Source organism: Glycine max, chromosome 6, assembly GCF_000004515.6.
Source record: "Glycine max cultivar Williams 82 chromosome 6, Glycine_max_v4.0, whole genome shotgun sequence".
In the NCBI taxonomy this organism is placed as follows: Eukaryota; Viridiplantae; Streptophyta; class Magnoliopsida; order Fabales; family Fabaceae; genus Glycine; species Glycine max.
Window position 1 is genome coordinate 11,534,027 of NC_038242.2, and position 65,829 is coordinate 11,599,855.

Here is a 65,829-nt window from a genome sequence, read left to right on the forward strand (position 1 = left end):
ACGATCGCTATACCTGTGAGAATGGTTTAAGCCTTGTTTGGTAGAAAGTCAGATTTTTTTTTTATCTAATTATCCCTTTTAAGTTTTTTTATCTATCCAACTATTCCTCCCCAAATTATTAACATAGCAATCCCATTACTATTCACTCTATGAATTAGGGCCTCCCAATCCTAAATGCACACCTAGTTATTTTTTTTACTTTTTGCATACCCCCATTTAGAATTTGGGATCCCAAACCCAAATTCTAAATGGTTTTTTTCCGTTTTTTTTTTTTTTTTGCTTTTTGACGACCCCCATTTATTATTCAGTGTGACTTCGACCCTCCCAGTCCCGAATTCACGCCTTTTTTTTTTCTTTTTGTAGATCTCTCTGTTTAGAATTCAGGATCCTCAAATCTGAATTTTAAATGATTTTTTTTGTTTTGATTATTTTTATTTTGTAAATTTTTTAATTAATTATTAATATATTTAATTACTGTATTTTAATAATATAATTTTTAATATATAATGTAACTAATTAACTAATTGTAAGAAGAATTATTGATATTTACTAATATTTAGAAAGATCATGACAAAAAACATCTAAATAATATTATTGAGTAAATATAAATACTGGCAGAATAAATAATTAGCATTTATGATAATCCGTAGACATAAACAAAAACAATATAAGTTATCAAACATTTCAATAACAATTTAATGGGTACCTTATGCTTCCCCCATTATTTAGACATTTACTCTTGGAATGATCAATAGTTTTGCACAATGAAGAAGGTTTTGGTTGTCCCATTTCTCTTTAGTTAGTTAGTTACATTATATATTAAAATTTATATTAATTAATTATATTATTGAAATACAAAAATTAAATATATTACTAATTTAATTTTTAAAAATTACAAAATAAAAGCAATCAAAACAAAAAAAAAATACCATTTAGAATTTGGGTTTGGAGATACCCAATTCTAAATGCAAAAATTAAAAAAAAAAAGTGTGAAATCAAGAAGTCCGGATTCACATTGTGAATAGTAATAAGATAAAATTATGTTAATAATTTAGGAAAAAAATAGTTGGGTAGATAAAAAAATTAAAAGGAATAATTGAATAAAAAATCTAGAAAGTCACCATATTCAAAAGAACATTTATCATGCAACATTGAATGGATGACGCTTTTGAGTTTTGAGTGTTTAGTAGAAATTGGTAGACTATCTAACATTGCAATCAGCTCCAGCTTTTGTAATTGAAATTTTATAAATTGATGCTTACTTTTGTGATTGTTATCAAGCAATCATTAGCTACAGCAGTTTCTTTTAGGCCTCCAATTTTGTTTTGCTAGGCCATTGGAAAGAGGGCCTTTTTTGTTTGTCTTTCTGTGGATGGAGAGTTTACCATATGATCGATGATGACCAAGTTGCAATTTTGTTCTTTTTGCAATATATGAGCTACTTTGACCTACCTTTTACTTGTTTGTCTTTCTATTTCTTTTATCCTTTGTATGCTCATCTAAGTCATCTTGTTTATTTTACTGTTTTTCAAATTAATTTAATTATAACGAAGCAGCAGTTACAATTTCCTCTACTAACTCTAATAATCTGATAAATCATATTAATATCATGGTTAAAAAAAATTCTAATAATTTGGTGTTTCTTATTATTGGATTGACTAACTGTCCATTCCTAGTATAGTAGACATGTTCTCTACCATGTTCTTCTTAACTAGCAGCGTTTTTTTTTTTTTTTTGTCTTACATATATACGAATAAGTGTTGTTATTTTTCTACTGTTTATTGAGAGGGTGCTGCTATTTTTTTTTTAGTTTCTTCTGATTTTTTTTATGATCATATAAATTATCATAAACCATTTTCTTCGAAATAAAAAACCTTGAAATTAGGGTTATTAACTTGAAAAAGAGATTTGATTTCTCAGGTAAAAACAAATAGATTTGATTTCTTAGAATAAGGACTAGGAAGAATTCTATCCTAACCTCTTGCATTCTTGAATTTTACTATTTGGTTTTTACTTTTAATTTGTGTTCTTTTTTTCCCTTTGATTTTAATAACCACTACCATAACTATTCAAAGTTAAATTCAAATAGTAATAATTTTATAATGGTTTAAATACATTTTTTTCTTTGCAATTTTGTTTTTAATTCTTACAAATTATGTTTGTTTTGTGTTTAGTCCTTCAAGTATTTTAGATAACACTTTAAAAAGTAAAAAATGTTATCTAAAATATATAAGGACAAAAAATAAAACTAACATAATTTATAAACACTTAAAAAAAATTATTCTTAATTCTCGATAAAAAAAAACACCTTAGATTAACAAATAATATTGTTATAGTCCTAATAATAACTTGTTTAATTAACTTTCTTGCTAACACACAAACCTAACAAATCAATTGTTTTACTTTGGGGTCGTTTGAAATAAGAGAAATTTTTAATTTCCCAAAAATATGAAGTTGGAAAACTTGCTTTTCATGTTTGTTTTACTTTTTTTAAAATAACATTATCAAGAAATATTGTTATTTAGAAATAGTTTTTTAGCTATGTTTTCCACAAAGTTATTCTCATGAAAAAGTGAATATCTAAACTTTTTAAGTTTAAAAAAGTTTTATTATGATAAAAATATCACATTTAGTATATCATTTAATGTAAGAAATAATTAAAATTTCAACTAAAAATACCATCTTAGTTTTTGATTTTCAAGAAACTTAAACGGATTAATGTGTTTGATAAGTCACAATAGTTTATAAGTTAATTTCACCAAACACATGTAATACATAAATATTTAATGGTCAGTTTAAAAAAATTAGGAGTCATTAAACAATAACTAGATTGGGGGACAGTCATTATCAAACTCCTTAATTTGACAATTGGCATGTCGCAATGCACATGATCACAATGTTATTCCATTTTGGTATCGTTTCTACATTTTTCATAGAAGCACTATTCAATAAACTGAAGCAAGATCACGACCTCTCTACGTCAGTTTTTGCTGTCATTTCCAATTCGTATACGTAAATTCATACCTTGATACCAACGAGTACCAAAACAGGAACTTACCGACAAGGAATAAACTAGCTTTTAAACTAATAAAATTAAAAGATTTTAATACATTAATTTTGTATGAAGAATTAACACGTATAATAATCCCAGATCATATTCTTTCCTTTAATTGTGTAAAATACTTAATTATCGTTTACCATTTTCCCAAATGAATTTGTTAACTAAATGAATTGAATATTTCTCTGTTTTGACATTTGTGGCCACTTTATAGTAGAGTTTGTTAATTTTCGTACAAAGAAGATAAAATTCCAGTTTTCCCACTGTTCTTGTCCATTCTGAAGTTCATTCAACCATTATTTGTTTATAGGACCAAATCATGGCAGCAGCTCCTTATAATTTTTTTCTTCTTCTTCACTGTGAACATACAATAGAGGATGCCAACCTTCTAATTATGATTTATCGCCCATCACGCTGCATTATTTGCCACCCAAACCATCACATACCATGGCCCCTTTCTATATATTCTTACATCACACATGATATTCACTAAGGACCTTTTAGAAGGCTTGGGGATTGGGTAGGGCTTGGAGGTTGGGTTCACAATGGATGGTTTATTTTCTTTTGGTATAGAAACAATGGATCAATTTGACACAAAAGAACAATCAAAATTTGGCATGATTTTGGTTACTTGATGAGTTGTGAAAGTAAATAAAATATTGGAAATAACAGTTAATAATTTTGGTTACAACTAAATTAAATGAATATGACAACTATAGGACTATTGGTACTCCAATATGTCTATACACTATTTATATTCCTCCCTTTTTTATTTTACTTTCCAAACTTACTCTTGTTTAAGTATTTCATCATTCAGATTATTTTTTTTATAATTATAATTTTTTAAAATAAAAAATGTATAATGTATTGATTTATTTATTTTGACATTTTTTAAGTATTTCATAGTAAACTTAAATACTTTTTTTTAAAATTAAATAAGGAAAATTTTAAAAATGAAATGAAAATTAAAGAGTACCAGTAGACATTAGTATTTTTTCCCACTAATAAAAAAAGACATTAGTAATTTTAATTTTATTTAAAGAAAAAATTAAATGCCAATAAAAATGGAAAGTTCTATGAAAATAAGATAGTAAAAAGGAAAGTAAATCCTCTCTCTCGAAAAAAGGAAAGTAAATAAACATATTGAAATGCGAATAGTCACATTCATGATTATAAATAAATGAGTTTGATTGAAACCTGTCAGATAAAAAATGAAATCAATAATTAAAGCTACCATAATGAACAGCCCAAGGAATAAATAGAATAAGAAAATGTGAGAAAAGAAAAGAAGCAAAAGAACAAGGACAGAATTTATATTGGGATGCAAATCAAAAGACGAAAACGCGTAAAAGGCTCTTTCTAGTTCAGATCTCAACTAGGCCACAATTTTCAGTCAGTGGTAGCCTCTCGAAACGAATATTCTTTGCTTAATTTTTCATACTTTTTTTATTTTATAGAATCACCATCTTTTTCTTTCTCCAACAGCCACTGCATCCGATACTGTTTCCCTCATCATCTTGAGAGCAATTTTGCTTGTTCCTGTCTCGAACCTATCACCAAAAGTTTAAGGTAACGAAACATGTTATTTTGTTACATTCATGTTTATCCAAAGTTCTTATCTTTTTTGTTCTAACAGTGATTATACTTTCCGGGATTCTTTTGTTATGATAGAAAATGGATCAACAAGTTGAGAGGCAGAAGCGTGGCAAGGAGATGAAGAGGAAGTGTAGTAAAGTGAACAAGCGCAACAAGTTAATGACATGTTGTCGCTGTCCCTGTCGTGCAGCATCGTGCATGTTCCGAGGTATTGGGAGGTGCATGTTTGTCACATGTTACCCTGTTGTGCAGTGCTTGGGCTTGGATGAACATAGGCATCGCCACCATCATCACCATGGCAAGCACTTTGATTGGTGACACCAACCTAAACGGGATTTAGAAGGATGAATAAATGGTTCTCAGTTTTCACTTTGGTTCTTTTATATTTCCTCTGATGATATAGTAATAATACTAGTAGATAGCTTTACATCATTCTTTACATTATGGATAAAAAACTTGGAATTTTGGAAGAATTGTTCTAAGGTGTTATTGTTCTCCAATTTCCAATTCAGCCATTTCTTTTGGTTATAGAACATTGTAAACAAAGTATTCATGGATATTGGATGTAAACGCAATGATTCTGCATTTTGGCAACGGGAAAAGTCTGTGTTAACCACCATTTTCTGCAGCAAGAGGTATTGGGTGATTATTGGGGGTTTTACAATTTTATCTTATTTTATTTTAAGTTATTGTGACACTAAAACTAACTTCCTCCAACACCAAGTAGATTAAACATTGAAAAAAAAGAACATGAATTATATTCTAGGAAAATAAAATGGAATATGTAGGTCAATACAAGAAAGAGTGAAAGAAAGAAAGTAAAGCATCTTCAAAACAATGAAACGCATTCCTACACCTGAACTAGTACTAAAATTAGAGGGTAAGGCCTATATAATATAGATTTTAGCAATAGACAGCCATGACAAGTGCAGGGTTCTGGAATGCTGCTCACATTACCAGACCACAGATCTCATAGAGTTTGCCTTCTTGCTTAGCTTATACTCTCTTAAAAGTCAAATCTCACTTTCTCAATTCATTAACTGACATGTCAGTTTTTTTACATCAGATTGTTTGAGGGGCTTTAGAATGAACATCTGAGCTCCTTCTTCCAGACACCTGTTTTCGGCAGAACAATTGACAGAGCAGATTTAACATTAGAAATGTGATTAAAAGCTAGTATATAATATAGCACTATATATAGCTAATGTTAGGAATTTTACTTGTTAATTCGTGTTGGTATGTTCTCAGATGACATGATCACTACTGGAACCTCCTTCGTTACCGACGATTCCTGTTTAAAAAAGAATGCAGTTTGTTGTTGCTATTAATATTACATGATTGGATGCATCTAATGAGTAAAAAAGAATAAAAAGCTGAAATACCTTGATTTTCTTAAGTAGCTCGTAGCCTGTCATCCCTGGCATGCAATAGTCTGTGATAACCATATTTACTTTGGATCTCTACAAAGTAGCAAAAAGTCCACAACTAGTTAGCACGTACCAGCTAGGTAAAATGTATAAATGTAGTAGAACAGCAGAACTTTGATTTATCTATATACCCAAAAATAAAAACAACTTCGATTAATCTTTGTTCTTTTTAAATCATTAGAGTTTTTTCCTTGTTAACTTAGGATATCTTGATTAAGAGTCGGAGATTAATACATCGAAATATTGAAATCTATCTAAGGTATTACATGAGATGTTGACACTTTCCTACAAATGTTTGATGATCTCCTATACTCACCACTCTCAAGATTGAACCTCTGATTACATACTTAGGGTCAAGATTATATGTGTTAACAAGGTCACATATGTTGATAAAACTTTGATTAATATGAAAAGAGAAGACTAACACCGTTCATGGTGTTCTGTCCACCACTTGTTAAGCCCAATAATTCCAATGCCCTTGGCCCATTTTCTGCAGTTGTAACTGCAGCAAATAAATAGCATTAGCAACCAAAAGGCCCATTCAAAACTATTTCCCAAACAGAACCACAAAATGAAAGCGTCAAACTCAAAGAGGCATAAGAAAAGGTGTTACTGAACACTTTTTATTCTCTCCGCAAGAGAAACGTGTAACTCTAGCCAGTTTTAAAAAACATAACGGAGAAAAGAAGAGATGGTGATTGCTAGCTAGGTGTACCTTTGCAAGAAGAATTCCTGAGGAGTTTCTCAACGAGTTTGCGATCAATAAGGTTGTCATCAACGGCCAAAACATGAGGAACATCACCACTTTCCATGACCCAATTTGAAGAAGAACCTGCAGCCATGCGAAGCGTTGCTGATAGCTAATAAATAAGCAGAGGAATAAATGGTACTACTGTGTCCTCGTTTACCTCTCTCTCTCTCTCTCTCAGTATGTTTTTTTTTTCCTTTTTCCCCACAACTACACTAGTGATGAGTAAATATGTTGTTACTCAAGAAGGTAAACTAATAAACGCAGTTGCAATTAATAATAGTATTAATTGTAAGAGAAGAAGAGGACGAAAAGAAAAACAAAAACGCATAGGGTGACAAGACGTATGTATATGCATAAATGAAGAGAGAAAAACATAAGTTTAAAGTCACAAGAGTTGTATGAACGTAACGATATCCCTATATATACAGGGAGAGTAAATGGATATGAATTCGAAGGTGGTTGGTGGGCGAGGAATTTTAGAAAAACCAGAGAGAGAAAGAAAGAATCAAACTTTATATCAGAGAGATAAAAATCAAGTCACAGATATAACGTGATCCTTTTCGGGTATCTAGGATTTGATTCAGTCCCCACCTTGCTCGCGTATTCAAAACCAAAGCCTACACTCTCATCTCATCTATCATCAATTCATCTCTCTTTCTCTCTCTCATTTCATTTATAGTTTCTATCTTAAATTTTTGTCTCTCTTGACGAGATTTCAGCATCACTGTCTGCACTCTGATCTCAGCATTCATGCACGTTTGTGAGATGCTCACACACCGCCAGTCTCCTCTCCTAAGATAGTAGTATATGCTTAAACGCAAAAAACTAAATACCCTCATGGCTATATTAATTATCTCCTTTAGGATTTGCTCCTATGTAGAAAAAGAGAACCCAAAAAATGAGCCAAATGAATAATAAGATAGAATACAAAAAATTCATATTTTTACACTTTATTTTAATTTAAATTTTTTATCTCAATTCACTCTCTCTCAGTTTTTTTAATTTTTTATTTCTGGACCTTTTAAGACTCACTTTTTTATCACATTTTTTGCTTTCTATCTTCTTTTGTTTTTTTTTTTATCTATTTTTGGCGCACCCAATCACGGGGTGAGAGGACATTTTTGATTAATTATCTTTTATCCTTTTTCACAATAGTATGTGAATGTCCAATTTTTTTATTTTATATAATTGCTATAATAAAGTTTAAATCTTACATAAGATGAAGGGTTAAATTAAATTCATGCAACTTAAACAAGTATTGCATCATTCAATGACTTGATATACAATATTTCAAAAAAAAAAAACTTAATGTATAAGATGATTTTGTCAAATATTTGTCTAACCCTAGTATTTTACAACAATTAACAATATGATAGATATTTTCATGCAAAACTCTCTAAGGTCAAACTAACAAAAATAAAAATGACTTAAATAGTTCATTGGAAATTATACCTTATTTATACATATTTAGGAATCTAACTCACTTGGATAAATTGGTATAAATCATTTAGTACTTGAGTTTGATTCCTCCATATAAAAAAAAACTTATACCTTTAATATTAAACAAGTTGGTGGATAATTCGAAATATTTGTTCTCATTCTTAGTTAAATTCGTCTAGTGTTAATCGATCATGTTCCTTTCTTTCACTCTGCCATGTAACTTCCAAAAAAATCTCCATAATGGTATAAATGTTAATTGTCACTATACTTGCGTTCAGCGGTATTTTTGGTGTAATTATTGTATATCTCTTATACTTTTTAGATATATTTGTACCTAATTTGGTTAAAGCTTGAATAAATGCTTTTTGTTAGTTAGAAATTTAGATTTTTGTGTTTTTTTTTTTCATTTGATGTCCGCTTGTTTTGTTTTGTTTTGTAGGGACCACTTTGAAGGAAAATTTGGAGAGATTATTTGAAGAGCTTCATTGGAACCTAGGAAATTTGAAGATCTTTGAAATCATGACTTCAACTTAAGGGAGCGAATTTTGGCAGCCTAATCAACTTATCCTAAAGATCAAATTTTTCATTGTTATAGCTTAAGCGGACTTGAGGGAATTTTGACCTTCAACTTAATTGTGCTTAAGTTGACCCCTTAAGTCAACTTATTACGAAGATTAAATTTTCATCTGTCATAGTTTAAGCATACTTGAGGAAATTTTGGCCTTCAAGCACTCACATATCCTCAAGGTCTCGAAGAATCTTTTTTCACTGGTTAAATGATAGAATGTGTGCTAATTTCTTACAACTCTACACATGCTCATACATATAAAAAAAAATACATATGATCACATTATTTTTTAAATTATCATTTCTAAATCATTTATTAAATAATATGAAATATTTAATTTATTTATTTACTTAATTGATTTACATGCTAATATTACCAAACAAAATGTATGTTTTAAATGTTAATTGGGTTTGATTCAACTAATATTTACAACTTTTTTTTCTAAGTTTTTTTTATTTGTGAGAATCAAATCTAAATATAAAAAAATATAACAATTCACAATTCCTCGCACACTATTTAACTAAGTTCGACTCTTTGATTTTTGGCCGGCAACAATTCCACTTTAATCAGAATAAGAAAGTGTTCTCTCTTCTTGTAATTTCATTCATGAAGTTCATTAGTATTTCAGGAAAACAATTCATGGGACACGAAGATTCATCTGAAATCAAAGTTCACTTTTTTTAATGGCCCAAAAGTCAACTAAAAATAATAACCAAAAGAGGCCGAAACAAATCCACAAGTCGGAAAACAAACAAAAGTGGAATCTGGGAGGAAAGTAGCAGCAATTGATTAAGATATCGATATGATTATTATGATTACTATAGGTACGTATAAAATGATAAATATAAAATGGCATGTGATCGCTTTTTTTAGGTAGAAATGACTTGTGCTACTTTGATATGATTGAATTGCACTCTCCGTACCTTAAGTAAATCAAACTGTTTGGGGACATGTGATTTGATGTTTTCATATTGTCTCCTATAGGATTTGTCCAACACAAAAAATCGTATCTCAAGTTGCTTCCACCAACTGGATAGAATCTATGCATATCAAGAGTTTCATTTTCAGACGGAATTTTGATGTGTGTGAACATATAATGGTAATAAAATGTGCATATGATTTTAAAGTGCAATTCAAAGAAGAAGAAAAAATATGAACATGTTTTTTGTGGGTCAGAAATGAAATCTTTAATTTGTTTTTTCTTTCCTATTTTATTTTTTCTGGAATTATGACTCCACTGACTGTTTAACCGTACGAATAACATGATCACATCTTAGGATGCAGAAATGAAATCCAATGTGAGCGGGTGATTGTCATGAAGGTGCTACTAGCTAGTTACAGAATAAGAATAAGAGAGACAAATTCAGTCTATAGAATCTAGTATCAAATCCGTGTCCAAGTGTTCTTCCTGCGTCAACAAGAGCCATTGAAATTTGAACGTGTCAGTGCTATATACTATATAAGAGTAAAAAACAGTATCGAAAACTTGGTTTGACTTGGGGAAATTAAATTGCTTTAGCTCATGGTCCCATCTTATCAGAATCCAGAGAGAGAAGAGTGCAGATACAGAGGATTAAATTTTCTTTTCTTTTTTTTCATCAAGCGTGTAAAACTGAGAGAGTGCATGTCTTAGAATATTTTAGAGAAAATAGAAAAGAAGAAAACAATTAATGTGGGATTTAATTACATAAAGTTATTTTATCTCCTTAATCATTCTTTTATTTTTATAGATAAATATTAATTTTTTTTGTTAATAACAAAAATTAAATTCATAACTTTTTTTCCTTTTATTCTTCTTTTATCATTAAGTTAATCTTATAATTTTAATCCTTTTCATTTTAATATAATTAGGACAAAAAAAGACATTAAATATCTAATTCGTTTTCTTTTTATTTTTGGCGACCTAATTTGTAATTGTGACTCAACGATGGGTATTGATATGGTCAAGAACAAGATCCATCAGTCTGTGGGATAAGTATGCAGGGAGTATTGCTCACGTAAGAGATCTCCTTTCTAGAGATTTGAACATCAAATCCTTTGGGAGCACATGTTGAGGTAAGCTCACATTTGTGCTTACTGGTTGGTAAAATTTGGTGTTGAGAATGATTCTCACTTCAAATTTTTTTTGGGTGGGGGATAGTCTTTTTTGTTGTTGTTGTTGATTATTATGCTGATTTTTTTTATAAGAAAATCTCAATATTTTTGTACTTATTTTATTTTTTTCCTTTCACCAAAACAAAAAAAAACTTTTATAAATATATATTCTTCTTTCCTGTTTTTTTTTTCTGCCCAACTCTTCTCATCACAAAAAAATATAGCCTGTTTGATAAAATTATCAAAGTAATAAAAATGCTTTTTTTATAAGCAAAATTATTTGATTAGAAGCTATCAAATTATTTTTAATTAAATAACTTTTTTCTTGATCTTATTCCCCACTTATTATTTTAAAAAAATACAAAATCAATATTATAAATAATTTCATGCGTTCTTTTTGAAATTCTATTATAAACAAAATGATTTTTTAAAAACAATTCAAATAAAATAAATTATCTTTAAATTACTTTTCACCTAATATATCTAAACACGAAATCTATTTCTATAATTGATTATACTAACAACTGATTGTTGAATAATCTTTGTTTTCACAAATAATTAAGTAGTTAAATCATAAAAAAATCTTAATTTTATAATTCCAAAATTCAATGAAGTTTTTAAAGTAAAATAATATTCCATATCATTACTTAAAATACTCACGGACCAATAAATGACATTGATATGCTCTAATAAGCACTTGTAGTCTGTACACTGGAGTAAATAGTGAACGAAAAGACTATTGGATTTGCTCTTATCTAAAAAAAAAAAAAAATTACATTTGGTTTTATTTTTGTTGGAATCTTGAATGTTGGGTGGTTGAGGTAGACTAGGACTAGCCTCACAATATGGTGGCTTTTATTTCTAAATCTGGAAAGATATGAAGAAAGCACATAACATAACGAAGGGTAAGTGGATGAAGAAATGTGAATATTTGGATTGACATTTTGTGAATATTTGGAGTGACACAGTCATTCAGTCAACCTGTAAAGTATGCTGGCTGACCCTCAAGCTACAGTTTTGACAGAGATTCACCAAACGCGGCAAGATATGTCATTCATTCATATTCACGGTTTTTCTTTTTCCCAAGGTCATGACTAGATTTACATATATACTGCACCCCGAGGCCCTGTCTTCCAGTTCCGGAGATTTACAAAATTAAAAGTGATATTTTTTATTTATTTATGCGTGACAAATCTATAAATTTGGTTTTTCATTTTAAACGTTATGTTATTAAAACATTTAGCTTACATATTTGTTGTTTATATGATTAAAATATCACGGTTATAAAAAAAATGGGGTGAATTACCATTTATCAATAATATTTTTCAACTCTTGTTGACTGGTCAATTATGTTGAAACTTGTAAGTGAGTGAGGACAAATTGAACCGCTTTGCTATTTCTACACACGACCTTTTTTCAACAGGATATGTTGTTCCACCGGCTCCAACATCCTTGTCCTTAGTCCTTACACATTTGCTATAATTTTTGTCGACCTTTATATTTAACCAAATCAAGTTATCAACATACCATATTGACAAAATTACCTCAATCTTGCATCTAATTCTTTTTTTCCCCCTTATTTCGGTAAATTCATCTTGAAATAGTGTTTGACCAAAATGCCTCGAAGTCATCCTCATTCTTGCATTTTTTTTTTTATTTAATCCAAGAGAAATATTCGCAGCCTCAAATCCTGTATAATTATGACGAATTGTACTAATCCCGGACTGCCTAGTTGTATAACTTCAATCTCATGTTCTTTTACCAATGTATATAGTTTGCTGTAGCATTAACTCGACTCAATGGATTCGATATAATAATTGTAGCATTGAAGGCCTGCATAATAACCCTTGGTTGGTAGGTTGTATAATTTTAAAGTCTTTCGTTCTTTTTACAATGTGGAGAAAGTTACTATGGTATTACCTCAAGAATCATTGGATTCAAGATTATATTGGTAGCATTAAAGAGCATGCAAGTGCAAGTGCAGCATAAGCTTGTCAACAAGATAGTAACGTCTCATTAACGTAATCAAAACTTCAAATATTTTGTGGTACCAAAAATCTATGAGTGGCGAAGAACAATGAATGGGCCATATCTCCATTATTTAATAGTTGCTCTGGGAATGGATGATGTGCATGGTCCACCAGACGTCATAAATGGTATTCCCTTGTATGTGGCTACCCCCTTGTCATCAGTGAAAAGATGCTGCATGGAAAAAGTATCATGAGCTTGTGAACATCATCTCTTCTAGTATAAACATTATGAATTTTAAAAATGCAAAGTTAACGAGTGCAAAGAAAATACCGGTGTAATCTTATCCAGCTGTTTCTTTTTTGGGTTTAGTACATCTTCTGGCTTTCCATCAATCCTAAATTAGAACGACAAAGCATAGGCATAATTAATGATCTCAAGTACTGTAAGTTATATCCAAAGCACAATAAGACAAGTGCTACCAACTAAAATTTGAACCACATGCAAGTTTCTAGTCAAGTGCTATACAGTTGGAACGAAAAAGTATTTGCAATTGGCATGATATACCTTAAAATGGGGCCACTATATATCTATGTTTGATACTTCAGTTTGCCAGATGACCGGCTGGCACAGTGATCCTTACATTAAATTCGATCTTATCATTATAATTAAAGTGATGTCTCCAGGCCCAATGAAAGGTATATAGGTGTATATAACAAAGTGATGAGGTATTTGGCAAACTATCATATGAAGAGGATATATCAAAACTAAATGGGTACCCAAACATAATTTGTCTCCGCTTTTCTACTTTGCTAATACTTTGACACAATTCTACGTAGCTTCAGTTAAGGGCAATGAGAAATCCAACGGGAAAATATTGTCATTATTCAGCAAGGGCTGGCTAGTTTAACCTACAACCACCACAGATAGGGACCAGACATCTTTTTTTTTGGGTCATTAAAATTAAAACTGGGCAATTAGCAGGTCTATTTAAACACAACTTTACAAACCGGTTCATTTAACCTGTAGATGAAACAGATTGCAATCCCACTAACCCACCTGCTAACCAACTAAATGTTAAACAAAAAAAAAAGTTTTTTTCTAAAACTAGCCCTCTTACTCAATTATTAAAAAAAAGTCTCAAGCCTGCATGGCTTCATAGCCCAAAAGTCTAAATAGTATCCAAAACTATATACTTTTTTTATTAAAAAAAACCCTAAAAATCCCAAGTAAAAAGGATACTGCCAACTTGTCAACCTAGAGTGGCTAAAGCAAGCCAAACCCACTTTGATCTATTTCATCAAATTTTTTAAGGTAGGACTGATCAGTGCAGGTTAGCCCATTACTAGGGACAAAAATAGGTCAAACCGTTTGTCATGAGCCTATGGCCTAGTCCACAGTGGGCCCAAATCAGGCTAGGCCTATTTGCTAAAAAGGTCAGATCAAGGCTTTTTTAAAAGCTTATTTAGTTAAAAAGGTTAGTCTTCTAGTCATTCAAAAAGTCTTTTTGGCTCAACAGACCAACCTATTTAAATAAATACAAATAATTCCATAATAATAATATTATTGTTGTATTAAATTATTACTATAATACTTTAAAATTATATACTTGTTAGCCTATTTAAAGGATTAAATTCACTAGCTTGCATACAAGTGTAGACTCATTAGCCTATTTAGAAGTATGTAACTTATTCAAATTCAATAGACCTTTACCACGAAGTAGGCATTTAAATAGACTGCCAAGCTAAGCCAAACTTTTAAAAGGTCAAGCCAAGCCTTAAAAAAGCCCATATCAAGTAAACAAGGCAAAGCTCAGACCTTTGATTTGTAAAGTAGGACAGGCTCAAGCCTTAAATCCTAACTTAACTCAATTTGTTTCCACCTTGACCCGATCACTACCCACATCTAACTGAAAGTAGCCTAATTTAGAAAGGGAATAGACCACAGCAAACTATGAACTTCTGAGCTACCAAGACATAGTTGGATGAAATAGAGATATTTACTCTAAATATTTTAGATAGAGGATAAAACAAGTCACTCAACCATGAAATACATTACTGACTGCCTCGTCTAAAAGATTTTTAGCAGCTTACCCAGAAAAAGAAATACGTTCCCCAATCTGTGATCCTTCTGGAGGGAGCAAGGGCTCCACAATGGTTGGACCTTCATCCGAAGCACATAAGACCTGCAAAGGGAGCCAAATGCATATATCCCTTTAAGATTACTTGACCATCAAAAGCTACACACAGCAAAACAATTTAGCAAATGCAACCAGTATGAGCATCAATACCAATCCTTGAGACATCACATCCCGTAGTTTTCCAGGTTTGACATTTGTTATAAGTACAACACGACGATTCTACAAAATGAAATCAAACAGCAGAAACATAAGAGTTAATTACAATGCAAAATGAATACAACCAACCATTGCACGCAGTTAAGAAACTACATCACCGTCAACTCATCAGGATTGCAGTACTTTGCCAAACCACTAACAACCTGCCGCACTTTGTCCTCCCCAACATCTATCTCCTCAACTAGCAAACTGCATAATTTAAGTCCATTGATATTAACATTCACGTCAAACATATCAAAATGCAGAAGCATCAGACTCTATTACTGTCAGTTTAACATTTTCTTTATTTATAAAAGCCTTTTCAGTTAGTTTGTCAAAGGACCTATCTGCAGATGGATGCTTCCATGCTTTGCGAATTAATCCAACTTGAATATTAAGCAAACTGACGCTAACTTCGTTCTCTTTCTCAGCCACTTCTTTGTCAGCAGGTTTTGCCTTGGCTTTGGTGGGTTCTTTGTCTCCAGTTGATTTTCCTCCTGTTGCCTTTCCCTTATTGTCCAAAAATAAATGAAATCAAATGTAAAGCTAGAGTGAAGAAACTGTATTATGATATAACTACAAAAGTACAAGGATTTTGTAATAAAAATAACCATTTATAGCACCCAATCCTCTCAAGTAACATATATGATTGTATTGTTCTATCCAAATAAATATCAACCTTGAGGGAAATTCAAATCATGAGAGAAAAAGTTACCAGTTATCCCCATTCAAACCGTGTACATCAAGAATTGTAAGCCTAAATTAGTATTTAAAATCAATTTAGTATTCTTAGTTTCTGTCATTTTTTTTATGAGGTTATTGTTGTCACTTTTGACTAAGATCTACTTTCAAATTAAAGAAATAGGAAATTGTTATACATTATTACATATGGACCGAGACTGTTGTTTTACCCAACATGTACAATACTGGTTGACATTTACCTCAATATGTACCCAACAAGGATCAAGACTGGTTAACCAACAAATTTCTTTTCTCCGGAAAAGGCTTTTTATCATTATCATAACCTAATCCTGTCATATCTCTTTATCTAGGTTGTCTTCCTATAGAGAAAAATAAAACCAAAAATATATATTGGAACTTTTGTGAAAAAGCAATAGATTAATTTACCTCAGCTTTGTTTTTATCCTTGCTTGAGTCTACTTCGGACTTGTTGACATTCTTTACACTTTGCTCAGTCTTGTTTGATTTTAAATCAGCTTCCACAGCTCCAACAGGTTGTGTTACCTTCAAAAAATATCAGGGGAATGAAAAACTAAGAAGCTATTAGGCATCACAAATCTACATATGCCTGTCTTAGGGTGCATGATTGAACTTCTTAAGGATATTGACAAGCATATACACAATGTTCATTTCAAAGTTCAAACTGCTTTCACAACTCTTTAAGGATACTTGCACTGTCTTAGAAAGAAAAGACCATTAAGTTGAAGTGGACATGCTGGGTTTTTTATTTACACTGCTTCAACTTAGTTAGCCCTTAGCAGTACACAGTCCACAGTAGCGCTGGGTTTTTTATTTACACTGCTCAAGCTTAGTTAGCACTTAGCAGTAGACAGTTCACAGTAGCTTCTGCATGCCAAAATACAAAGGCTATACTTAAGGAACTTAGCACCAGGTCAGATTAAATCAAAATAATACATAAAAATCTAGAACTTGATACAAGCACTCATCGATGTCTGTATTGTAGTCAATCTAACTAGAAGGTTTAATTAGAGTTCCCCAAAAGTATGTGATTTTTCATTTTAGTCCATGAATGAAAAAGATTCAACTGGTTTTTCAAAATGTTTCATTTCAATTGGAATTTGGGACCAAAATCACCCAAAATTGTCTGGATAGATATTGACTGACACATCAGCAAATTTTTGGGCAATGTTGACTGCCATGTCAACACCATTAAAATTCTTTGTGAATTGGACCCAGTTAGTTATAAAAAAATTAAGGAATATTTGTTCAAAACTTAACATATTTTTATTTTGACATTTGATATCTAATTCTTTAATGAATTGATGAAATCTAAAACAAGAAATAAATATACAAATTTAACTTGTTTAAATCTGTTCTTTATTTTCCAAAAATGTTATTAAATAAATGCCTTAAATTACTATAGCTGAATGCTTTGCGCCTTACACTTGTTTAATCTATATGAAGAAAATCAAAAGGCAACAATGGAATGATGTCTCACCGGGGGCTCAAATCCAGGCTTCTGCAACAATATTTTCTCAAATAAACCTACAAATTCTTGCTTGTGCTGGTGAAAGAATAACATACAGTCAGAACAATTAACGAACAATCTTGTTACAAAGTTGAGAGTAAAATTTAAATAAATGCATTTTTTTTGGTAAACTCAACATAGCTAGACAACACACTGCAACAACTCATAGGATATTAAAGCCTAAATAATGATTAAGAAATGGGCTATAAACTTGATGCAAGAATCTCAACCATTTAAAACTGTGGCCTTGAGGTCCTACAAGGCTAATGTCCCATTTGAAACTAAGCTGGAAGAGTAAAAATGCAAATAAAATAAGTCCATTTATAATGCAGAGGAGTGTCACCTCGGTACATAAACAATCAACTCAATTTATGTACTATTTGAAAAGATAATTAACTTTTAATCTTTGCCATTTGTAGTAGAGATGACAAGATAAAAATATTCTTCATCTAAACCAACTACAGTCACAGATTCTCAAGATTCCTAAAATTTACTGTGGAAGTAGCACCGATTAGCAGAAAATATCACGTATGAGTAGCAACGTAGTATAATCTCCTATACATAATACATAAATAGCCATGAACATAAGCACATTTAAGGTGTAACATTACCTGGATGTAATCCATCCATCTCAATACATGTGGCAGTTTTTCCTTGTTTGTATCTGAAAGGTTGATCTGGCAATAAGCAACCAGAGATATCTAATTAAAACCTTAATGGTTAAATTATATCATGATTATCATCAACTCTTTAGTGCAAAAGAAGATTAAGATAACATTAGTCCAACAAAATGGTTAGATATCTTCAACACAAATCAAGAATCTTATACAAATTGATATATGTTAGATGCACAAATCCTAACAAAACAAGAAAGAGCATTAAAGACCAAAAAATCCTGTTTGACCAACTATTTTAGTTCACAACACAAGGGGTAGGGAAGCAGTCCTGTATTCTGAAAGCAAGTATGATGAATGTGAAAATGCATACCAGGGAAGAATGAATCACTGAATACACTATAACATCAGCTTCAGAGGGTTTCAATCCATTGCCCAGAAGCACAGACTTTTCAGACAGTTCATCATTTAATCTATTGAGATTCTCAAAGCATGCATCAAGGGCCACAGGGAAGGCTTCTGCAAATGCTACCCACTTCAACACCTAAATTTGAATAATATACAACTCAGGATAATTAACAGGAAAAGCACAAAACATGCAAGTTCTGGGGAGCATATAAATTTTGTTAAGGAACGGCCAATTATAGCATGTTTGGATTAGATTGCTTTTAAAGACTAGAGGGGCCCGTTTGTCTCAAAATTAGGTAAAATTGATTTTCAGAATTAATTTTGAGCATTGAATTAAATAAGAATCTGTGTTAAAATTAATCTCGGCCACAGATTTTACACCGAAGCATGTCTCACAATGGGAGGAATTGATTGTGGAGGTTTGCCAAATGGACACATAATCTGGTTGATAGAAGAAAAAGAGTGTTGATGTTATTATTCAAATGTGTTTAGCAATTTGAATTACAATTCACAATCAAAGATTATAATCTCTACAAAGGAAATAGCTTTTTGATTATAAACAAATTTTTGGAGCTTTGATGAAAAGCTAACAGTTTATATTTTAGCTAACCTTTATTTTTCAATTTTATCCCCAACAATTAATTAATTTAAATACAAAACCAGCTACTACAAAAAACTTTAAAATAATTTTTTGTAATTTTACTACATAAAAAAGATTCTTCCAAACAATCCAAATGAAACAGGTTACCTTAAAAACATTTTTTGCCTACTATTTCCAAATATTAAACTTATTCCATATAAGCAATTATTGAATTGAAATAATATTTTTTTCACAACTACAGTTAGCATACGATATTATTTCTGATGGATCAAGGGCATAACCACATGCAGTATTCTTATAAATCCAAAGAAAGGAGAAGAAGGGAATAAGCAAGGGAAGCAGAAGCATGTGACACTGATGATGTTAATGGCCTAATCAAATAAAGTTAGAGCCCGGTTACCTCATCAGAGTGATTAACCCCATGTCCTGATACCGCTATGATGTTCAGGTAAAGACTCTTAATATCACTGTCTGAAGTATCGGCTGGAACAACACTCTGCAATCAAAGAAAGGAGCATTAGAATTTGCATCATCATAATTATCAAGCTGAAGTTGAGAACTCATACTAAGGACTCAGCTAATATTTTTACCATCTATCAACTAATCCATAAGCACTTATAGGAGACAAAGATAAGAAGGTAAAATGAATAATTGAACTTCTCTTGTAAGATAAAATCAACTTATGCACTTAACTTTTATAGAAACTCTCTCATCTAACTTCTCCAAAAAAACTCAATTCATTTCACCTTCTTGTTTTCTTTTCTTTTAAGTGTTCATAGAAAAATTCATACAAACAGAATCCAGTCTGGATTTTAGTTGGATATTTGGAAAAGAGAAAAAAACACCGTTTTGGTTTTCTGTGAAATCAAGCCAATTACTCAAACATTATACTAACAGGTAAATGCAATGCAACCCCATGAAACTGTTCTGCATGGGTTTTGAAGTGCTCAATGAAAATGTGAGTGGAAAATTGGAAAAAATAAAAATAAAAATAGCATGCACTTACAGGATCCAATGATAGGTACTTGGAGAGAGCCAATACCACTGATTTGCTTCTACTTTCAACGGTAGCCATCTCTGATGAGTGATGAATGATGCTGTTACTATCTATTATCTTTTCAACTTCGATTTCTCTACTCACTTTACTACTACACTGTAAATTCAACACTTTGCAGGGTAAGGTTTAGGTTTAGGTTTTTGTCCGATTTCTCTGTCTTCCTTGTTGTTCTGGGATTTTGTTCCCTCTGAAAAACGGCGTCGTGTGAACTTCCTCTGGATTTCAACAGTGGGCCTGTTCAGTATGGTCATCACGGCCCATGCTAGGTGCACCAGGCATATTACTTGTGCACCCAGCATTAAAGAGAAAATTTCAAAAATGCCCTTAATTTTGTTTCTACAGATTACGTGATCCGTATAAATTATACGGATCACATAATCCATAAATTTTTTCAAAAATATGTTTCATAAATTAATTTAAAATTAATGGATACGATGTTCTAACCAACTAAGCTAATAGATCAATTATATTATAAAATAAATAATGTTGTTATATATAACACTAAAATTTCTAATGTATATTTAATGTGCATGTAAATTTAAATAACAAATTTTGTGACAATTAATTTTGATATAACTCATATGATTAGCTAATCTATATGAGGCTTACGGATTGGATTCATACGGATCAATTAATCCGTAAGCCTCTTTATCCCTTTTATGGAATGACAAAATGGGAAAATCACGTAATTTCTGGGTGTATCAGCAATTTAGCTGTATGCACGTAGCAATGCCCGGTCATCACTCATCAGGCCCAATGACTAATTGTATGGGCTGAAGGGGAAGGCTCGTCACACATGATAAAAATCAACATTGGACCCTAAGCAAAAACAAATGGCAAATGTTAAATATACCCTACCAAATTTCAGACCCTCTCCCAATCGAAACCATAAGCAAAACACAACACAATACAAATCAAAATAAATTTCAGACTCCCTTTATTCTTCACCTCCAAGGTTGTCCTAGGGCTGCGCGGCAGAGAAAGAGGGTGAGTTGCGGAGGAAGGAAAGGAATTGAAATTGGGAACGAAATTGTAAGGATGTTTAGGGAAAAATAGTGAAAAAAGGAGAAAGGCAGGTATATAAATTAATCTAGTAGGGTATATTTAACCATTTCCAAACAAATAAAATAAATCCTTAAATTTAACATAATTAATTAAGTATCATCAAAAAATAATTTATGTATCAAAAACGTTAATAAATAATTTAATTATTTAAAAATATAAAAAAAATAATGCAAAATTGAGAATTAAATAAAAATTATGGATTTTTTAAAATGTGAAGACTAAAATCACAGCAACAAAAAAAATGGAGAAGCTGAAATCGTATATCAAGAATTAAAGGTAATACAAAAAAAAAACTGAAAAGGCATTATATTTGCGGACAAAATTCAATGTTGATTGTGAGAATTACATGATGGGAGACTAAAAATAAGTCTTTTTTTTAAGTACATGAATTAAATTATATAATATGAAACTAAAGACTAAAAACAATAATTTCATGAAAATATAGGAAACAGAAACATAATATTTTTCCCAAGTTTTAGGTTCAAATTATTTGAGAGTTCAAACGAGTTTATGGTCTTCCATGTTTACTCGTATACGCTTCTTCTGTAAATAATTAAGAAAAATGGAGCTTTAGATGCTTGTGTGTTTAGATGAAACCACACTTAGCATTTCCTTCTGTATCCACAATTTCATTTATTTCTCTATATACATTAAATTAATTCTTTTAGATGCTTGTGTGTTTATCTTTATTTTTTGTTGATTATATTTCATCTAAGAAATAACTTATAATTTACAGCTTTGCTTTACAAGTTTTAGAGAGTAAATTCAAACCTAAGAGTGTCTCCAATGCAATAACTTAATTTGAAATCTTAAACTTTTTTTAATCTATCTTTTATTGCTGCATAAATTTTAAGAATGCTGACTAATTTTCACTTCAATGATAGAAACTCAATTTAAATTCATAACTTATTTTTAGTGGGTCCTATTTTACCTCTTTACTCACTTAGTAATAGTTAAGCAATATTGACGATAATTATTTATATAAGCATTTTTTTATAAGAGCAAAAAATATGTACATGTTTGTGTGGGATTAAAGTTTGTAAAAATAATCTAACTATTACTTCTATAAAATTTAATTCTCAGACCAAAAGCATACTTTTGACAGTAACCAAATATGTCACGAAATTGAATTTGCTCCCCGAAAAATTAGTATCCAAAAATATTATTTGAATAGTGAACCAAACATGTTTAAGAATTTGTTTGCTTCAATGATATTTGTAAGTTTCTTAATTTTAATTAAGAGTCTAGTTAAGCAACTCTATTGAAGATGCTATAAAACAGTATTTAAATTTTAGCTTGAATGCAACTAATCACGAATACTCGATGAAGTAGGGTTTATTGCCTTGTAAACTATAGTATAGTTAAAAAAAATCATAATTATAATCAAAGATTACAAGTCACATGATTTTTAAGATGAATCAAAATAAGTATATTGTGTTTGTTTTTCTTATCTCTTTATCTTTATTTTTATTTTCAGCTGATTGAATAAACAAAAAAAATTAAACTGTGTATTTTATAATTGTTTTGAAAATTTTAAAATAAATCTTTGACAGATAAAAACGCAACATCGTTAGACTTTAATTGAGCTTAGATTATTAAAAAATTTATCCTTTTTTAAAATGTCTGATCATTTATCAGTTAGAGTTTAACTCCCTTTCTCGTATTAATTATTTTTTTGCATCCCTCCTTTTTAGTCACTGCCAAGATAAAAATGTTGATTTTAATATGAACTATTTTTTTAAAAAAAATTATTGGTATTTATATGGATTTTCGTATAGAACAAGAAGCTAACAGTAATACGTACCATAGATAAACACGTGGATCTGTCGCCACCTGAATGGAAGTGAACTACTAGTACACAACTATCGACCTCAATTGTTGATCATCATTCGATACGTACCTCCAATTCCCCTTTGCTTATACTAATATTTCTAACTTTACAATTACGAAATGAAAACAAACGAGAGAAACAAAATAACAAACATAGAAGAAGAAAAAAATAAAAAAAGTTCATATTAGCATTGTTTGGTGGATCATGGTCAATATGTGGGGAACGGAGCTTTACCGTGTGTTGACGATTGGTTATAGTTATACAGTTCTAAATATACGTTCTTAAGCAGTAGAATAACGTGGACGCAACAATTCACAGCACAGCTTCTTGATTGATGCAGAAAAATATGTCCAACACATGTGACCATACAAGCATGCATATAATGGATAATGTGCATACTAGTAGAACTGCTTCGAATCCCTTAATGTCAGTGTTTTCTCCAACATTTTTGGGGTTGGAGTAAAAATTAAAAAATAACCCCTATACAATAAATATATATTTCATAAATAATTCATCCAAAAAATTTTCATAAATTTATAAGTTCAACTATAAAAAAATAACACACTAACCTCTTATATATTAAAAAGTTTATCATAATTATTAATTTAATATTTTTTTTTTCAGATTTTTAAAAAGTTGTGACACTCCTTGGAATAAAGATCCTCTTACGCATGTATATAAGGGACACTGCTTAATATTTTAAGTTGTCAATTCCCAGCAATAATATAATGACAAAATATTTCAACATGCTTCAAAGCAAATATACAAGCTTCTATGCTATTTTTCTTTGTTGCCGTGGTTCTATTCAGCGATGTACTGTTTTATGTCAAAGCAAATGCACAAACAAGTATTTTTAACGCTCAAATCAATAAGCGTTTAGATAAAGAGTAAGAATCAAAATATATACTTCAAAAGATAAAACCAATTATACATAGTCAAAGAAAAAAAAGTTTACAAATTATCAAATTACACCCAGTAAATTTGTCGAAAACATAAATCATAAATCAATGAAATTCTCTCGAGACTTACTTAAGAATGAGAAAAAGGAATGTAATCCATCTAGAATAGAATCTACTCTATTTATTTAATTTTCCACTTTTGCTTGGCTGGCTGAATAAAGAAATGGAACGAGAGGTACGACTGATCGATGAGTCTTTTCTCTCCTTGATTTCTCCAGTTCTATTTTTTTTTTTTTACTAATCCAAATTTGTGGACTGAATGAGTCTAACTAAAATAAAATATTTGAGGATATACTTTTTAAATAAGTATTTTTAAATAATTTAAATAATAATTTATAATTAAATGACAGTATAAAATTTGCATAAATATTAATATATATATATATATATATATATATATATATATATATATATATATATATGATTCTTTTTCTGAATTAGTTGTATAGATTAGATAATGTCTCATTTGGCATAAATGTTATTATAAATGTAGTTGTAATGTTTCAACCATTTGAAGAATAATACTCTTTCTTAAAAAAATAGTAACAGTTAAATCAAAATTTTGTTTACTAAGATAAGTTAAATCGAAACACTTTAATTAGAGTGTAACTTTTCAAGTAATAAGACTAATTATTTTTTATAATTAAGTGTTTTTTTATTTTATTCATCACAAAATGTGTTTATTTTATTTGTTATTCTTAAACTATTTTACATAATACTTTAAATAATAAAAAAATATTGAGTAGTTAAATTTTTTTTACATGTTTTAAAGAAAAAAATAAAACAAACAAATTTTATAAATATTAAAATTATAATGACAAAAATTAAAAAAAAAAACTACAGAAGAGAGAAAAAATATTTAAGACAATAAATAATAATTAATAATATTATGAGTCAAGTATGATATACAAATATAAAGTGTAATTTATCCTCCAAGAGATTTATTAGTGTGTTATTGTCTGTGTTCTCTTAAAGGTAACACAAAAGTAACTCTTCTCCTGTTTTGTAATTTTTGCATGGAAAGTATATTTTTTTTCTTCAACATGATTCTAACGCCATCTCAAACATATTATGTATTGGCAAAGATTTGGACGGTTGACATGGTGAGACCCGACTCATCCTAAGACATTAATCAATCTTGCACTTATAAAAAGCAAAAGCTTCCGAAGAAACATTGAAAAGTAAAACGGTCCTTATTAGTTTTGACTTTTGAGAACGATGGATAGAAAAGCAGCAAAAGCTTGACGAGAAATTGCATTGCTGTAAAGCCTGCAAGCGTAAGGATTGACCAACGCACACAATCGCTAAAGCTGTGAGATTCTCTCTTCCACTTTGATTTTGGAAGTAGCAAATGTTTTTTCATTTTAAAGGGCCCTTAACGCCACCAATCTCTTGTCGTTTACTGCTTGTTTGTTTTATCACCATCTCCTTTCCATTCACATTCTTCCCCATTTTGTCCCCCTCTCACATAAGACATTTGTTACTTTGTTCCTTCAATAGTTATGTGAATCAAACCAAACAAACAAACTCCTATTCATTTCATTCTTAGTTGCCCTAGATTCATTACTTGTCATTCTCAACTAATTTCAAAATGATATGGTCTACACATGCTTTGCAATTGAGCCAGCATCAATTTTTTAGTTATAACTTGTGAGTAAACTGCCTAACATTGCATAATAATAATATATAACATGTTGTGACATGATTGTTTCATAATTTTGTACTTTCGGCATGTAATTATAAATTCAATCATTGATTTATGCGTATGGAAAAAATATTTATCTGATAAAATTAATTTCTTAAATAAATCTCGTCATTTTAAAAATTAGTGATTGGCTTTGGGTCATGAGATACTTCATTAAAAAACAGACTCAATAAGAACATGCATGCCAAATAATTAAAAAAAGAAGTGAAATTAAAAGAGGGAGAGCATTTTGTTAGAACTAACTAAAAATCCACATAATGGGTACCTGCTCCCATGGCAGGAGCAAGACTGAAACAAACTTGATGAAAGTATAGAATTGAATTGGGTGTCGTATTGTGTTGGTTGCAGAATCAGGCACATAGGAGTCAAGTGCAAAATGTATTAGTGGCAGAGTACGAGCATAGTATATGTTATTGATTATGTGGCATGAATGCAAAGAAAGAGATGGTGTTGTTGTTGACTCTGAATGGAACTCACAGTCACGGGCTTCGATCTTCTGATCCTCCATTGTCTCTTCACAGTTCACATCCAAGTAACTAACATTGTTTACACCCTGCCCACTGATTCCATCTTCATCACACTTTTACCTTTTCTTTCCCCGGCTTCACACTACTATCTTAGAGGGTGTTTTTACTATGAGAAAAGTTTTCTCTCTCTCGAAAATCAATGGCTAGAAAATTTTGTTTCTCATGCTTAGTAACAATTTTAAAATAATAACATTCATGTGAAATAAATCAAATAATATTTTTTAGAAATGTTTTTGTAGTCAGTTTCTCACCAGAAAAAATTTCATGAGAGATAAGAATCTTATTTTTTTTATTAAATTTTCTTTTATTGTAATAAAATTATCATGTTATTTCTTATTAAAATATTTAATGTTGTAAAAAATTATATAATTCTTTGATTCTTAAAAAACTTATCTTGAGATTCTAATGATTAATCAAACAAATTTTTTTCCTTTTCAAAAAATCTTTATCTCGTTAAAACTATGGATGCATGTGGTCAAAGACTTTAATTATGTATTTAATAAGTTATTTTAGTAACTTTTTGATAAATTTAAGTTGTTAAAATTTTAAAAGAAATAAGTATGTATTAAAAAAAATCTTAAATAAGCTTTTTATCCCTATAAAACAAACTCTTTTTTTTTATTATTAATCCCTTAAATAAATCTTATTATAGTTATATTTGAAAAGAAATTTCATCTAATCTCTAACTTTTTTTCCTAACTGAACAACTCATTTGTCATTTTTAATAGTTTTTAACATTTTTTTAAACACTACTTGAAATAATATTTTTAAAATATTAGTTTCTAACTTTTTTATATTTTCTTTCTTTTCATCCTTAATATATTTATCAGTTTTTCTACTTATCATTTTTAAATAAATCATAATTTTATTATTATTTAATTATTTCAACAATTAATTTTACTAAACACTTGTAATTTAATAAGTAAATTTTTCAATTTTCAACTAATTTTTAATTTAAAATTAAATTTTTAACTAAAATTATTGAACATAATTTATATTATCAGGCACATCATCATCAAAAAATTTGACATGAAAATAACAAATAGTTTTTTTTTGAAATTTGTATTTTTAAATCCTCTTATCATTTAAATTTAGACAAGGATTTTGATTCGAAGAAACAAATATCAACAAGTGCATTTATATTTAACAAAAAATATAACAAAATTAAATAAATAACTTAAAAAGAGAATTTAAAAAATTTCAATGACCAACCATAATAATTTTTTTAGAGGCTTAAAGCCCATATTTAATCCATTACAATGCCATCAATGAAAAATGTTTGAACTTTTGAAAGGTCAAAATCATATTTAATCCATTACAATATTATAAAAATGAAATATCCACTGTTTTTAACGAATTCTTTCTTTTTAATTACAATTTTTTTTCTATTGCAGTACTCAAATCCTATTATAAGAAATCATAAATAAGATCCCCCATCCTTCTCAGCATTGGTATGGTCAAATTAAACACCACTTTAGCGATGTTAGGGTAACATTTGGAACAACACTCTGATAAATGTGAAAGTGAAACACATTACTATTACTATACTACTGTAGTTGCCGGATGAGAAAGAGCAGGGGACCCTAATGAAATTTAAGAAAGCATGAAAAGTTTTGTCCCCCTTAGATTTCTGCGCACTCTTACTTGCACTGTTCCACACACCATTCATCATCCCCCACCATCTTCTGCACATCTTTCTCCCTTTTCTTTAATTGCACCACCCACCATAGCCACCTACTTGCCTTTATTGCCTTTCTTTTCCTTTCCTACACACGACACTTTCAATCCAACTAACTTTCACTCTAAAGTACACTTATAAATACCCTTCCTCTTTTCCTATATTACTATTATCAATTTCTATCCCCATTCGAAATTAAATTCACATGCCATCCACAAGTACATTACAAGTTTGAATTAGCATTATCATTTGTATATCCTATTTTGTATATTAGCTTAGCTACAATTAGTTAGTTAAAGAGGAGCTTTCTCATGAACTGAAAATCTCGTTTTCCCTTAAGGCATATCTTAAATCAGCGGTGAAGTTCAACGTACTCAACCAAAGGAAATGCCCTAGTCAACCAGTATTGTTGAGCTGGTTCACATTTTCTACTTTGGTTTATGGTAGTCTTTCAATTTTGAAGAAAACTACTACTCCTACATACTTTGTCGTGGTAGTTCAAGACTCTAAGGTTGAATTTTGTCATTTAGCAGGTACCTAGCCACTCTAAAAATTTAGTAATAAGCTATATTAGTACTACTCCACAGGCTTTTACCAAGTCATGTTCATTCCTGTACATGAAATAACCATTTACTGCGGCATTAAATTGTGCGTTTTAATTACTAAAGCTACGTTTCAAAAGGGATTGAAGAGATAAAATTTAAGACTGTCCGCCCAAAAAAAGCAAACAGAATTAAATAGATTAAAGGCAGCATTTATTTTTATGAAGCAAGAAAAATCCAAAATATCTACTGAAGCTTAATGCAAGTAATAGTTAAAGTGAGAAAATCTTGGTAAAAAATCTTTAATTTGGGTTAATATACGATAACAATGTGTTTAAAGGAGAGAAATAAAAAAACCTTTCGAAACTTCGCAAAATCATACACCACAGTCTATATATTAAAAAATTACATATTTGAGACTAGCAAAAGTAATTTTTTTAAAATTACACTAAGTTATTTTTATTTTCCCGACCTTAAAATTTAAGTAATGATTACCCATATCATATATAAAAGAAGTACTCAATTATCGCTGGTTATACATCTTCTAAATGCTTATAAAAAGCACACTTCTATTCGTGCAATCACGTGTAGCGTTTTTCCAGATAACCGATATAAAATATATTGTGGTCAATACAATTAGCAATATTTCTTTCTGCGCAGAAAGGTGTAAAGGAAAAAACAAGCTAATATCTCTGTTTTCCACCAACAATTTCCGAGTCCAATAGGAAATCATAGCCAAGTGACGTCTTATCAATTTTTAATTAAGAAAAATAAATTAAAAGAAAAAGCTGGAATGGAAGGGGTAGTGTTGGAAATTGGAAAGCTAGGTAAGCTTCCATGTCAAAAGCATAACTGAGGATGGTGACATGTCAGACACGTAGGACCGGAACCTCGGCATGGATTCGCCACGTGGCATTGTCCTAATTTATTTTCCTATCTACCAACCGGGACCCCTTTGTGCCGTTAATAAAAACTGAATGTCACTCACACCACACCAGAGACACTACAGAGAGAGAGAGTGAGTGAGAGAGAGAAAGACGTTGCTTTTTAACGCCGGCGAGGAATTTCCGGTCACACTCGCCGGAAAACCCGTTTTCCATTTGCGGTTTAAAACTCTTCCGGCAAACTCCATATACTCCGTTCCTGCATTTCACGGTTTCTGGATCGAGTCTTCTACAATACTCTCGGTGCTGTTCTCTTCATTTTTTCTCCTTTGTTTTACTTTGAAGCTCCCCCAGAAAGAAAAAAGTACCTTACTTGCAAAGTGGGATTTAGGGTTTGGTTTACTCTTTAGTATTTATCTTCTGTGACCATTTCTTATTTTAGTTTACTTTTTTTGGGGGGGTTCTTTGTAACGTTTCCTCGAATTCCCTCACCCGCAAATGCTACTCTCAAGTCGTGTTCAACACCATTCCCTTTTTCTCCCTCACTCTCAAATCTAGCCGTTACCAAAAAACAAACAGCTTTTTTTTTTTTTTTGGTTTTGGCTTGAGCTTAATCTGAAGTTGGATTTCTGGGTTTTGCTTCCCTCGTCTAAATTCGGAGTCTTTGATCTTCGTTACTTGTTTCCCCCAGCTCAATTTCACATGGATGTTTAGTATTCCAAAAAAATGCGAGTGCTATTTTCAAGCATGAGAGTTTTTCTTCTTCTTGTGTGGTTGTTGGAGCTGGTTTGTGTTTCGGTGACCGCCGTGAACCCTTCTCTGAACGACGACGTTTTGGGGCTTATAGTGTTCAAAGCTGACATACGAGATCCGAAGGGGAAGCTCGCTTCTTGGAACGAGGACGATGAGAGCGCGTGTGGTGGTAGTTGGGTTGGGGTGAAGTGCAACCCTAGATCCAATAGAGTGGTGGAGGTTAACCTTGATGGGTTCTCGCTCTCTGGGAGAATAGGTAGAGGGTTGCAAAGGTTGCAGTTTCTAAGAAAGCTTTCACTGGCGAATAATAACCTCACTGGTGGGATAAACCCCAACATTGCTCGGATTGATAACCTTAGGGTCATTGACTTGAGTGGGAATAGTCTCTCAGGGGAGGTTTCTGATGATGTTTTCCGACAATGTGGGTCTCTCAGGACTGTTTCCTTGGCCAGGAACAGGTTTTCTGGGAGCATTCCCTCTACTTTGGGGGCATGTTCTGCTCTTGCTTCTATCGACCTTTCTAATAACCAGTTTTCTGGTTCTGTTCCCTCCGGGGTTTGGTCCTTGAGTGCTCTCAGGTCTCTGGATTTGTCTGATAACTTGTTGGAGGGTGAGATTCCTAAGGGGGTTGAGGCGATGAAGAATTTGAGGAGTGTTAGTATGACGAGGAATCGGTTGACCGGGAATGTTCCTTTTGGGTTTGGGAGTTGTTTGCTATTGAGGTCTATTGATTTAGGGGATAATTCTTTTTCTGGGAGTATTCCTGGTGATCTTAAGGAACTTACATTGTGTGGTTATCTTAGCTTGCGTGGGAATGCTTTCTCGAGGGAGGTTCCTGAGTGGATTGGGGAGATGAGAGGGCTTGAGACGTTGGACCTTTCGAACAATGGGTTTACCGGTCAGGTGCCGAGCTCTATTGGAAATCTTCAGTTGCTGAAGATGTTAAATTTTTCTGGAAATGGTCTCACTGGTAGTCTGCCGGAGTCTATTGTGAATTGCACAAAACTTTCGGTGTTGGATGTCAGCCGGAATTCGATGTCCGGGTGGCTTCCGTTGTGGGTTTTCAAGTCAGATTTGGACAAGGGTTTGATGTCAGAAAATGTACAGAGTGGGAGCAAGAAAAGCCCTTTGTTTGCCTTGGCTGAAGTCGCGTTTCAAAGTCTTCAGGTTTTGGATTTGTCTCACAATGCGTTTTCTGGCGAAATCACATCTGCAGTTGGAGGTTTAAGCAGCTTGCAGGTTTTGAATTTAGCAAACAACTCTCTCGGAGGTCCTATTCCAGCTGCCATTGGTGAATTGAAAACATGTTCAAGTCTTGATTTGAGCTATAATAAGCTGAATGGAAGCATACCTTGGGAAATAGGAAGAGCTGTGTCCTTGAAAGAACTGGTATTGGAAAAGAACTTCCTAAATGGGAAAATTCCATCGTCAATTGAGAACTGCTCTTTGCTAACAACTTTGTAAGTTCCTTTTCCCTGTCCCATCTTTCATTTTGGCGTTTTATACATGTGCTTGTATTTACAGTAGATATATAAATGTTGCTCTCACAATAATTTTAAAGTTTCATCAGACGGATTTGGCTAATCTGCATGCTGTGTATATTTGGTGAAAAGGTGTTTAACTCACTTTAATATACTCTTTGATGCATTTAACAAAAGCCAGCCTGCTTGTTCATTGTTCATATGCCATTGATGGAAACTTTTCTTTGTATTATAATTTATTCCATGTTCTATTGAGATGCGTTGGTTGCTTATCTTAATACATAAACACATAACACATTCAAGACATTTGAAACTCTTGGCTTTGATTTAGTCTAGCATGTAGTTTTGGTATTTTGGCATAAACATGCACAATGCAATACTTATTTATTTAGCAGCAACAACTTGGTTAAGTTCATTTATACTTTTAAGTTCTAAACTTCTATATATCCTACAAAATAGAAAAAGCAAAGAGGTTGAAGAAAAGATGTCAATAATTCATCTTGGGGAATGAATGGTGACAGTGACATGAATTTATTTTTATTATATTTTTTCTTGGTACTTAAATATCTGTTATTATTATGTGGCTTTGATGTTTATGGCATAGCAGTTTCATGCATTGTTTTTTTCAGTAGGAGCTATTATGTAGGTTTTGTAGTCCTGAGGTACATTTTAAAAATTCACACAGTAAGATGGTGAGATCCAACTGCTCCTTTTTTATTATTGCTCTGACTTACCTGGTTTTGCTTTGTTTTCTTTACCCCTTTCTCTTTGGTACATTCTGTAGGATTCTGTCCCAGAACAAGCTGAGTGGTCCAATACCTGCAGCAGTTGCAAAACTTACTAACCTGCGAACTGTGGATGTATCGTTTAACAGTCTCACTGGAAACCTTCCTAAGCAATTGGCCAACCTTGCCAATCTTCTTACCTTCAATTTATCTCACAACAACCTTCAGGGTGAGCTGCCGGCTGGTGGTTTTTTCAACACCATTTCGCCTTCCTCTGTTTCTGGCAATCCATCTCTTTGTGGCGCTGCAGTAAACAAATCATGCCCTGCTGTCCTCCCAAAGCCTATTGTTCTAAATCCCAACACCTCTACTGACACTGGTCCGGGTTCATTGCCTCCAAATTTGGGTCATAAAAGAATCATTCTCAGCATTTCTGCACTCATTGCCATTGGTGCAGCTGCTGTCATTGTAATTGGTGTTATTAGCATCACTGTTCTCAATCTCCGTGTTCGCTCCTCTACACCTCGTGATGCAGCTGCCCTCACATTTTCTGCAGGGGACGAATTCAGCCGTTCCCCGACTACAGATGCTAACTCTGGCAAGCTTGTCATGTTTTCGGGTGAGCCTGATTTCAGTTCTGGTGCGCATGCTTTGCTTAATAAGGATTGTGAGCTTGGGCGTGGAGGATTTGGAGCAGTGTACCAAACTGTTCTTAGAGATGGACATTCAGTTGCTATAAAGAAGCTCACTGTGTCAAGCCTTGTCAAGTCTCAAGAAGATTTTGAAAGAGAAGTGAAGAAATTAGGAAAAATCAGACACCAAAACCTCGTGGAACTCGAGGGTTATTATTGGACTACATCGCTGCAGCTGCTCATATACGAGTATGTCTCCGGTGGTAGTCTGTATAAGCATCTCCATGAAGGATCTGGTGGGAACTTCCTCTCATGGAATGAGAGGTTTAATGTGATTCTCGGAACAGCGAAGGCCTTGGCACACTTGCACCATTCCAACATTATTCACTATAACATTAAGTCAACCAATGTCCTTCTTGATAGTTACGGTGAACCAAAAGTAGGGGACTTTGGCCTAGCAAGACTGTTGCCAATGCTTGATCGATACGTTTTGAGCAGCAAAATTCAGAGCGCACTCGGCTACATGGCGCCAGAGTTTGCCTGCAAGACGGTGAAAATCACCGAGAAATGCGATGTATATGGGTTTGGTGTCTTGGTCTTGGAGATCGTCACAGGGAAGAGGCCAGTCGAATACATGGAGGATGATGTGGTGGTACTATGCGACATGGTGAGAGGGGCTTTGGAAGAAGGCAGGGTGGAGGAGTGCATTGATGAGAGGCTCCAAGGGAAGTTCCCAGCAGAAGAAGCTATTCCTGTCATGAAACTAGGCTTAATATGTACTTCTCAAGTGCCATCTAACAGGCCTGACATGGGAGAGGTAGTTAACATATTGGAGCTGATAAGATGTCCCTCGGAAGGACAAGAAGAATTGGCATGAATTAACTTGCGATTTTCTTAATTAGGAGGATAGACAATGGGATGTCCGGGGAAGAAGAATCCGGCTTTATTTATTAGAAAAGCGAGGAATTATTTTGTTGCAAAATGTTTACTTTTTCATTGTAATTTTCTTCCTTGTTAGTTAGTCTCTAGTTGTTGTTTGTTTTTAAGATTTCTCTTATGTTATGCTACTACACCTAGGATGCCGGATTCCTTTTCACCGGGTTTCGTTTTGGACCCCCCTTGAAAATTGTTGCTCAAATACTGATCTTTCATGTTCTAGTTTGTTTGTTTTGGTGTCGCACTTATTGTTTCGGACTGCTTTTTGCTTTTCTATATGTTTGAGAATGACCATATATTTTTTTGTCCGTACGCCTTTGGTATGAGGCTTATACAAAGAGGAAAGAGCGCAAACTCTAGCACTAGTACGCATATGGTATCATTTTGTGATGCCTTTTTATTCCCCTTGAGGAGGGAAATTTTGGGAAAAGTTAATGGCCTCTAATAATTTTAGTTATGATAGTGTTGTTTAGGTCCATGTTGTGTATGATTGAATTCAAGAGGTCAACTTGCCCAAGAGATCATACGTAATGTTATGGAAGGGAAAATGGAATCAACATTGTATTGTCTCTAGTTTAAAAATTGATCTTGCACTGATTTCGTGCTGGAATGATGTGGTTGTTGGGCTTAAAATGAATTTGACAGATACAACTGACTAGATGTTTCTATTTATAAAAAAAACTATGGAATAAAATAAAGTGCCAATTTAGAAGTCAAAAGTGATTTAAGAGCAGCCTTGGGACTTCCTAGATTCTTAGAACTAATTTTAAAGAAAAAAATATTTATTTAAAATCTAATGAGCAATGCATATAATGGAATGCCAGCATTGCATTTTGCATATAATGGAATGGGAAGAAGAAAAGGTCATAGGGAAAAAAGTGGGTGTATGCAGAGAGCACGCTTAAAGATCACGACGACAATAGTAAATCTCTCTTGTTGGATTAAAGAATATTACCCGATATGATGCTGTCGGAATAGAAGCTCTCTTTTCGGTGTTATATTACTTCCCATGTTCGTTGCTTTTTCTTTTTCTTTTTTGAATTCCTTACTTCCTAGCTCTCGTACTGAGCTTTTCATTTAGTTTTTTTTTATATTATTATTATTATTATTGTGATTTTGAATATATTTGAATGTCCAATTTACTTTATTTACTCACTCAATATTTTATAGTAGATTACATAATTTAGTAGTTGACAAATAATTGTAAACTAAGGTACTATGATGATTGCCTTAAATCACACTCAAAAATAGTACCTTATCAGAATAAAATAATGAAAATAATCTGTAAAAAATAATAATAAGGATGACAGGAGATTTTTAAAACTTACCCCCCTGGATTTTTAGCTTGAAGCTAATACAGTAATATCTCTAGCATATTTGATTTTTAGCTTGAAGCTAATACAGTAATATCTCTAATTCTCTGTTGTTCCTATATTATTTCCCCTATTTCATATTTATTGCCACTGGATTCTTGCCAACGATTTTACCACGATGAATTCAATACCTGATTTGACATGGTTTGTTCTTTTCCTCTATTTAGGCCGACTAGCTAGGCTTGTTCCAAATCAAGTGATTTATTGAAAGAATGAGAAAAAGGTGTCACTGGAATTTTTATTTTTTTTTCAAAGCAATCGTAATTAAGGATTTTTGGTTTTTGCATGGATTTTTTTAAGTATCCTTATAAGTTTTGATTTTTTAAAATTGATTATAAGATTATTTTTCAATTTAGGATTTAATCGTATTATTATCTCTTTTTAAGAATGTATTTTACAAGAATCAAATCAAATTTTTCTCGCAAGCTATACTGTCAACTAAACTATATTAATTTGGATATGATAATATAAGTTTGGGTTAAGTGGTCTATACTCATGTCCTTTACCATATCACAAGGCTATCGACGGTAAAAAAAAAAAAAAAAAAAACACGTATACACACTTCTCTAGGCTTCTGGGGCATATTCTATTGTCCATTCTTCCCCTCAAAACAAGAAAAGGAAAAGGCGAGAGAAAAGAATGAATCGAAGAAGCCTTTACGGGTAGGATAACCATGTGCATATGTAGGAAGCAGTGACTTGTCCCTATTTTACTAATGCAGTATAAATTAACAAAAATGGTGTTGGGCCCAATGGAACCTAGTGCATTGGCTTTCTCACCGTCAGCAATTAAGCACATGATGGACCATTCATTTATTTCACTATTACCACATGGAATATCCCAGGGGATCATGGGAGGGAATTCTATACTTCACATAATTTTATTTTATTTTTGTTTACGTACCTTATATTATCTTTGGTTCTATTTATAAAAAATAAGTTATAATATAAATAAAATTGGATGCAGTATAATGTTTGAGCGCAACAATTTCATTTTACAAAATGCAGAAAACGGTATTTTATGAATCTTTTACTAAAGAGAGAATGAATCTCAAAATAAAAACTGAATTTTTAAACAACACTTTTCATTCTTTATTCACTGTCACTTTATATTTGCACTACACATGACCTTCTTTGTTTTTATTTACAAAGCATTTTTCATAAAAAATAATAATTTCAAGGGATTTTGATTATGCAAATTCTCGTGATCATGCTTCTTTGCCCACAAAATTTACTTGAAAGTTAGGCGGTATAAACAAAACGGCACTAGACAACTTATAGTAGTGGTAAATACTGTACTCCTTTCTTCTATTTTTCTGGGGACAAGGTAATTTAGGCTTTGACTGCAGTTCCCATAACAATGACTCGCGTAGGTTTTTGAAAATGATACAAATATGTGTATATTTTACTACTATCATCCAAGACTTGCAATGCTCGAGCCAGAACAAGCTCCAGCTTATAAAGAACCCACCAAAGTATTGAGATTCCAAAACACATGGACTAGTAAAGTACTACTACCTCAATATGATACATCAGTTGTTTAGTAAAAACCTTATATTGACATCTACATCGTCTGGTTTGGGAGTGACGATTTGGCACTTTAAAGTAAAAATAAATAAAAACCAACATTACAGTATAATAATTTTATTTTAGTGAATATTGATCTATGTTGTTCATTTTCTTGGATGTAAATGCTGCAGCCGAAACTTGCATAAGCCAGAACTGTAGCAAAGTTCTGGACAAAGAGGAAATGTAACTTATGTACTAATAATATATTATTTTCTCATTCCTTTTGTTTTTTCATCTGCTAAACTTTTTTATATTGACTTCATTGAATAACTTGTAGTTATTCTTTATTAACAAACAAAAATAATTTTTATGTATAATAATAATAGAAATATAAAAAGAAGAATGTAAAAAAAAAAAAGATGATACTAATATTCTAAAATATAACATTAATCATTAATGAAGTAGAGAAAGAAGTTGAATGCTAACATTGTTTATGGGTATAACAATTTCTGATAAAAGATATAAGTTTGGTAAGATGATTAATTAAAAAAAGAAGAAAATGAGTAAAAGATTGTGGGTTTGATATTTCTAGTGATAAAAACTAATAATTAATATTTATTAATAAAAAATTAAAAAAAATAATTTCTCATTGTCTTGGGATCTTATGTTAGCGATTAACATAGAACCCAGTAGCAAGATTGTTTGTTTGGGTGTTTTTTTTTTTGCACTTCAAGAATTGTTTCTTCATTTCCATATTACTTCTGAAATGATAATTTCAGAAGCATCATTTGGGAAGCAATCGTCTGTTTGTTTTGTTTATATGTCACTGTCCATGTAGAGTGCCATTCTTTTCTTTTTGGTCCTTGATGCAATATGAAGGGGAAAAAAACCAGGCGTCAATGTTACATTGAACTTCCCCGAAGGTGGATGTCTACACAAAAATGTGGATGCACCAAATGACTAAATAATTGAGAATAGGATGGATACACTACAATTAAAAAAATTAGAATGTGGCTGAATGTTTTATTTTTTTCCCAAATCCAATCCTCAATTCTTGAAACTCTATAAATGTAGGCCCGATCCTGAACGTCATGCAGAGGTACCATGATACTGGATCTACGACTAAAAGACATCTGTTTTTTTTTTTAAAAATAAATTATAGTTTTATAACATTTTTTTATATTATTGTATGTTATTTTTATAAATAAATTGAAGTCATTATTTTATTGTATGTCTTTTTTTATTCAAATTAAAATATAACATGTCAGTAAAAAGTATCACTCTTTTAATTAATTTTTTTAACATGTTAAGTCATAGAATCATATTGATTAAATTTTTAGGTTTATGATATGAGTATTGAAGAAACATAAACAAATAAACAAAGACTACAATAATAAAGGAAATAAAATTAAGATTAGTATAGTAATAAAGAATAATAAAATATATATAAGGTTTAATATGAAATGAGATTTTGTCAATAATAAATGATAATGATACAATTAAAAAATTTTCTTTGAGAGACCAAATATGAAAAATAAATAAATAAAATAAAAAATATAATTAATATTTTCAAAATATATAAATAAATTAAATTTTTAAAATGAGATGAATTTTATGTGAGTTTATTTAAATTTGATAAAATTTTATGAGAGTGTGAATTAATTTCAAAAAATATAATATTTCCTCTTTTAAATTAGATGTTTTCTGTCTTCTTTGGGGACCTGATCGAGAGACTTAAACTCGTCTACCGCTGTGTCTCTTTGTCATGCTTACTTTATAATTTATATATTGATATTTATATTGTGTAATTTTTGTAAAGATGTAAATTAAATATTAGACAATAGTGTGTTTGTAAAAACAAAATATACGATAGCTTAAGAGTAATTTAAATAAAAAAATTATGATATGTCTTTTTTATATTTGTTAAAATCATGATTGTTTAGTGAATTAAAATATATATTAATAAGTTTAAATATTTAAATATAAAAAAATCTTATTTAATATTTCGTCAAGCATCTATAAAATCTCAACAACGACCTGTCAAAGACATAGAAGGATAACATGCTCTAGAGATTCTAGAGCTTCCTTACACATAGGAGGATAGCTTGCTCTAGAATTATCTACCACTAGTTCTCTTTTAAATTCGTTAGCTTATCAAACTTAATCTATAGAGGAATAACTTAATCATATGAATAACTTAATCTATAGAGGAACTTTAGCTTATCAAATTGAAGATATTTGACTACTACTTCTATACATGTTCTTGGCAATATGATCAATTATATTAACAGAATATATACTCGATCTTGTGAGAGGCCAACAGAGCTTATCCTGACCCTGAGACCAACCAATACAAGTTTGAAGAACTTTAGTTTAAAGGGGTGGAGATATCAAATTCCTAACTTGTAATAAATTCCAGCTATGATTATTTAGACACTTCAAAAAAATAAACAAATAGAAGCTATGATTGTTTAGGGCCTTCAATCAAGCAATTCAACTTAACATGTATTTGTGCCTATACCTTGTTTGTGTAGAAACTTATACTTTTTCGTTCTTCATATTTTATATTTTATTGAATGTAATAGCATATATAAAGAAGATTTAAAGACTTGATAATGAAATGAAGCGAGCTAGGAAACTATTTATTAGTGAAACTTATGTAATTTAGTTTGGGAAGTAGGACGAAATTAAATTCAACCAATATTTTTAATGTATTATATTAAAAAAATTTAAAATAACAGTATTATTTAATTTTTACCACTTTAATCTTGTTGAATTATTAAACCTTGAACTAATATGTTTATCAGTCTAATGATCGATTAGATTTTCCAAACACTGTTAAAAAGATGCATTATAACTGTAAAGTTACATGTACTGATTCTGATTTTGTAATTTACAAAATAATTCTTTGTTAAAAAAATGCTACGTTTTAATTCACAGCCAATCAGATTTTGTAAAATTATCTTTGCTCTGACAACCAATCAGATTATGGACCACTTTGTTTAAAGTTTTAAAAACAAATTTTAAAGAAATATTAAAAAATACTTTTTTAAGAAGTAAATATAATTTTTTTATTAAAAATAAGCTTAAACAAATAGATGATATGTACAAGAACAATAACCAGTACTACAATATCTCTTAGGGTTAAATAGAATGAAAAACGGTTAATTTTATATAGTATTTAAATTAAATAAAAAAACTACTTTTGAACAGTTTTATTTTGGCCGATTGCAAAACTAATAATCAATTTCTCTGAATTTTTAGCAATGTATTGTAACGATTGGTATAATTTTTGCAAAAAATCCTACTTTTTTCTTTATTCCTACTTTTTTCATGCAAATCTCACTAAAAAAATTCAAGTAAATCAAATAATAAATTGATATTATTATTAAAATAATTTTTATTGATTATTATTATTAATCAATTAACATATTATAAGGAATAGAAGGAATTTTCAAAATAAACGTGATGAGTTTGAATTTTGATAAGAATGTTTAGCTACAGTAAGAACGATATATCACAATTAAACGTTATTAAACATAATTTATTAAAAGTGAGAACGATATATCACAATTAAAAAATATGAGGCTAAAATCAATTTTTTTATAAAAAAAATAGATGATAAAATATCTTAATTAAAAGATAAAAAGCTTAAAATCGTGAATTTGAAGCATAAAAAAACCAAAATTACATTTTATTCATTTTTTCTATTGGTTAAAATAACTATTGATGAATTGAAAGACCTTTATTTATATGTTTTTGTTAATTTTGATTACTAAAAATTTTCATTAATTATTTTTTTAAGAAAAAAAATGTCCATAATAAATATTGTAGTTATGTAAGTTAAAAGCGATTCGCAAAATGTAATTAAAATAGTCAGAAGAATGGCCCGTACATAGTACCAGTAAGTAACCTGACTAATTACAGACAAATGAAATACTTACTTTTAGAAGAAGAGTTGAGATAATCAAGATAAAAAAAAAAATAGTTGGAGATCATTTAATTCCCCAAAAATATAAAATTTCATCGTGTTTGTATTCAATAAACTCTCCCGTAACTGTAAATAAGTAAATTGTTTATAATAATACTTTTCTTAAAAAGAAAAGATTGATTTTAACCTTAATTATATATACTAGTTATAATTATCTCAATTAATAATTCAAATCAGAATATATATTAATCGTAAATAACTTATGTATTCTTAAAATTTAAAAAATCAGTAGAGTAAATGAATATTATCGCACAATATCTGTGTATGTGACAAAATTGTATAATATTTATATATTTATTTATTGCAACTTAAATAGAAAACTGTAAAAGTATTATCCAACGAATTAAAAATGTATTTTAATTGAATTGTATTTTTCACTGTAATATATAAAAGCTTTATCAAAAAAGATATACAAATTTTATTTTAATGATCTTTACCCATCAGAGTCTTTAATTTAATTATTAATCGGGTAAGAGATTATGATACGCGTAAAAAAGGCCAATTTTATTTGGCTGGATTTTTTTTCTTCAAATCTTTACTTGTAACTTATTTATCAATTAATCACAAATCTGTCACTCAATTTTCAGGTAAAAAATAGTCACAATTACTTTCTATATAATTTTTTAATCTCAAATAAGACAAATAAAAATTCAAGATAGATGAATAATTCCATAAAATGCACCATTTTGAATTCAAATCAAACAATACTGTGCTAAATAAAAGGTTCCACAAGTATGAAAAAAGAAAGAAAGAAAGCCTCTACATTTAAAGCTTAAGTGACAAATCAAGATTGGCAGAAGCAGCTTTGGAGGTTTCTTCTGGCATGGAATGATCATCAATTTTGGTTGCAAGAATTTCTCTGTTTCCAAGTAGGCTTGATGAATTGGTGGCAGCATTTGCAAAAAGAGAAAGTGTTCCATCATTGGCATTACCACCATTGTTTACAAGTTGGCTTGTTGAATTGGCAGCAGCATTTGGAAAAAGAGAAAGTGTTCCATCATTGGCATTACCATTCTCTTGCCTTAAACTTAGAGTTCCATCACTCTTTATAATTGGATAACAACCTTTCACAATTCCAAACCCATCAAAGATTGACGAATTCGGCATGGGCACATGATCTTGTTGTTTCAACCAAGAATGATCATACCTTGGGGTCCAAGGAAGCTTGTGAATCATGGAATCGTTTCGGACCCCAAGTGCCCTATTGAAAGATCCTCCATAAAGAGAATTTGAGTTGTAAAAACTTGGATAAGGGTAGTAAGGAAAGTGTCCAAAACCACCAACATCAAAACCTTGGCGACGTTTAGCAAGAGCACGTTCTTGTTTATGCGCATTTTGGTGTCCCCCCAAAGCTTGCGAGGTAGAAAACTCTCTCTTGCAATAGTTGCATGAGAAAGTCTTTGCTTCTAGCTTTGTATTTTCATCATCTGCACCTTTAGAGTCACAAAGAGGTGAATCAACCACCTTACTTGATGGTTGTTCTTGTTCTTGAGCCTTATTTGAAAGCTCCATGAAATCTATCACTTCCTCCTTGTTTGAATTGGAAGCCTTTTCTTGTTGTTCAGGCTTGAGACCCTTCTTCTTGCTGATTTTCATCACAAAATTGCAATGAGAGAAAAAAATTAAGACAATATGGAACTTTTGAAATTGGGAACTAGAATTATGCAAAGAGAAGGTGTGGACAAGGGTTATTTATTTTGGATCAATTTTATCGTATCTACATCAATAAATAAGAACAGAATCTCGTGTTACCGTTATTGTTTCCAATTAGTGCAGGGTAAAATATTAAAAGATCAACTAAAGATCAAGTAATATTGCCAAGTACTTCAATCACCAAAACTTCCATATTTAAACCAGAGTTGGCACGAGTGATGTTAGTAAATCACAGCTTTTATGTAGTTTGCACACGATATCAAACGCGTTAGAAGGCAAATCGGTATATTTGAAATTTATTGTACTACTAAAAATTAATTGGACGTAATAATATTTCTTCAGTAGAGAAATATCAGTTAGGGGCTAACACTATTGAAAGAAATATATGGAGACTATTTTGTTTAAGTTTATTTTTTAAAACAAGTATTTTTTAAATAAAATAAGTATTTTTATAATTTTCTGATTTGTTTGTCTAAATTATTTTTATTTAAAATAAGTGATTTTCTGTTTTTTTAATAAGCAAATCTTATTTGCTTCTTAAAAAAATACTTATATAAAAAACAATGATTGTGAAGTTGCTTTTTTAAAGTTAAAACAAAATCACCCGTAATCTTGTCTTGATGGTCTTTGTTTTTCATAAGTATCCCTCTTTCAATTTGTTTTCTCTCGTTATAAAACTCACATTGTAGACAACTTGGAATCGTGTATATTATGATTTAATTTTTAAATTAATTTATTTCCATCCCAAGTAATGCATGCAACGATTGATTAAGATGAAAAAGGAATTTATGAAGTGACTTCCACATTTACGTTTACAAATGATTATAGTTGTCTATAATTTATAAAAGAGAAAATTACATGATAATACTATTTTTTTATATTCTTACACTAATGTTTGAAAATATTATATTAATATTCTCTATATAAGAGAGGTTGGTGTAAACATTAAACAATGAGAGATATTACGAGGAATTAGAAAAAATCTCAAAAGGGTTAATGTATTTTTTTAAAGATAAAACCTTATATAATAAAACTGTGATAACATTAATATCCGTGTGTCAACTACATTATACAGCGGAGAGCATTTGTTATCACATATAAGTATATAAAATTGTACATAATTTTTTGGTAAATAATTAAAATTGTATCATATTAATAAAATCAAAATATAAATTCATTGAAGGTTACTCGAAAAGATAAAATAAATACTCATATTTTAATTTTTCTATATACCGTCTACGATAGTAAACTTTAACTCTCCAGTCCTCCCTCCCTCCCTGATGTGAATATTTTAAAATAAGTTTAGAAACATAACAAAACTTAATAGATATATATTATTAGGTTAAATGGTGAATCTTTTTATACTGTAAACTAATAAGAAATTATTGGTATAAAGTTTAAAGTAATTATCACAAATTAATAAACTAATGACTTATTAGTATAATGACTTTTTTTATCAAACATAATCATTTATTATTAGATGAAAAAATTAAAACATTTTTTATATTTTTTTTTCATTGCTAAAAATGTATGAAAATCCAAATTATTTTAGTCAAAAAAAGTAAATGACTCTGGGTTTATTTGATTTGCAAAAAAGTGTAGTATTAGATAGGATAATTTTAGTTATTTCATATTTGATTTGAAAAATATCATTGATTGGACAGGATAACTAAGCAGTAATAATAATAATAATAGAATTATTTTTTCTCATAATTACATGATAATAATTTCTTTAAATATCGTAGCTAACAATATTAGGTGTTCTGATTTTGCAATATTGTAAACTATAAGATCTATAATTGATATGTAAAAGATATGAGATAATATACACCAATTTTTATATTTATTATAATGAATCAAATTATTTTAAAAATAAATGAATAAGTAGATTATTGGGTTTCTTAATTGAATTCTCTTGTATTAATTATTTATGGAAATCGCTAAAAGATTAAGTTTTGTTTATTTTTAAATTTTCAGTAAAATTAATGTTTGTGAATAATAACATTAACTTTGACATATCTCCGCCATAAAAAAATAACTTTGACATATTTTACTATTACCACTCAATGAATATATTATACTGAATCAATCAATTAGGCTATTTGAGATAATCAATAGCTTACTTGATTAAAAAAATTCATTAACGATTTATCAAAATTATTAAGATATTAATTTCATTTTTTCAAAAAACTCAGCAATAGATAATAAATATATACAGCTATATATGCTAACTTCAGCATATTTTATGGTAACTATTCAGTTAGTTTCTTTAATTAAATCATTAATCGATTAAACTTTTTAAGTTAATTGATTACTTGATTGATTAAATAAAATATTTTTTTATGAACCAATTTTTTTTTACATGGGCCATGTCACACATGGAAATACCAAAATTAATATTACTTGTTAAAATTATATATATATATATATATATATATATATATATATATATATATAATATAATATAATGAAGGATACTTTTTTTTATTATTATAATGAGGGGAACATGATATCAAGGCATGATATTCTTCCGACCTCAAATTCACAGTCGGTGAGTTGAATGTGAGACTTTTGATTACCGGAAGGTCCGGAACAGTTATATTTACTATTACCTCCAATTATATTTATATAAATACATTTTTTAATTAGTTCGGACTCTTTTTTATGATATCAATTAAAAGGAGATTTTTTTTTATCAAACTAAGCAAACTCGTCAAATATAGTAAATATCACGTGTGCATGTAATTAATCAAATGCAATAATTATTTAAAATGTTTTTATTTAAATATATAAATTATATATACATGTATATAAATCCATTCACGTACATTTTGTTCATTCGTATTCGGTCTTTTTTTTTGGAGGATCGGTCATTTGGTTTGTAGTTTCTCTATTTCATTTTGGAATTCATTCCTCTGACCCCTTTTTTTTTTTGGGTATCTCTCTTTCATGGTTATTTAATTTATTGGTTGGTCATAAATATTTTCACATAAGTACTTAGTTCAGTCGATAACACATAGGAGCTGAGAAAATTTTTTAAGCATTAATAAGTCTGAGATAAAAAATTAATCTCTTAATCGATTAAAGCACCGATGTTTATGGGAGTATTTTGAGGTCCACCGAAAAAAAGTCAAATACCATAACAATAGTTAAAAAAAATCCACGTATTTATGAACCAAAAGTTTCCAAGGTTGGGCCACCGTTTCCTATCACCTAAATTTAGGCCCAGTAGAGGTATCGGGTCGAATTGAAGAAATCTCCTTGGGACTTGTTATTTCCAAACCTATTTTTGTTAACACCTTAAAATTTTTCCTTTTTCATTTTATAAAAAATACCTTTAAAAAAAACCTCTCCATTGTGTATTGTGATGTCACACTCCTTCACAACATAATAAATTTTTTTTTTCTATATTTCTGTTGTATAACATGATAAAATTTTGTCAAAATACATGACAAAAACATATTTTCATCAAAATAAATTTTGAAAAGAAGAATTGGGATGTGAACTTAACAAAACCAAGTCTGGTAATAACAAAGCCCATTCTCTTACCAAATCATGATGAGAATTTAGTGGTACAATTAATCAAAGTAAAAATCCATCAAGATCCGGCGAGCAAGCGAAAAATCGCAAAATCATGAACGAATAATTAGGGATGTGTAAATAGACTCAGGTTCATGGTCCGACCCACGGTTTGTGTGGGCCATGGACCAATTTTTTTAAAAAATTCATGATTATACAAGATTTTATGTCTGTCCTGCATGATCCGTGGGTTGTGCGGGTTTAGACCGCGGGTTGATCTGCAAACCCGCAACCATTTGCTAAGCCTAATCCAAAATTTCTTTGCATTTATGTTGAGAATTTATTTGATTCTGTTAGAACTTTTGTAATTGATTATTTGTTAGAGATTTATTAAGACTTTTTAATATATATATATATATATATATATATATATATATAAATTAAGTGTAATTATATTTTTTAAGATAAAAATATATATTTACTTTAAAATTAGTTTTTTTTATAAAAAAAAACTAAATCCATGGATTTGTCCCTTTGACCCGCACAATCCGTGGGATGGGAGCAAACTAATATATTATGTTTGTGTAAGAATACATGATAGGTGGTCTAGTCAACCGTCAATGTAGACTTACGCAATTGGGTCTTATGTGAGACGGACCAACTAATTTACTTACCCCTACTAATATATTAAATCCGTGTAAAAACTTATAAGGATGAATCTTATGCGGGAACAGGATCAGCCAATTTACTTACCCCTACCAATATATTAAATCCATGTAAAAATACTGGATATGTGATTCAGTCACAACTTATAAGGGTGAAGCTTATGCGGGACGGATCAGCTTGGTTTACTACCCCTTGTGAATAATGTCCCATTCCAATTCCCAAAACAACAAGACATTACTTGACGACGTCGTTCCCCAACAAGTAAAAAACGACTCGTCGTACAATCCATCTCCCAGAAAGAAAGAAAGCACTCTCGCTCGCGGCCAGTGTGAACATTCCGTACAATTCGCTCTCCACCCCACTGAAGCACCAAACGACGCCGTTTTCAGCAAGCACAGTTTCCAAACCCTAGCTCGTTCTTCCTCCAATGTCCTCCGAAGACATCACTCTCGTCCCCGACCAGAGGATCGAGAACGGTCTCAATTCCCCTCTCGTCTTCCAAGACGACCCTCTCCGCTTCAATTGCCCCACCCCGCACCACCGCCGGGTCGGAGACCCGCCTCCGAAAACCCGCGAACTTGGCTCCTTCATCGACGACAACAAGATGTTCATCGACCGCGACCGCTTCTTCGCCGCCGCCCACAACCCCGAATTCCGCCGCTACGCTGACTGCTCCGCCCGCCGCGACCCGCGCAATTGGAACACCAACGGCAGCGCCACCGAAGACGACGACTCCGACGACGACGACGAAGATGACGACGACGATGAAGAGGATGACACCGAAGTAGAAGGACTCGTTGGTGATGGAACCAAAAGCGAACTTAAAATTAACAATAACAACGGTGCCGGTGGTGGCGGTAATTTACCTGCTGTTGCAAACGGGAAAGCCCACTCTTACGGTATGGATTAAGAAAAACAATTGCATCTTTAATATTTAATTAATTAGCTTCAGAATGTGACTGTTTTTAAAAAAATAATTGTTATTTTTTATGGTAGTTGCTGGAAGACAGCTATTGGTGAAGGATGGTGGAGACATTGGGCAATTGGTGCATAGCAATGTTAGTGGTGGTGATGAAGATCACCGGCAAGAGGGGTTAGGTAAGTCTCAGAATTCTGTTACGGTTGCTGAAACTGACTGCGAGGAGTACTATTCGCACTTTCTTCAAGGCGGCGAAGGGGCTTCTGGGCAGAAAGTTATGGTGGATGACAGTGGTTGTGGGTTTAGTGGGAGGAAGGATGCTATGTATTCCAGCGAGTCAGGGGAGTCACTCAGGGCAATTCTTTCAGATCCTGTTACGTAAGTCTTAACTCGTTTTAAAGACTGAGGATTGAAACAAAAACTAAGGTTTAGTGGGTAATGGGTTTCTTATGTGTTGTGATTGTTGAGATTTGGTGGAGTTATGCAAGATAAGCTTTCCTGATTTGCTATTCATTTTTGTTGCATGTGTTCTTCAACTAGCCTTCCGCGTTTAGTTAAATCTAATTGGCCCTGAAATGGCATGCAAAGTTCATGTTTAGAACTTAAAAGTAGTGTGCACTTGTATTCCCATTTTAACCAGCTTGTTCCTACAAACAGTACATTTTCTACTTTCCATGTAAACATCTCTCCCCATTTTCTTTCCTTTAGAAGAAGCTCTTCTCTACCAGTTTGGTGTTGTTGTCTTTCAGAAAACCTGTGTAATGAGAAAAATAGAAGCAGCTTCAGTTCAGGTCATTTGAAAATCATGTAAAGTTCATGTTTTAAACATAAAAACATTGTGCACTCATATTCCCATTTTACCCAGCTTGTTCCTAGAAACCATACATACTACTTTCCTTGTAGGCATCCCCCCCCTTTCTTTCCTTTAGAAGAAGCTCTTCTCTACCTGTTTGGTGTTTTTGTCAGACAGAAAATTTGTGTAATGGGGAAAAACCGAAGAAGAAGAAGAGGCTTCAGTTCTGGGAATTTTATAAACAATAGACTGGGTGCTTCTTGGGATTATCTATTAACATCAGTTGATCCCTTGTGTAAAAATCTTTGTCCAACTTGTTGAAAATAGGTCCTAGTGTTGTGTATTTTATTCCCTTTTAATTAAGGTTTAAGATCTGATGATGTAGAATAGAAAGAAAAAAAAAAACTAAATCTGGTGTTTTTACATGTCTTTCTTTTGTGCAAGCATACAATAACAAAAGTTTGACCTGCTGATCTCTTGTTGGCATTTTGCTTATTCATTCTTATTACTAACTTCTTATATTTGATTGATGCCATACTCCTAAAATAAAAGGGGTGCTCTTATGGATGATGCTGTGATATTACCGTGTGGACATTCATTTGGTGGAGGTGGAATTCAGCATGTTATTAGAATGGTGGGTTCTAAGCCATCAAATGCCATAATTTTCAGCTGACCTTTTCTGTGACTAAGTCATCTGAAAAATGTTATTAAATATGGAGCTGGTAATTTTCAACTTCTTTTTCTCATATATATGCCTCCACACAGTAGAATGGCAGGAGTCTCAACTTGTAGTGACTATATTGTAAATAAGCACTTCTTTGCAAATATAATTCAGCTGAGCCACAGAAATAAGCCTATTTACTTGGTTTTCATGCATCCTACTTTGATCTAGTGTGCATTAGTTTGCTTCTGCATCTTACACTTATCATCTATTGGTCTTTTGTGCTGTTGATATGATCTTGATCACATTTTACTCTTTCCAGATTGCATGTGTATTTAAGTTTCTCTGTACAAAACAGTATAAAAATTGTCAAAATTTTGCACTTAGGAGAGAATGGAATAATAGTTCTGTTGTTTACCATGTTGAACTGAGACAAGTAGAATCTTCTGCTTTTCTCATGGTTGAGTGTCAAAGTATTGAAGTTAAAATGTCTGATTTACTTGCAAGAGGATATGGTTGGGAATCCTGGTGAAAGGCCACTTTTTGGTATCTGCTGCCCCCTTCTGCAGTGAAGAGAAATTGTCTAAGGATCAGTTTTGATCATAAATTTGGTTTAGAGCTTATAGTTTCAATAATCAATACAATTTTAAATTGAGAATAAGGATTAAAGGTGTATTTTGACTTGGCAGTGGGAATAGGGAATAGCCCACATGTCCTTTATTACTGAGAAAGTATATGTGATACTCCTCAACCTTGTATGGTTTGGAAAGTGATTTTCAAAAACAAGGTTAACACTCGCCTATGAGTCTAGGAGATACAAATTAGTGATGCTTTGAGTAACTTAGATGGGCAATCCACAAAATCTGAAATGTGATTTTTTTTTAAAAAAATATGGAAAATTATTGGATGTGTTTTGTGAAGACAGGCACTGAATTATTAACGAAGTTGATAAAAAAAATTCAAGTGGAAGAATATAATAGATTTGATAAAAAAAATCAGTGAATGGGGATGGACATTTTATGCAGCTTTATTTTGTAGTGGATTACCAAGAAGACAAGTTTGGGAAATTCCCTGTATTTATCTGTAATTTTAGTAAACTATAAATGCAAATTAGTATGGTGATTTCACTTTGTCTGTATATATTTGGGTTGCCGATCAGCCCAAAGCTGGTTGTAATAGAAGCTGAGAGGTACACATGGCTCTCGCACGTTAAAATTACCTGGCCTGTTTTGGTTAGTGACTATTAGCTAGCTAGATTCAACTTAGGTTTCTTATAAAAAAAAAATCATTTTTCATATCCGAAATTACTTTTCTTGTTCAGGATTTACCATGTTGTCAGTTAGCTAATATAATTGTTGTGTGATGCTTTCTCAGAAAGCTTGCTGCACTTGTTCTCAACCCACGACTGAGGAATCAATATCTCCCAACCTATGTAAGCAAAAATTCAATTATTCTTCGTATTCAAATTATGCTCCATTTTGTTTTTCTTCTTGAGTGCATTATATATATCCATTATACTGCAAATTATAATGTATAATATTGGCAAAGTCTGTGTCCGAGGTTTCTGCACTTTCGAAATATAGTAAAAACTACGCAACTAATTCCTTGAATATTGACTGGTTTTGAAAATGATAATGCAATAACACTGCATAAAAGATATCTCAAAGTACTATACACAGTAATACTATGTTGAACAATTCTGATTTCTTTCTTGTATTTTTTTTTTCCCGGGGTGCTGGCTGCCTTGATCAGCACTCCGGATTGCTGTGCAGGCATACCGTCGTGAAGAGGAGTCACAATTTTACCGGTCACCTAAAAGAAGAAGAGAGAGATTTGATCAGGTGTTGATCTTCATTTCCATACCATGTGTATAGCTTTATAGTGTGAGAAATGGAGATGAAAAGAAAATCAGGAACCTCTCTGGCTGTCTTTAAGTTACATATGTTTTGCCTTGACACTTCCCCCATTCTTTTAATATGAAATATATTTTACATTAGGACAGGGTGGTTTTGGAGATTCAGTTGTTATGGAACCATCAAGGAGTAGAGGTGTTCAGTTTCCATTTGCTGTGATGGACCGGGTTATCATAAAGGTAGTGTATGAGCTGGCTCGATTTTACTTACAAGTGTTTTTACCTTTTTCTGAAAAGGAAATAATTAGAGAAAAAATGGTTCAGGGAAATAAAAGGACACCACAACGCTTTGTTGGGCGCGAAGCTATTGTTACAACGCAATGCCTGAATGGATGGTTAGTGACTATATATTTTTTTCCTCAAGCAGTTAATATCAAATCTTTGTTTGCTATGTTAATTTAGTATTTCTTAATATATAACATGTTAATCTATTCATTGTTTCATAAAACTGACCAAATATAATCTAGTGGAAGTGAGTTTTGTTGTTATCAATATTATAAATAATTTCTGATGAAATATTAAGTCATTATATATAAAAACTGGGGTGGCCATGGGTTGGTTTGGGTTTAGGAGATATTCTGATCCAAGCTGATTAATATTGATCGGTTTGATATTTTTTTTAGAATATTGCAACCTGATCCGAACCAACTTAAATGTGATCAGGTTGGTTTGTATTGGGCCATTGGACCACCTAATGAAAAAATAAGGAAAAATAAAAAAAAATAATAGAGAAAAAATTGAAAATCATAATAAAATTAATGGATGATATTATAAGTGAGAATTATAAAATTACATAACATAAAAAATTTCTAAAATAGTATGAGTTTGTGTTGGGTCGGATTTTACATGTTCAAATCCGATACCCAAACTGATGTCATCGGGTTCGTTATTTTAAATCCATACCGAACTGATTATTTGAACTAACAAGAATTATTTTCTTTGGTTTGGTTTGGATTGGACCGGACCCATGGCCACCCCTAAATTAACAAGTGCTAGATATAACAATATATTTCCCATGATTCCAATTGATAATTTAAGTATGGTTGACGTTTTTATTATTTTACTTTCAAGGAAATACGGAAAACTTGCTTCTGTTGTTAACAAAAGACTTGTCTACAGGTATGTGGTGAAGACATTGGACAATGCAGAAAGTGTAAAGTTGCAGTATAGATCCCTTGCAAAGGTTATGGATGATCCTTCAAAACCTGCTGCCTCCAGCAAGATGCCACCAAATTGGCTTTAGATCTGATTCTGCAGCACACCGTCATCAAATATTTCTACACCAAGCTGCTGCCTCGTGATTTTTAGCGTTCAATCGCTGACATACCAACAAAGATTTTTCTTTGTAATTCCATTGTTGTATTCCTTGCGAGAAAACTCTGCTAGCTGAGTTTGTAAATATGGAAACCTTACCATGCTTTGCGCTAGTCCATTTTAGTATCTGCGTAATCATTTTGTTATAGATACACTGACAGAATATATATTCTCTTCCTTTTTTTTTTTTTTTTATCTACGTGAACAGATATATAAGTTGTTTTTTTGTGAATACAATATAAGTTGTTTATCGTAAATTTAAAAATAGTTATTTATTACAATTTAAAATAAATATTTATCTTGTGCCTTTCACAAGCTAATATATTAGTCATCTATATTTATAATTCTTGTAATAAAAATTATTAAATGTGCTTCCTATTTCTCTATGTATATATCAAATACTAGGTTAATTTATTTAAATTTATTTGTTGAAATAAATATTTATTTTAATGAAGTAAGTAGTTTTTTTTAGTGTATTTGTCTAAATTATTTTTATTTTAAAAAAATAGTTTTATGTTTATTTTAAAAAGGAAATTCTATTTGTTTCTTAAAAAAATCTTATATAAAAAATAATTATTTTAAAATTGTTTTTTCAAGTTTTAAAATGTAGTTTTCATCTTCTTATCTCATCAAATTTATGATTTTAATTGACATTTCATTCTTAAGAAGTTCATGATTTTAATTTTTTATTTTTTAATTGAGATATTTTATTTCTTATTTTTTAAAAATTTATAATTATAATTCTTATAGCCAATTTCAAACGTTAATTTATATATTCGATTAATATATGTCTATTTATTATTTACATGAAAAATGATTTTTAAAAATTATTTAATTGTTAGCGAGTTTAATTTATTAATTTTTTTTAAAGTACATAATCAAGTTTAAAAAAAAAGAGATTAAAATCACAGATTTTATAATAAGTGTGAAACAAATATTTCAATTAAAAAATAAAGGGACAAAAATTAAAATTAAAACAGGAAAGAAACAAAAATTACATTTCAGCTTATATTAAAATAACTTATATATACTTATCTTATTTCACTTTTATCCCAATTTTATATCATATTTTATTTATCATTATCGGTCATATAAAGTTTATCGAATTAAATCTTTAGACTCTCTTTGTATATTAAATATTGTATATTAAAATAACTTATCATATTGTTACTTTATTCTACTATTATTTCATTCTTATAGCCTATTTTATCTTATCATGACCCAGCTCCATGCTGAATTCAAATTTTAACTCAATGATATATTTTGAGTTTTTGACTATATCAAATACTACTACTGTATAGTAAAATAACTTACCATACTCTTATCTTAGTTATCTTATTCTTACATAAGAGATATCAAATTATTCTAAGAATAAGAATGACTCTCGAGAGTAATTCTAAGTTATATATTATTTTATCTTAGCATGATTCATTGAATGATATGTTCTGACTCATTTGACCGGCGAGTGTTACAACTTTTATCTATGTTAGTATCCTACCCCGTGATATTGGGGATATTTTTATCTTTATATTTAAAATATAGTAAAAATCATTATAATATAAATCATTTTTAAGTGGCATATTTTGGTATGGTGTTATGGTTTGAAGAAAACAGTTTTGGAGTCTCTTTAAGAGATGGGAAAAATTGAACCTTCGTTCTTCTAATAAGGAATTTGTCCATTTCTCAACTTTAAAATGGAATTCTTAATTAGTAAGGAGTCAGCAATTGAGCATTAAGATTCAGAGCAAGCGTCATAATGAATTAAAAGTGAGGGGAAAAACTGCAGAGCGGATCTGCTGATGACATTTCGTGTTCAAGACAAAATGCAAATCATATCATATGCAAGAAGGCCTGAATGATATCATATCAGCCTTAAGAAATTGAACCTGACAGATAAAGACAAGCGATCAATAAAGCACATTCAGAGTGTTTATTGCAAAAGGGGCACCGGAAGTTTATTTCTTTGTTTTCATCCTGAAACCATACATGTTACATAATTTGCCTTTTTTGAGAAACTGGAAATTGGAATATGAACTTAAATATCGTGTTCGATTTTTACCATGTGTAAAATTCTCTTGAATCAATAATAACTAATAGGAAAAGCTTAAAAGATAATCTGGTTTCAAGGACCAATGCCTCCAGAAGGGAAGAATAAGGAAGTAATAGCTGAATTTGATTCATAATGCTGTTGTTATTACATTGTAGTGTATATATACTAATCCTACATAACGGATTTTGTCTTTTGTGTTATAAAATATCAGAATTAGTTATTCTTGTCTCCTTGGCCATCAGCAACAATCTCTCAGCATCAATTCCTAAGGTAAGCAGGCCTTGCAAACTTCCTCTTGGTTTGTCTTGCTAGTTGCACCTCTCTGTCTGCTTGTTCTGCACCATTCTCTGCTAATTGCACCTCTATATCTGTATCTGCTGTGCTATCAATAACTGAAAATTGCGAGCAGAATTATTCTCTCACAATCTCTTAGGTCCCATATATGATACTTCTAGCTCTATTATGTTCTCCTTGTGGGAAGCTCAACCTCCCCAACTAGCTTTATCGCTTTCGGCTGATGCTTCCTGGGTCCTGTTTGCCAGGCCTTAGTTCGTTGTTTTAGTTTTCTGACTGATAAATTTTTTTTGAAAACGCACAAAACGTAAGTTTAATTTTAAATAATTGAATGGTAATATTACTTTCTTAGCTTATTGAATCGAATTTGAAATTAAAATAATTGAATGATAAAATTAAAAACTTTATGAAATCAAAATCAGATAACTTAATCTTTTTACTTTCTTTTTAAAATCCATTAACCCAATCTGCATTCGGTAGGAAAATCATAACCTTCCTCTCCAATTAACATCTTTGGTAAGGCAAGCAGATCACCCAATATTTTATTGTGCCACAAATGTCAACACTACTTACCTTTCAAGTTGATTTTGGGAAAAAGAGTAAAGGAAGAGATGTTATTAGAATCGAACAAAATTAATAACTAACATTTTTTTATATTAAAAAAATGTTTTATTATATATTTAACTTTTATAATTTTTAAACTTATCATTTTTAGTCTTTATAATTAAATGAATTTTTTAGTTTCAAAAGTTTATATTTTAATTATAAAAAAAATTTATCAGTAAATTTTTTAACTCCGTTATAAATTTTTTTTGAAATTAAAATATAAACTTCAAACTAAAAATCTACTTATTAAATATAAAGATTAAAATGAATAAATTTTGAAATATAAGAACTAAATAGGTAATTAAACCTAAAAAAAACTACTTTTAAAAAATAATCGATCATTTCACATTTAGAAAGTGTATGCATCCTTAGTAAAATGAAAGAAAAAAGAAAAAAACAAATCAATGTGAAGCATATGCACAGTGAGGTGCCGTGATACAGAATAACAACAATATTTTAGGAGGTTGACACCCTAATTAATTTAACTATCAATATCATCATTATCACGTTTGCCATCATAATTCATAAATAACTATTATAAATAGCATCATTGAAATGAGACCAGATTCCTTGTTGCTGTTCAATAACAATTAACAAGGGAGGGCCTTGTAAGGAAAATATAGAATTAATTTATTTTAAATATAACCAGTAAATTGCACAACTTTTCATGGTGCTTTGAACATATGTTAATTATTCCATCAATGCATGACACCAAAGCAACTTAAAAATATCTCAAGCCTTATATTTCTATTAGGAGATACACAATTATTCTTTAAACAGAAACAAAGCAAACATACGGCAAATGATCATCCAATATTTATTTGAGTTGAATGCATATGCATTTATAATATAAAATAGTTTTATAAAATTATTCAATAAAAAAAAGTCGCCAGGAATATTCGCTCTATAGTGCGTACCCTCTACAGAGACCCAATATACTACCATTGCACTACCACAGAACAACATCTATTTAATCTTCTTGAATTGGATCTCCTAATTCCCATTAACCAAATGATTAAACAAACCAACAAATAATGATCAATAAAATAAGATCCACAGGAAAAAAAATACATATCTAGCAAAAACTCCTTCATTAGTTGTGATCAAATGAAGAACAAAATCACATGATCATATATTCACTCTGTAGTGTGTGTACAGAGCCCTAGCAATACTATCATTGCACTACCATGGAACAACATCTATTCAATCTTGAATTAACCGAATGATTAAATGAACCAAACAATGATAAATAAAATAAGATCAACTAGCTACAGGTAGCACCAAAAAATGCATACACTAGTAAGAACCCCTTCATTACTTGTGATCAAATGAAGACCAAATAATAAAATTCAATAAAAGTAAACCCTTCAAGAAACGGGGCAAGGCAGCCTTGATTGATAGTAATGCAAAATAATAATAATATTTGACAGTTTGAAGAAGACGAACTTCCCTTAAAAGGTATTTCACTCTGTACATTTTCACAGTCGAAAATCTATTGGCTATAATAATTGCAACAACCGTGGCACCAAAAAAAAATTACTCAATGAGAAAAAAATGTACAATATTGAATATTTTCATTGATTCATTTATAGTTATTCCACTGGCACTGGCTCTGCAAAAGCCAACAATTTTTTAGCTGCGACTGCACCGTTTCCCTGAAGTCCTTCACTTTCACCAAACAAAAATGGGTCGAACAAATCCCCATTCCCGAACCGGGTCCTGACCCGACCCGAACGGTCTTTAAAAGATAACAAACCGGGCCGCACCCGACGCCCTTCCCCTGAACCACCACCCCCCACGCCCTCGTCGTCCTCTCTCCGCCGCCATCCTCCGCCGTGTCTCCGTCCAACTCCTCCACGAATATGACTCCCTCCGGCACCGGCGTCTCACCGGATTCCCAGCGCTCCTTTACCGCCGGCCAGTCCTCCACCACCATCCTCTTCTCCGTCGTCATCGTCGCCGATTTGGGAAAAACCTGCACCAGCAGAGGCGCTTCTTTCAAATTCTTCACGATCTCCACCACCGACTCTCTCATCCACCTGTCCAGCCTCTCCTGTCCCTCAACAGCGTCGTTTTTGGCTCCTCCATCGCGTTTCCCGAACAGCTCCATTGCCATCATCATCGGAGTGGTAGTCTCTTGCTCCTTCGCCGTGGCCGTGGTCATCACCGCCGTGGCCGTGGCCATCGCCGCCGTGATCCTCCCCACCCTCGCCGTCGAGCGCCCCATAGCGAGGGAGCACGGCGGCTGAAGAACCGAACCACACCGCTGCTTTGGGATCCCTAATTTGGCGTTGTTTCCACCGCAAGCAATTCCCAGAGACGACGCCATCAGGATAAAGATGGCCGGAGAAGGAAGCAAGAAAGGAGAACACTCGGGAGAAAGGAAAACGATAATAAAATAAGCGAAAGGGTTTTTGTGAAGAATGGGGTAAAGAAAGATTGAATAAGAAGCATATATATGGATCACGATTGAAGGTTCAAAATCAAAACTCCAATTTCACCAACGTTATTTCCCTTGCTTCAGGAGCAATAACTGTGTTCCTCTGTGGTTCAGTGTATTATATATTTTACTAAATGACAAGTTCTGATTTTCTGATTTGTGATGGCTTTGTTAAGTGGAATGAGATTGATGCTTTTTCATGTGAGGGTGTATTTAATAGTGTGTTCCGCGATGTACTGGAATGGGTCTAGGAGTGGCACGAGGCAGGGTTGCATGGGAACGTGGCCTAATGGGTTCCTCCACGAGGCTTACATGCGACGCGCGTGAAATGGAAAAGTCCGAAAGTGAGAATTTCTGATGGCCACACGTTGTGATTACTTTTGATCAGAATGGACGGTGGAGATAGAATTGGGGGCAAAAGAGTAATAAAGCGCGAGTGGGGAGGATTCGGTGAAGAGAATCCCACACGAAAAGTGCATGGATTGCGAAGGCGGGCACACAGGGAGCGTTCGCTTTGCGAAAAGCTTGGCCAATAGAGTGCAACGTCGATGCCACGTCGGAATCCTTATTCCACGTCAGCGTTTCGCGGATTTTAAAACGAGAAAAACGTATGCAAGCAACGTGTGCGCCATTATTGTTTGCGTGTTTTTTTAATTGACTACACAATCATTACGAAACAGGATCTAACTAACTCTGTTACGGATAGATATTTGACTTGAATGCAACCGTTTCTAAGCAAGATAACATAACAGCAACAAAGATAAATATTTCAACCTTTTATAGAATAGCAATAAGATTTATTCAGTTTGCCATAATATATATAATAAACTGATGCATACTACTAATTTATAGTACTAGTTTAGATGGATGGCATGAGGAAAATCTATTTATTATCGTCTTTTAGCTTATTTTAAGGTTAGTTTTTATCTATTCATTTTTAAAAACATGGAGCGATATGATATTTGAAAATATAAAAACGAAGCAAAGGATGATGTTAAAGGTTTATTTATGCTTTTTTAATATAAAAAATTATTTGTGAATTTAATTTTCATATATTTTTAATGTAAATTTTTTAACTGTCAATAAATTAAAAATGATCTTACTGGTTTCTTTTTGAATAATTATAAGAAAGAGATATTCAAATCAGTGTAGAATCCAAATCAAAACTAATTTGATCAATTGTGTTTGATTTTAAATATTTTAGTTATGATAAAGGTGGTAAAGCAAGTCAATGTCAATCCCTCTAAAGTCAGGAGGGGGGTGGGTTTGTTGGTTAACCAAAAAAAACTAATTGAAAAAAGGTTGACAAGTTAACCCGGTAGAAGGATGAACTAATGAGTCATGAAATGAAAGGTTGACCTTCCAAAATTCATCTAAAAGAATTCAAAATGAAAAAGAAATGTTGGGAGAATATTAAAAAAATAATTTCATTGTTTTTAAATCGTTACTCATTTTATTATACATACATATACATATTATTATTTTTTATTTATAAAAATATACTTTTAAATATATATGACTTAAACACGTGTGGGTGGGTTAAACATTTCAACCTAACAAGTTCGTAACTCCGCATATTCCACCTCACCTTCAACATGTCAAGTTAGCATGTTAGGATGGATTAAATTATCTAACTTGTTCAGTCATTTTAAATGAATTAGGACTTGGGCAGGTTATCTAATGAGTTCAACTTGTTTTGTGACTCCTAAAAATTGAGAAAAATGAGTAGGGGTTATTTAACTATTTTTTTTTAAAAAAAAACAACAACTCATATAATAGAGAATAACGTTTTTATTTACAAGGGGACCAACAAGACTTTCAAACCTATATTGATTATTGAAGAATTTTTTATATGCATACGTAAAACGTGCGTTTGAACATTCCCAAATTATCGTTGTTTAATTTATCCAATTATATTTTGAACAATTTCTTAATAATTAACTTGACTTTTACTAAGTTTTAAATAGTCAGCTCATTTTCGAAAAAAAAAATGTCAGCTCAAACTTTGTCTTTTGATCACTTCACTTTCTATTGCCTCAAAGTTGCAGTGCGAGATAGAGAGAAGAAAGAAAGAAACGCAGTGACGTTGTGTGTGTGTGTGTGTATTCGGTGAGATTGTGAGAATAAAAATGTTGTGGGAGTAAAATAGAGGGCAAATGTGGAAGCATGGAGACAAGTTAAGGGAAATTACCTTGATTGTAGATGGCTGGGTATAAAAGATTGGGTTTAGTCCCACATTAGATTAATTAGTAGTAGCTAATTCTTTGCCTATTTAAACATAAAATTTTAAAATTGATTTATTATTTATTATATTACATATTATTTAATATTTTATGTTATTTGTATTTTTTATTTTTTAAGATGTGATTCGCTTCTACATGACATAGAATAATTGATTGCAAGGCCCAAAGGCAACAACAGAAAGATATTTATTTCCTGCACACACTCTACAGCTCCCATTAGGGACTTGAATCTTGCATTTCCCAAGTTGAATCTGCATACCTTATTATTTAGTAAAAATACAATAATACTTTTAATGAATTTTTCAGTTCTAAAAACTTTTGGAATGACCTTTTCATAAGTAAAAAATGCTTCCTAAATGATTGTTTGGGAAGTATTTTTGCTTATGGAAAAATCATTTCATAAGCATCTTTTTTACATTCAGAGCAGTATTTCCAAAAGTGTATTTTATATATTCTAAAAAGGGGTTGTATAAATCATTATTGTGCTTATAGAAAGACCATTTTAAAAGTAACAAATGTAATTCGGAGTAGTCTTTTGGAAAGTGTATTTTGTATCTTTTGGAAAGGGCATTTTAGAAAACACTACCGAAAGCAAAAATTGCAATCTAGAATAGCCTTTTTGGAAGTGCATTTTGTATTTTCTAGAATGGTTGTTCCAAAAGCACTATTTTTGTTTATGGAAAAGGTATTCCATAAGAATTTTCCTTCCAAAAAGGTCATTTCATAAGAGTATTTATATCCTTATGAACGTTTGTTCTAGAAACAGATCCAAATCTTAAAATTAGAACGTCAACTTCGAGAAGAAGAGCTGAGTTGAGTCAAGAAGAAAAGAAGAACTGAAAAGGGGAGGGTCTGAACTTGTGTTGACTACGAGAGAAAGAAGAGGTAGAAGGGAAGCAGAGGATGAAAAGAAGATAGAAGGGGTAGGTTGGGGTTTTTAAAATACTGGGAGGTGCAGGATGCAACAAGGGAGGTGCAAAATTCAATTGTCCTCCCATTATAGTGAGCTTTTCCAAATGGACTTTTTAAGATACAATGGAAGGTACATGATATAATAATAAGAGTGTAAGATACAATAGTCCAACAGGAAAAGCTAATAATAAAACGAGGCCTCGAACTTTGGGTGGAGTTTTGGGCCTCCGGTGTTAAATGGGAAAGAAAGCTCAAAACTCAAGATGGTTGTTTTCTTTCGAAATACTTTTTTATTTTTACTGATCACACAATCTTTATTTTTTTATTACTCCAAAATCGTCTTTATCAAATGAAATAGGCTACTTAATGTTTCTTTTAAAAAATAAAATCTGCAATCAAATTTGGGTGAAGTTGGGGTATTCCTCCATCGGAAGCCAGTGATTAATCTTAAAAATACTAAAATCTATTTAAGGGATTAACATTTTTTCAGTAAATATTTTTCTATATCTAGAAACTTAAGATTGAATCCTTAACAAATAGTTAATGAATAATGTTATCAGTCATATATGTTATATTATGTTGATGAATTAATTAAATAATAGTAATAATTTAAAAGAAAATAAAATAACATTCCAATCTTTGATTTTTTTTTCAAATGATACATTTCAATCTCTAAGAAGAGTAAACTAAGAAATTAACAGTGTGCTTGTTTTTGCGTTAGAAACCTTCTAAACGGACGTTCAAAGAGAAACAAGAATTTATTATTGAGTAAAATACTAAATTAGTCCCTAACTTTTAGATGCGTTGTCAATTTGGTCCCTAAGATTTAAAAAATATCAAAATGATTATCGACTTTACATTTTGTTTGTCACGTTAGTCCCCTGCCGTTAGTAGTCTCCTAACACCGTTAATAAATGTGTGTGATGTGACACGTTAAATGTCACCTGGATGCACACGTGGCAAACGTAATTGGAAAATAAGCAATGTCACGTCATAGGAACTAATATGACATAATTTTAAATGTTATATTAGAAGATGAAGAGCCAATTTTTGTATATAGTGTCAAATTGATCCCAAATAATTTTCAGTCTAATTGAAAATGTGATGAATTCTCTCTCACCATTTTCTACTTATGATTACATGATAAAATTTAAAATACCACCACCACAAACCCTACAACTACACCATATATTAACATCCTAACTTCTGTTTGCAGAATCTCTGGTCTCAATCTTAGACCAAAGTCTGGTATTGGTTCTATTCTATCTATTTCAGTTGCACCAACATCAATGTCTTCATCAACCCACGAAAAGAAATTACATTGATATGCATAACACAAAATATTCATGTTCAATCTTGCACAAAAATTAGAATACAAAAAACATCATTAATATTACTTACTTGTGGTAATGGACAGACATAAAATAGTCTTCCATTATTCCCGATCGTCCTTGTTGTTCGAATGATAGCTCTTCTATGACAATAACAAAAATGATTTGACGTTTTAACATTTTGGGGAAAAAGATGATCACTTAAATTATGTCATTTTAGTTCCTTTAATATCAATTTAGTCCATTTTTACGTGACAAGTAGAAAAAACTGATGTGGAAGTTCCACGTGTGCGTTTAGGTGCCACATTACACATTTATTAACGGTGTTAAGAGACTACTAACGACAGAGACTAACGTGACAAACGGAATGTAAAGTCGATGATCATTTTGACATTTTTTAAATCTCAGGAACCAAATTGACAACGACTCCAAAAGTGAGAGACTAATTTAATACTTTACTCATTTATTATTTTTCACAAAACTGTGTTTTGAAATGTGTGCCCATATTTGTTGAAGCAAAATATAAGATCATAGGATGTTCGTGAACGAAGATATTGAATGTAGAATTGCTCTTCCCAAGTCCCACCAACAATTCGTTTACGAAGTTAGGTAAGACAGGGCAGATGGCTGGATTGAAGAAGCTAGTGCAGTTGTTAATAAATGTATAACCATTTTTTTTGCTTTCTTGTTCTTTTGGAAATGTTAAACAGGGGTATATAGCTAAAGGATTTGACGGTAATCAGGGGAAAATGAGACATGGATTCATTGAAGGCAACATAGTAGTAGTAGTTTCTTGTTTTTGCACTCACCAACCCAACTTGTTCCCATTTCATTCATTGTGTTATTATTATTTGATTCGAGTGTTTGCATTTTAGGGCCATGATAATGCAAAAATAATGGAGTAGAAGAGTACAAAATTGAGCAGGACAAAATACACTTGTTTATAGATGGGTTGGTACAATGAACGGTGGCGCTCGTGCCACCTACCGCATGGGTGGCCTAGGCACTTCCCATGTAGTCAAAGGCATCGAAATTGACTGGAAAATAACACGTGTCAACATTCTTCAACTCAACTATTTCAACTTAGGTCATTTTATAATTTTTATTTCTTGGACAAATCTAATTTTACACCATAATTTTTTTTGTACGTTATGTCATTAATTGGAAGCCCTCTAAAGCAAATGGTATATATATATATATATATATATATATATATATATATATATATATTCAGGAAAATAAAATAATAATATTCACTTGCTTCTGGCATGCCACTGTAAGATTAAACACTTGAGAGATTCATATTCCTGGTCTTACTATGAACTATGATGTGATGTTCAGATAAAAGGTTTAGGTAGTAGCCAACCTTAACAAATGAAAAGAAGTTAGCAATTGATAAAACTCACAGGTGCATCAACTTGCTCTACCTACCCACCTTATTTTCGGCCTTGTCAGGAACAAAGGGTCTAAATAAATAGCCTTACATAACGACTCTAATTAACTCACCCTTTTTGTAAAAACCTCTCTCAGAGTTTGCTCACCCCTACTCTTCTTCCAGTCTCTATCTCAATCTCCATCAAATTTAACTAGTAAGATCTCTCTCTTTCTCTCCCTCAATCCAATTAGTTGCCAACTGTTCTTTATTGATTTTAGTCTCTAATTAGGTGCTTATATCTAAGAGAAATATTGTTTGTTTTGTGAATTTAATTTCAGTGGCTACTGAAGAGGTTTTGGTTGATGAAATCACTTACCCTACCAAGATCACTACTACCAAGCCCCTATCTTTGCTTGGCCATGGTAAGTTGCTTAAACTAGGTTCCTACCGGCTCTTCCAATTTCTTTCTTAATTTTTTTTTGAAGATGGGATGAGGTATGGATTTTTTAGTGTTCCTGTATGCTAATGTTTCCATCCAAGTTAAAAATTGAAGTAATAAACTTAAGGCAGCTAGGGATCTAGATCATGGACTTGCAATTTTTGTTCCAACGAATATTATAACTACTGGGGTATTTGCTATGATTTGATTCATTAATGAGTAACAAGTTGACACAACTTGATTTCCTTGTTTGACCAGGAATCACCGACATGGAGATTCACTTCATCCATGTGAAATTCTATTCAATCGGGGTTTATTTGGAGCCAGAAGTAGTAGGCCACTTGGACCAGTTCAAAGGAAAATCTGCAAAGGAGCTGGAAGATAATGAAGAGTTCTTCAATGCTCTCATTTCTGGTAAGTTGTGATCCATAGTAGCCCTAAATACTGTCAAATATCTCTTTAATCAGAACCCATATCTATTCATTAATTGGTATCAATGGACTAATAATGATATAGTAATATAATTTAATCGGCATGCCCCCATCAATATAGTTTTTTTTTTTACACTATCAATTAATCAGAAGTCATTACAAACTTATGAAACAGTTTGTAATTAAATGACAGTGTAATAAATCTTAACACCGTTAGTGCATGTATTAATTTGTTCATAATTACATACTACTAAGTGCTAAGTTATTGAATGAGCAATGTATTTATGTACAGCCCCGGTGGAGAAGTTTATTAGACTTGTGGTGATCAAAGAGATCAAGGGTGCACAGTATGGGGTTCAGATTGAGACTGCGGTGAGGGATAGGTTGGCAGCTGAGGACAAATATGAGGAGGAAGAAGAAGAAGCTTTGGAAAAAGTTATTGAATTTTTCCAGTCCAAGTACTTCAAGAAACTTTCAGTGATCACATACCATTTCCCAGCAAATTCTGCCACTGCTGAGGTAAAGTAGCAGCATCAGCTTATTGCTGATTACATTGGAATTAACTTAAGAAAATGGCTTAATTGTTTATTGTGCTTATTGTGTGCAGATTGTGGTATCTTTGGAGGGGAAAGAAGACTCCAAGTATGTGATAGAGAATGCCAATGTGGTAGAGGCCATCAAGAAATGGTACCTTGGTGGCTCAAGTGCGGTTTCTTCCTCAACCATTCAATCTCTGGCTAGCACTTTCTCGCAGGAGTTGTCCAAGTGAACATAACTTTGTATGGTGTAATAATCTTGGGGTCTGTGTTTTGTGTTGCTAAGTTGCAGTAATTGGAATTTTTCTCCACACAATGTTTTGCGGATTTCTGCTTTTGAACTTTTCGGAATAATGTTAATCTTGTGACTTGCCAAATTCTTAAGTGCTCTTTGTATGGTTATTCTTCATGCTGTTGGAACACATACATAATAAATCAACGCCCACACTACAAGTTTGAGTTTTTTACTTTTGATGGTGAATACATTTTTTTAGAGGGAAACAGAGATAACTTTATTGCTAAAAAGGGCAAGTTTATGCACAAGATGTGCCCAACCTCACCCCACACAAAAATACATGAAACAAGTTCAAATAAAGCCCAAAAGAAATAAAAGAACAAAAAAAAAAGCCTAAACCCCGCAATTTGTGACATATACGCACACAGCCCAGCCGTTGCTTCCTGCACTTCACAAGTTGCTACTTGTACTCTTTCTGGAATATTTGTTTGACCTTTCGGATTGATTATTCCGAAAGTCAAAACAGGAAGTACATTCTGGAATATAATTTTACATTCTGGATTGATCATTTCATAAGCCAAAAAGAAAGTGCAGGAAGCAATAGGCTACGCTCACAGGGCACACAGCCAGGAAAAAATACCGTAAAAAAGCCGCCACACTTCTACAATAGAGCCACAAAATCGCATCAGGGACTAAACATGCTAGAGGTCCATGCTATAAGATCAGACAATTGCTTCGTGCACTCTAGTATTTTCTAACTGGA

The 65,829-nt window shown here is 31.6% G+C and overlaps 7 protein-coding genes and 1 long non-coding RNA gene across 10 annotated transcripts; 4 read left to right on the forward strand and 4 right to left on the reverse strand.

Moving 5' to 3' along the window:
- The first annotated feature begins 4,265 nt into the window (after positions 1–4,265).
- On the forward strand, positions 4,266–5,239 carry LOC100305875 (uncharacterized). The gene is made up of 3 exons (XR_414685.3): positions 4,266–4,457; positions 4,544–4,627; positions 4,730–5,239. It is a non-coding gene; the product is annotated as an uncharacterized lncRNA (long non-coding RNA).
- Positions 5,240–5,382: 143 nt separating this feature from the next.
- Positions 5,383–7,686, reverse strand: LOC100778707 (two-component response regulator ARR17-like). Of its 2 annotated transcripts, XM_041015985.1 has the most exons (6): positions 7,424–7,686; positions 6,797–6,913; positions 6,507–6,583; positions 6,037–6,114; positions 5,875–5,945; positions 5,383–5,770 (listed from the first exon to the last, which is right to left on the reverse strand). In XM_041015985.1, exons 2-6 carry the CDS (start codon positions 6,891–6,893, stop codon positions 5,683–5,685), a joined length of 411 nt encoding a protein of 136 aa, XP_040871919.1. In that variant the 5' UTR covers positions 6,894–6,913; positions 7,424–7,686; the 3' UTR covers positions 5,383–5,682. The 2 variants fall into 2 exon arrangements, with proteins under 2 accessions (XP_040871919.1, NP_001241393.1); NM_001254464.2 differs by lacking the exon at positions 7,424–7,686 and having other exon boundaries at positions 6,797–7,317.
- Positions 7,687–12,850: 5,164 nt separating this feature from the next.
- LOC100779769 (aminoacyl tRNA synthase complex-interacting multifunctional protein 1) lies at positions 12,851–20,329 on the reverse strand. The gene is made up of 12 exons (XM_003526754.5): positions 20,097–20,329; positions 19,491–19,586; positions 18,455–18,625; positions 18,079–18,144; positions 17,438–17,503; positions 16,366–16,482; positions 15,581–15,747; positions 15,357–15,447; positions 15,193–15,261; positions 14,996–15,087; positions 13,236–13,299; positions 12,851–13,136 (listed from the first exon to the last, which is right to left on the reverse strand). Exons 1-12 carry the CDS (start codon positions 20,163–20,165, stop codon positions 13,032–13,034), a joined length of 1,173 nt encoding a protein of 390 aa, XP_003526802.1. The 5' UTR covers positions 20,166–20,329; the 3' UTR covers positions 12,851–13,031.
- Positions 20,330–30,085: 9,756 nt separating this feature from the next.
- Positions 30,086–33,806, forward strand: LOC100780307 (probably inactive leucine-rich repeat receptor-like protein kinase At3g28040-like). The gene is made up of 2 exons (NM_001252801.1): positions 30,086–31,551; positions 32,357–33,806. Exons 1-2 carry the CDS (start codon positions 30,086–30,088, stop codon positions 33,804–33,806), a joined length of 2,916 nt encoding a protein of 971 aa, NP_001239730.1.
- Positions 33,807–41,502: 7,696 nt separating this feature from the next.
- Positions 41,503–42,333, reverse strand: LOC102668197 (zinc finger protein 4). Its single transcript, XM_006582448.1, has one exon. It carries the CDS (start codon positions 42,331–42,333, stop codon positions 41,503–41,505), a length of 831 nt encoding a protein of 276 aa, XP_006582511.1.
- A 4,355-nt stretch (positions 42,334–46,688) lies between these two features.
- LOC100786717 (U-box domain-containing protein 62) lies at positions 46,689–52,287 on the forward strand. Of its 2 annotated transcripts, XM_003527967.5 has the most exons (8): positions 46,689–47,474; positions 47,572–47,872; positions 48,840–48,921; positions 50,323–50,380; positions 50,701–50,789; positions 50,951–51,040; positions 51,125–51,195; positions 51,980–52,287. In XM_003527967.5, the coding sequence occupies exons 1-8, from the start codon at positions 47,003–47,005 to the stop codon at positions 52,101–52,103; spliced, it is 1,287 nt and encodes a 428-aa protein (XP_003528015.1). In that variant the 5' UTR covers positions 46,689–47,002; the 3' UTR covers positions 52,104–52,287. The 2 variants fall into 2 exon arrangements, with proteins under 2 accessions (XP_003528015.1, XP_040872424.1); XM_041016490.1 differs by lacking the exon at positions 51,980–52,287 and having other exon boundaries at positions 46,745–47,474; positions 50,946–51,040; positions 51,125–51,184.
- A 4,267-nt stretch (positions 52,288–56,554) lies between these two features.
- Positions 56,555–57,746, reverse strand: LOC100780848 (uncharacterized). The gene has a single exon (XM_003526756.5). The coding sequence runs from the start codon at positions 57,451–57,453 to the stop codon at positions 56,707–56,709; it is 747 nt and encodes a 248-aa protein (XP_003526804.1). The 5' UTR covers positions 57,454–57,746; the 3' UTR covers positions 56,555–56,706.
- Positions 57,747–63,422: 5,676 nt separating this feature from the next.
- On the forward strand, positions 63,423–65,298 carry CHI4A (chalcone isomerase 4A). The gene is made up of 5 exons (NM_001249853.2): positions 63,423–63,639; positions 63,764–63,847; positions 64,123–64,278; positions 64,588–64,814; positions 64,903–65,298. Coding segments are annotated over exons 1-5 (630 nt in total). The 5' UTR covers positions 63,423–63,638; the 3' UTR covers positions 65,065–65,298.
- The last annotated feature ends 531 nt before the right edge of the window (positions 65,299–65,829 follow it).

What these genes read in the sequence shown, in the direction of transcription:
- LOC100778707 (NM_001254464.2), bottom strand. Translation starts at nt 6,923, where the DNA reads ATGGCTGCAGGTTCTTCTTCAAATTGGGTCATGGAAAGTGGTGATGTT. An exon ending in CAGGAATTCTTCTTGCAAAG is followed by an intron (nt 6,584 to 6,796) that starts GTACACCTAGCT and finishes TATTTGCTGCAG; the next exon opens with TTACAACTGCAGAAAATGGG. An exon ending in AGCTACTTAAGAAAATCAAG is followed by an intron (nt 5,946 to 6,036) that starts GTATTTCAGCTT and finishes TTTTTTAAACAG; the next exon opens with GAATCGTCGGTAACGAAGGA.
- LOC100779769 (XM_003526754.5), bottom strand. Translation starts at nt 20,165, where the DNA reads ATGGCTACCGTTGAAAGTAGAAGCAAATCAGTGGTATTGGCTCTCTCC. An exon ending in AGCCTGGATTTGAGCCCCCG is followed by an intron (nt 16,483 to 17,437) that starts GTGAGACATCAT and finishes TATTTTTTGAAG; the next exon opens with GTAACACAACCTGTTGGAGC. An exon ending in ATGTGATGTCTCAAGGATTG is followed by an intron (nt 15,088 to 15,192) that starts GTATTGATGCTC and finishes CTCCCTTTGCAG; the next exon opens with GTCTTATGTGCTTCGGATGA.
- LOC100780307 (NM_001252801.1), top strand. Translation starts at nt 30,086, where the DNA reads ATGAGAGTTTTTCTTCTTCTTGTGTGGTTGTTGGAGCTGGTTTGTGTT. An exon ending in TGCTCTTTGCTAACAACTTT is followed by an intron (nt 31,552 to 32,356) that starts GTAAGTTCCTTT and finishes TACATTCTGTAG; the next exon opens with GATTCTGTCCCAGAACAAGC.
- LOC102668197 (XM_006582448.1), bottom strand. Translation starts at nt 42,333, where the DNA reads ATGAAAATCAGCAAGAAGAAGGGTCTCAAGCCTGAACAACAAGAAAAG.
- LOC100786717 (XM_003527967.5), top strand. Translation starts at nt 47,003, where the DNA reads ATGTCCTCCGAAGACATCACTCTCGTCCCCGACCAGAGGATCGAGAAC. An exon ending in ATCAATATCTCCCAACCTAT is followed by an intron (nt 50,381 to 50,700) that starts GTAAGCAAAAAT and finishes TGCCTTGATCAG; the next exon opens with CACTCCGGATTGCTGTGCAG. An exon ending in ACGCAATGCCTGAATGGATG is followed by an intron (nt 51,196 to 51,979) that starts GTTAGTGACTAT and finishes ACTTGTCTACAG; the next exon opens with GTATGTGGTGAAGACATTGG.
- LOC100780848 (XM_003526756.5), bottom strand. Translation starts at nt 57,453, where the DNA reads ATGGCGTCGTCTCTGGGAATTGCTTGCGGTGGAAACAACGCCAAATTA.
- CHI4A (NM_001249853.2), top strand. An exon ending in CCTATCTTTGCTTGGCCATG is followed by an intron (nt 63,848 to 64,122) that starts GTAAGTTGCTTA and finishes TTGTTTGACCAG; the next exon opens with GAATCACCGACATGGAGATT. An exon ending in CAAATTCTGCCACTGCTGAG is followed by an intron (nt 64,815 to 64,902) that starts GTAAAGTAGCAG and finishes TATTGTGTGCAG; the next exon opens with ATTGTGGTATCTTTGGAGGG.